The 72,089-nt window shown below is 36.1% G+C and overlaps 1 protein-coding gene and 2 long non-coding RNA genes across 6 annotated transcripts; all 3 read left to right on the plus strand.

The window, feature by feature from the left end:
• Positions 1-24,290: 24,290 nt before the first annotated feature.
• LOC100789878 (peroxisome biogenesis protein 5) lies at positions 24,291-49,686 on the plus strand. 3 transcript variants are annotated; one of them, XM_006578295.4, is made up of 16 exons: positions 24,291-24,565; positions 24,655-24,783; positions 24,909-25,038; positions 25,592-25,785; positions 26,417-26,668; positions 27,962-28,078; positions 32,405-32,572; positions 33,100-33,296; positions 39,347-39,593; positions 40,291-40,375; positions 40,734-40,843; positions 46,006-46,230; positions 46,732-46,797; positions 48,657-48,751; positions 48,886-48,969; positions 49,392-49,686. In XM_006578295.4, the coding sequence occupies exons 1-15, from the start codon at positions 24,446-24,448 to the stop codon at positions 48,965-48,967; spliced, it is 2,217 nt and encodes a 738-aa protein (XP_006578358.1). In that variant the 5' UTR covers positions 24,291-24,445; the 3' UTR covers positions 48,968-48,969; positions 49,392-49,686. The 3 variants fall into 3 exon arrangements, with proteins under 3 accessions (XP_006578358.1, XP_006578357.1, XP_003523862.1); XM_006578294.4 differs by having other exon boundaries at positions 24,305-24,565; positions 49,286-49,686; XM_003523814.5 differs by having other exon boundaries at positions 24,306-24,565; positions 49,385-49,686.
• Positions 49,687-50,533: 847 nt separating this feature from the next.
• On the plus strand, positions 50,534-53,932 carry LOC102663111 (uncharacterized). Of its 2 annotated transcripts, XR_005890984.1 has the most exons (5): positions 50,534-50,997; positions 51,077-52,254; positions 52,355-53,324; positions 53,406-53,592; positions 53,685-53,932. It is a non-coding gene; the product is annotated as an uncharacterized lncRNA (long non-coding RNA). The 2 variants fall into 2 exon arrangements; XR_005890983.1 differs by having other exon boundaries at positions 52,355-53,592.
• Positions 53,933-62,466: 8,534 nt separating this feature from the next.
• On the plus strand, positions 62,467-64,812 carry LOC102659788 (uncharacterized). Its single transcript, XR_413895.4, has 2 exons — positions 62,467-63,102; positions 63,224-64,812. It is a non-coding gene; the product is annotated as an uncharacterized lncRNA (long non-coding RNA).
• The last annotated feature ends 7,277 nt before the right edge of the window (positions 64,813-72,089 follow it).

Here is a 72,089-nt window from a genome sequence, read left to right on the forward strand (position 1 = left end):
ATTGTCTTAGCTTTAAAACAAGATAAAATGCAACTTGATAAGATTAGCGTAACTACAAATATAGTGGTTACACCTCAGAGAGTTCATAAACACACAATCGAAAATGATAAAAGTAATGCTCAAAACTTAAAGGATGTTATACCAATCATAATACAAAGTAAGAAGATGCTAAAATTGATGTGTGGCCTAGAGTTAAGATGCACATGACTTGATTGAATAATGATATTGAATACATGTGTTGATGCTATAACTTGAATGGTGATTTATGAGTGTTGTGGAATCATTGAATGTTATGCTTCATCTCTAAAGTGTGAATTGTGATGTATGATATCTGTGTGTGCATGGTGAATCAAGTGATGTCATTATACTGTTTTGAAAATATTTATATACGGCCCAAGTTAATGTGGAGCAAGGACCACCATGTTATGATGAGTTATGGTTAGATGCCATTGAGATGGGTGACTTAGCCTATGTTTAGCGAGAATGGGCCTGGGCAGTATTTTGACTGTTAGTTATCTAGCCTATGTGGGGAAAGAATGAGCTCACTATGTTTGATGTGAAGTTGAATGGAATCACTTGCAAATGAATGTTTGGGACATGCATCATAAATGTGCATATGTTTTTAAGATGGAGAATGAGGGCAAGCTTATCGAGGAGGGCATGAATGAGTTAATGTATGACTCTATACTTGGGGGGTATCCAATTTGGAATCTCCAAGTGGCTCATGTTGATCCTGTGGGTTGGAGTACCCTTGCAAAATTGGGTAACCTTGACGGGCCATTGGCAGTCTCGTCTCAGTGAAAGCGTAGTAATGGAATCATGTGGGTTTGTTACTACATGTCCTTTTGAGCTTCTTTTGTAAATGTTTTTTTGGTACAACATGCACATGGGAAAAGAGAAAGCAACATCACATTGCATATGTGCATTTTTGTGAATTGTCTAACTTGTGTGGTTTATTAAGTGGATGTCATGTGTGGCTTATGTTGTACTTATGTTATATACGAATGATTCTATCCATAGTTATCATAATGTATATATATCTAGATGTTAAACTATTGTGGTGACTTGTAATGTGATAGGACTTATCTCTTTAAGGGCATAATGAGAGATGTATCTAAAATGACACTATGTGAGTATAGGCTAGAACAAATATTGTCTTTGAGCATAGATTGATGTAAGGTTAATGTTTAGGAATAAAACTTGAGTAAGGAAGTGGATTTACTGCAAAAGAGAAAGAAAAATGTAAAACTAAGCAACTTACTGTTTAAAGAATGGATCTTAAGATATTAGTGAAGATGAACTAGTGTAATAAGCAATTACAAGGGGTAAGTTAAAGGAAAGTTTTTATGATCGATGGATGCCGACCCAACTTTAGAAATGATAAGGTTTGATAGAGACCCAGTAAGAGTAAAACCATGAAAGACAAATGATTGGGTTATTTTGATAGAGGAGTCTAACCCAACCTTAGAGTCCCTAGAGCACTTACTGAGACATTATATATTACCCCTTTGAGTTCCCTTCTTTTCAGGAAAATAGGTAACTGCATGTGTCATTGGAGCATGGAGTCTTGTCTTGGAAGATGTTTTTTTATATCTATGTAGTTCTTTTTATGTTGTATGATGTATATGCTATAGGAAATAAGTTGTATTTGTATAATACATAGAACTAAGTTGTAATTTTATAAGTTTTTTTGTTAACTTTCACATGATGACATTGCATGGATGTTTTTCATTTTTGTGTCTTTAGAAATATTAAGCTTAGTTACGCTAATACACTTAGGGTGTTACACCTTTCCTTTTCTTAGATGTAACTTTCAACTTTAAAAGCTAAAACGTGATATGCTTGAATCTAAATAAAATGAGTTTCTTTTTTTCTTGTTCTTTTGGGAACATGTATCTTGCATCTGAAACTGCAAGAAACACACTAAAATGGGGGGGGGTTGAATAGTGTGTATATCAAAGATAACTTTTTGCAATAACAGAGACAATATGGGTAATACATAGACCAACACTAGTCATCCACTAAGAATAAACAGACTAAGTAATAAAGAGCATAGTGGTCATCCAGTGACAAATAAGAGTTTCTTAAAACAGTTTTTCAAATAAGCACTTGGTGTAAAGTGATGTTAGAAAAATTAATAAGAACACTTGATAAAACAATATGGAGAGAAGTAGAAACACTTTGTTTATACTGGTTCCCTCAACCTGAGCTACGTCTAGTTCTCCTTTACTTCCACTAATCAATAACTGATTACAAACAAGTATTCTAAACCGCCACTCCTGGCTTTACAACTATTCTTAACACCACTTCTGGTATCTTCTTAGAGTCCTCCTGAATCTAAGAACCCAAGTATTTTTAACACTTAGCCACTCCTGGCTTTCACAAACAAATGTTTGATTGAATACAAGTATTCTTAACACTCAGAGAGTGAATATACAATTAAGCATGGACCGTTGAAGATAGAGTTTCGCCTCAAGAATTTTTCTTATGCTATTGTTATTTCTTTTTCTCATTTTTTTGTCAGTTTCTTTGTTGAAGGAGACATCCTTTTCTAGATTTCAGTGAGATATTTGTTGTTGGGTTTATGTCCTTATATTGAAAGGACCGTTGTCTCTCATAGAGGAATTAGTTGATGTGTCAAGCTTTGAATGGTGAGGATTTATATGAACTACAGACAACACCATGTGCTTTTTGACCTTTGTGAAAGCGACCTTCCAGAGGATATTCCTCAGAGGTTTTCTAGTCTCTTCTATGTTGTCATTTTCATGAATTCAAATGATAGCTATTCAAACATAATAGAGACAAATGCAATTTGAATATAACAGTACATGTGCACTTCCCTTTTTTTGTGATACTCTGTCCTTGAGACTAGATGCATGAATTTACCTTATGACAGTGTGTTATGTTGTTATGCACAAGAGTGGACACTTACTGAATATAGCATGTTGGGTTCAAACAGAGCATACTCTTTATAGTTATGGATGATATTCCTTTAGCATAATAATCTTGTCTACTTGTCAAAAACTCATTAGAATACCAATAGTTTATACTTATGTTATACATCAAAATCTAGGGTGGATGAGACACATGGTCGTCCAGACCTAACAATCCCCCCTTTTTTATGATGACAAACAGTATAATTTTTTTTCTAAAGAAAAAAGTTATAAAAGAGAATGTAATGTAGTTAAACTCCCTTTGAGTTCAAGCATGGCAAGACTATGACATATATATATATATGTGTGTGTGTGTGTGTGTGTGTGTGTGTGTGAATACTTCAAGACTGCTTTTATACATACATATATATATATATATATATATATATATATATATATATATATATATATATATATATATATATATATATATATATATATATATAACGTTTTTCATTATGATAAAAAATTCTTATTTCTCCCATTTTTGTCATAAGCAAAAAAATGGGTTTGAAGATAGAAAAATTGAAGAACATCATTGTCAGTCTTGAAAGGGTGATGATGGTAGAGGTCGGGAAGGTGGTGAAAAGGATGGAGGTGGTGGTGGTATCAGAGCCAAAGGTTGTGGTGGAGGTTCAAGAGACGCAGGTTGAGATACCGATGCAGGTGCAGGTGCAGCAACAATTCTAAGCATTGACAATTGAGCTTGTTGGATGCTCTGTAAAAGGATGACACCAAGGTTGGAAAACTACATTGTAATGGCAGTCTGTATAGATAGGCGAAACTACTCATTCTCTTGACGTTGATGTTCAACAAAGGACTCCATGGCTTGTCCTATCATATCTTGAACCTGATCATGAGTGACAGTGGTAGGTTGTGCATAATTGAGAGGGGTAGGACAAGAACTTGTTGAGTAAACAATTACAACTTCATGGTCACCCTTATCTTGAGAAGTGGCTTCATTTGAAGTTGTTGACTGCTTGGACTCAGGATATGGAGTTAGTGTTCCAACTCCATCATCCATAGCTACATTAGACACTTACCAATCTCGTCCATGACACCAGTGTTTGTAAGGTCAATGAGGAACCCACACACAATAGTGTCATCCATAGCTTTAGCATATGCTTTAGCTTGAACAGTGGTGGCAACTTCTTTCGCAGCAATCTCAACAACATCAACTCTCCTCTTTTATTGAGCCTTATGGATCTTAGTCACATGGGCTATCATTTGAGCTTCCATCATCTTCTTCAAGTTGTAGGCTCCTCTATATGGAATGGAGGGAAGCTGAAGAAGACGTTGGATGAAGGAGTAGTTGTCATCATCTCTTGTTAAGTAGATGCAAGCGTCATCAAAGTAATACTTCCTGGTAGGTTGTAACACTTGAACAACGTTGTGTGGCACAATAATATTACTTCCATCATTGCCAGAGGTGGAGGCTTTTTAGGAATCCATCCACACTATCTGACTCCAGAAGGTCTTTGCATCATGAGCATCAGGAGTTTGGATTAGCTGCTTCCTTTGAAATAGTGAGCTTCAATTGCGGGGATGATTCACAATCTCTACCTTTGTCTACCACGAAGGCATTTATGCCTTACAATACAACTCAAATCCCCTCTTCTTGGTAGCACCCATACTGGTAAGAGAAGGTGGACCCTATCAGCAACCATCTTGATGTCAGTTGCCTTAAATATATGCAAACCAGGAGGATATGCCATGGCTAGATCATGCAAGTACATTTGTTCATGTAACTTGCTAAGGGATGAGCGATCATCAACAAAGAGTTGGATGTCTACAGGATGCACTGGCAATAGTCTACATGTGTTGGATATCTACTTGAGAGGTACTACCTGGGGAGTTCTTCTAATTTTGGTTTTCTTTATACCGCACCAAGATTGTGAAGGAGTCACCTCAAAGGAGGGTCAAACTGGTTGTTGAGTGCTAAGTACCAGCCAATAAGGACCCATCTTGACGATAGAGGACTGAACTGGAAGAGTCCAAGTTGGAGGAGGAAAATAGACTATAGCATCTGATGGTAAGTGAAAAAGATGATGGAAATCACAAACCAAGAAGGGGGGTGAAATGGTTTTGAAATCAAATCATAATAAAAATAGAATTTTAAAACCAATATCTAATCAATCACCTATACACAATATCCTTTTGTTAAAGTGCTTCAAAAAGAAATATCTTTAAGTTTAGCAAATAGATCAAGAATGCAATGAGAGAGATAAGATTTAAGAGAAGATGAACAACAAGATTTCTACTAGTTCATTCTCTATTTCTAGATAAGTGACTCCAATTATCTTATCCAACCTGAATTAGATTTCCACTATGCATTTTAAGTTCTTACAAGCAATCACAATCAATCTCAAATCCTACCCAGAAAAAGAGACTAAGGCACCCAACCCTAAGGTCCTTTGTGAATATAAACCTAAGAGACACCTACCCTTAGCTCAAACTAGAAAACCCTATTCTAGCATGCTTTATAAACTCATGCATATGCAGCAAACATGCGTAAAAACATGTAAAAATAGAGTCAAGGAAAGACACAACCTCTACATTTAAATGCAAGAACCAAATGCTTGATTAAATGAATCTCTTTTGATCTCCCAGATGTTAACAACTCATTTTAACCTTTGAAAGTTTCAAGAAACAAAAACTAAAGTTATGAGTCATGAAAGCTCATTCTAAATCATTCATTTGAATGCTTGAAAGTGAGAACATAAGGTGGCTATTTAAAGATAAAACAGTTATAACTATCTGTAATCGATTAAATTGCCAATGTAATCAATTATCTCGAAGAAGTAATCAATTAGATTCCCATTTTAATCGATTAAAGTGTTCTTCCCAAAACCTGGAAAACTTTCAAGAACAATGTAATCAATTAGATTCTTGATTTAATCGATTAAAGTGTTCTTGATCACTCCTCGGAACACTCTCAAGAACGATGTAATCGATTATGAATACCTTGTAATCGATTAAACCAAATACTCATGAAAACCAGACATAGTCTTAACAAAGCTATGTAATCGATTAAACCAAAATGAAGATCTCTCTGCAAGCTTCTCAAAAGACTCGTGTAATCGATTACTAATAGCTGGTAATCAATTAAAACAGAATTTATGCACTAAACATGTTTCTAACCATAGAAACAATCTTCCTATCCCTACATGATGATGCATGATGTACACGTAGATAGATTAAGACTACAAAGCAACAATAAATACAAATGTCACTTAATGAGTTAGGTATGTAAAAAGACAAAACTACAAAACTCTTCATAGCTTGATCTTTATGTTGCTCCCCTTATCTCTAACAATCTCCCCATTTTTAACTTTGATGATGTCAAACTCTAATTGCCATTGAGTGCATATGGAGAGGCTTGAGAGTAGAGACTTCTCTTGAAATATCATTTGAAAATGACTGAACACTATGGCCAAAAGAAGTGTCAAATTATATCACCATCATCATAATAAAGTTGTCAAAATGAATAAATATATGTATGCAATGCAATACTTCTCCATTAATGCAATGCAGTATAGTGCAATATACTTCTCCCCTTTTTGGCACAACAAGGCCAAAAAGTCACAAACACTCAGAGAGTAAGAACAAACAAACATATGATGTGAACAAGGAAAAAAATCATAGCATTTCATTCATACCATTAATCAGTACATCCGTTATAAATAAAATAGAAACAACTTAACCAAAAAACATAACAGTTGACCAGAGAAATAGAAATAAAATTAAAATCAAATAGAAAGGACAACCAAACAGTGGAAACAAGAACTAAAACATAGCTAAGCTTCACCCTCATCATGGTTAAAAAGGTTGCTAAGGGTGAGCCTAGTCTCTATGTTTTCCAACCTAGAAGTGATATTCTCCAAAAAGCTATAAACTTCGGCTGAGTGCTCTTGATGGAGGTGAAGCATAACATCCATCTTCTGAATCATAAAAGACTCAAAAAGACTCCATTGAGGTGCAGACTCATGTTGAGCTTCAGCTTCAACATCTTCTTCCATCTTTTTAGTGTTTCTAGCAACAGGCTCTCTAGGCTCATCTTGATAATCAGGTATCAAGATGCTATAACATAAGGAAACTCATAATCCACCAGACGGTGACACTTCAACATAATGCTACAATCGAAAATACCCAATTCATCTTGATACCTGATTTCAAACCATAAACAATCTACATATCATCATCTGTAACCTGAGCGTGATTGCTTGACCTTGGTGTGAGAATGTAGGTGATAAGGTAGACCAATATTCTGTCCTCCACAGTCAATCCACCAACTCCTAGGAAATTTCTCAAATTCCTAGCAGGGTCAAGAAGTATTCCCCTATATGTCTGCATCCTTTTGTAACCATATGTAGTTTCATTAAACTTGCAGACTCCACCCGTCTCCAGACCAACTACTTCCTTCCATATAGTATCATCTATGACCATATGTACTCCATTAAAAGTAGAAAAGAGGTTACATTTAAGGTCAGCATGTGCATAAGTGTAGAAAACCTTGACCAGCTCAGGATAAAAAGTCCATTTCATTTGCACCAGCTTTGATAGCCCTTGCACTTCCAGAAGATTTGGAAAGTTGAACCCTTATTGAGAGAACCATTCCAAGTCTAGGTACTTGGGTACTCTCACATTTTTTATAGCATATACCAATTTGTAGTCACTTTTCTTGCCTTCATCTGTGAACCATGTGTCCAAGCGGTTGATAGCAAGTTGGGAGCATTCACCTTGCTTCCTTTTGAAGGACTTTGCCTTCTTCTGAGCTCTTAAAGGGCTACTTGTCATTTTGAAGAGAAGACAAAAGGTTTGAGAGAAAAAGAGGTTTGACTTCAGAGAGGGGTGGTAGTAGAAAATGAGAAATTGTGTTGGTGTGATTTATGAATAGGTTCAGGCTTGATTTTAAAGAGAGACTGAGGTGTTTTAATTGGTTGAGGTGGGTGGCAGGAGTAAATGCAGTGATAATGGTGGTTGATGAGGTGAAGACGAAAAGGTGTAACAAATTACAACACACAAAAAACACGTAAGTAATCGATTAAATTTACATGGTAATCGATTAAATTGGTCGTTGTTTCACCCAAAAACCAAAATCTGATATAAGTAATCAATTAAAACGCGGTGCAATCGATTAAATATGACAGAAAAACTCCCCTTGAGGCCTTTGTAATCAATTAAGACGTAAAGTAATTGATTAAAATAGAATGCAAAGCCAAAAGAAGCCATAAACCATAACAAGTAATTGATCAAAACAAAGTAGTAATCAATTAATATAGAAAACTTTAAACCATAAAACCATAAAAACATACTTAGTAATTGATTAAAACAAAAACTTAAAAACCAATAAACATAGAGAAACATTGTGTAATCGATTAAAACGCGCACATAATCGATTAAAATAGTGAAAATCACAAAAAGAATGGAATAAAACATGTATTTTAAAAAAACAAATATCAAGCACATCTCAACATATCAACATACAAAGACATTCAAGATAGAAATTGATAGACATAGAGAGCATATATTTAGCTACATATACTATAGCATAACATCATTCCATGTTAGGTCCATCTAGGATTACCTAGCTCATTTCTAATAAAGATAAACCTATCCCTAGCAAGAGGCTTAGTAAAGATGTCAACTAGTTGAAGTTCACTATCAACAAATTCAATGCAATAATCATCTTTTGATTCATGATCTCTTAGAAAATAATGCCTAATCTCCATATGTTTAGTTCTAGAATGCATGACTAGATTCTTAGACAAATTTATAGCACTTGTGTTATCACATTTCAGAGGAATGTGATCAAGAGTTATCCCAAAGTCTTTAAGTTGTTGTTTCATCCAGAGACTTTGAGCACAACAACTTCCAGTTGCAATATATTCTGGTTCTGCAATGGATAGTGCTACATAGGCTTGCTTCTTGCAATTTCGAGATACAAGTGAACTTCCCAAGAGGTGACATGTCCCACTTGTGTTTTTCCTATCTAGCTTGCATCTTACAAAGTCAGAATCCGAAAAGCCAATTAAACTCAAGGAGGTACCTTTGGGATACCACAAACCAACATTGGTTATGCCCTTCAAGTACTTAATAATCCTTTTAACAGTAGTTAAATGGGATTTCTTGGAATTTGCTTGATATCTTGCACACAAGCAAATAACTAACCATAACATCAGGTTGACTTGCAGTCAAATACAAGAGTGAACCAATCATACCTTTGTACTTTGACTCATCTATCCATTTACCTTTTTCATCCAAGTCAAGATAATTGGATATTGGTGTTGATGCTTCTTTTCACTTTTCCATACTAAATTTCTTGATCAATTTTGTACAATACTTTGTTTGACATAGGAAGGTTCCATGTTTCATTTGCTTAACTTGAAGTCCAAGAAAGAAGGTCAATTCTCCCATTCTAGACATCTCAAATTCTTTCCGCATAGAACTAGAAATTCCTTACACAAAGCTTCATTAGTAGCACCAAAAACTATGTCATCAACATAAATTTGCACAAGCTACAAATCATTGTTTGATCTCTTGATAAATAATGTTTTGTCAACTTGACCTCTTACTAAAGATTGCCTGATTAAGAAATTACTCAATCTTTCATACCAAGATCTTGGTGCTTGTTTTAAACCATACAATGCCTTTTCAGCTTGTAAATATGATTAGGATGTTCGAAGTCTACAAAACCTGGAGGTTGCTCCACATATATCTCTTCTTCAATGTATTCATTGAGAAAAACAATTTTCACATCCATTTGATATAACCTGAAATCGATAATACAAACAAAAGCAAGCAACAACCTAATAGCTTCCAACCTTGCAACATGGGCATAGGTCTCATCATAGTCAATGCCTTCCTCTTGGTTGTATCCTTTAGCAACCAATATGCCTTTGTTCCTAACTATGATGTGTGATTCATCAAGCTTGTTTCGAAATACCCATTTGGTTTTGATTGGCTTGTGAGAGGTAGGTTTAGGGACTAAATCCCACACTTCATTCCTTTTAAACTGATTCAATTCATCATGCATAGCCAATAACTAATGTTCATCATTCAATGCTTCATCTATGTTTCTAGGTTCAATATGAGAAACAAAATCCATGTTATTGCCTAAGATTTTAAGTCTAGAGCGAGTAGATACTCCCTTAGATATTTCACCTATGATATTGTCCAAGGAGAGGTCTTTAGGAGGTGTGACAATGATTTCCTTGCTTTGATCAAGATCCTTAACCTTGGTTTCATCTTCAAGTGCAGTTTGCTTATCTTGGAAACCTATGTAACGACCCACCTCATTGCTACGATATCACCACTCTAAACCGCGTAAATTTCAATTTTTAAATGAAAACTCCATTAATTTGCTTATGAAAAAAATGAAATTAAATTTTTCGCGATATGCATTCACCAAACAATGTATAATTACTTAAATGAGTACATATATATATTAACTCAGTACAAATCATTCATATAATGGAAATTAAATTAATTCATACATATAATTAAATCTGTGATTTACATACTCAATTCAAAAAGAATTATAGAACTAGATATAGAAGAGTTGATTAGAAAAACACAACTCTCTCCCAAAATAATCCCAACATCATCACATCAGCTTGGCGGCTCCACAAAACAATTTCACTTCACATACTCTATTGTTGTCCATCTGCTCCTACAAACAAGGTTCACGATCATTCCAAGTACCAACCACATAGTACAAAAATTGCAAGGGTGAGTTTATTATAAAAGAAATTAACACAAAAATCAAATGACCATGATTAGTAAGAAAACATTAACAAATACCATAATCATACACAAACATCCATTAGTCCAACATACACTCAACAAGTAATCATTAGGCTTCCATAATTCCCATCAATCATGATCAATATGATGCATGCACCTGACCTCAACTCTCAAATGCAATGTGATACCATTCGTTAGGAAATAATCTAAGTGTGTTCACACGACACTCTCACTTAGGAAAACTAGGCAGCAAGTGTTGAGGTCACCTTGTCGTGAGCCTAAGTCTCAAGGGAGTTCCAAACCGAGTGACATGCCCCCAAGTACAAGTATTCCCCCTCATGAGAAACTACAAGTACTTACTGACAAAGTTTATATTATTTCCATACAATATGAAGCATGAAACATGGGCACCATCAATGCATTGACCGTGGATAATTAAAGATTCTAAGTCATCCCCCTTCAGAGATGCTTAAAACTCTTTAACCACTCTATTTCCCCCACCAGGGATATCCATCATGGTCACTGCACCCCCATGTACATACATAACATATATCATCACAATGACATTTTTTACATCAACAACATCTCATCTCAATGTCATTCTCAACATCAACATTATATCATCTTAATGTCATTCTCAACATCAACATCATCTCATCTCAATGACATTATCAACAACAATAACATAATCTCATATCAACATAATCATAAATAACAACATCATCTCATATCAATATTATCATAAACACCAACATTGTCTCGTATCAATTATTATTAATATCATCTTCAATATCAACATCATTCTCTATCAACATTATCATAAACATCAATGTCACCTCATATCAATGAATATCATTAATAACAATATCATCAGTAAATCACATTCCACATATACATACATATATAGTTCATGCCTGAGATTCACACTCCCTGGGTCTTTAGACAACACAAGTCTAATAAAAAAAATAATGTCATTTATCAATAACAAAGGTATCGCATCCCATTAGTCAAAAACATTGTTTTTCTTGAAAAATAGCATCCAACAGGGACATGCATCCATCCCCATAGTTAGGTTCCCTGACCCCAACAATGGTATCAAAATTCGTAAATTATAATAAACTCCCCTCACCTATCGTGAGCTCTCCGTCAGTTCCTTTTTGCGTCAGTCATAGACCTTTTTCGTTCATGTTCGTCAGTCCAAACACAATGTTCTATATACCAAATCGAAGGAAATTTAGTATAGATTTCAAAAACAAGGTTAATAACAACATTTGGAGTCAATTACCCTTGTCAAAACATAAAGGGCTAAGGAGTGTTTCAGATTCTACTAAAAGGAGACGTCATTTCGAAATTCCGATCACGCCAATGTGATCGGAGTTCAGTGAAGGTCACAAAAATAACATCAATTGTATAAAAAAGATAACTTTTAGAACGTCTCATTTTCAAGGGTTTTTCAAAGGAAGTGTAAAATACCCTATTACAATACCCAAAACACAAGAGACACTAAGAGAAGCTCAGACTAACTAGAGAAAGACTTAGAAGTCAAGATTACCTCAGACAAGCTACGAAAGAAAGGATTGAGGCATTGTTCTCCACTGAATCCTTGAGGTGGATTCTGAGGATTCTGTTTTGATTAAAACGTTCCTCTCGATGTGGTAGTTTGGCGGGAAGCAACGACGGCTCTTGGTGGCCACCGGTGGTCGTGGATGGTGAAGGAGGACGTGTTAGGGCTTGGGTGAGCGTTTGGAGAGAAAAAGAGTGAAAAATTGTGTTTTCACGCTGAAGAACGTATTTATAATCTACAGATCTCGCTTTGCGAGCTCGTCTCGCTAAGCGGGAGTCCACTTTTGGCGCTAAGTGCGACTTTTCGCGCTTAGCACAATTTCTCTCGGGTTGGGATTTGCGTTGAGTGTGACAATTCGTGCTCAGCGCAATTCCCTCTCAGGTTGGAATTGCGCTTAACACACTTTTCACGCTAAATGAGAGGTAAAAAATTTGAAGATTATCCAATGGTTAACGAATCCCAACGGTCCAACTGTGCAAAAATGTGTTAGGATCCTACAGCCAAAATTTGAAGACAATCCAACAGTTAACGACTCTAGGATCACTATTTTAATGAAATAGGTTTAGGTAAAATTTGAAATCTCATAATTTCAACTTAGGTCAATAAAACTCCACATAACTCAACATCCATATCAAGAAAATCACACATGACTAATTCACACCATACCTTAACTCATTCAAGTCAATCATATAATCAAATAACATGATAAATACAATTAAACATTAATTTATAGTTAGCGAAATTCCAGGGCATTACAACCCGCATCTTCATCTTCCAAAGCATTTGCATGAACAAGAGAGTTAGTTGCATCACAAACAACATGTACATATTCTTCCACACACAAAGTTCTCCAATTAAACACTCTATAAGCCTTGCTTTGTAATGAATAACCAAGAAAGATTGCCTCATCAACTTTTGCATCAAATTTTCCAAGAGATTCCTTTCCATTATTTAAAACAAAGAATTTACATCCAAAAACCCTTAAATGAGATATATTTGGTTTTCTTCCTTTGTAAAGCTCATAAGCAATTTTCTTTAAAATATTTCTTATTAGAAGTCTATTAAGAGTATAACAAACAGTATTCACGGTATCAACCCAAAAATACTTTCGTAGATTTGTTTTATTTATAAGAGTTCTAGCTCCTTCTTCGAGAGATTTATTTTTCCTCTCCACAACACCATTTTGTTGAGGTTTTCTTGGGGCAGAAATTTTTTGGTGAATTCCGTTTTCTTTACAGAACTTTTCAAAATACTTATTTTGAAATTCACCTTCATGATCACTTCTAATGGAAACAATATTAAGACCTTTCTCATTTTGAATAACTTTGGCAAGTTTGGGAAAAACATCAAAAACATCAATCTTGGATCTCAAGAACAAAGTCCAAGTGTACCTAGAATAATCATCAACAATTACTAAGCCATAGTAGTTTCACCTAAACTCATAGTTCTTGAAGGTCCAAATAAATTCATATGAAGTAGTTCAAGGGGTTTTGAAAATATTTTTTTAACTTATTTCCCCTTTGACATGTTTCACACAATTTATTTTTCTTAAACTTGAGTTTTGGAATACCAATTAATAAGTCCTTTTTAACTAGATGATGAATGTTTACATGTGTAGCCCTACGATGCCATATCCAAGAATCATCAATCTTACTTACCAAACAACTAAGCTCGTGAAATGATGCATGTTAAATATTCGACATATAGATATTACCTATTCTTTTACCTATGTGAACAACATCACTAGTTTTTACTTCACAAATGAGACAACAATTCTTGTTGAATTCAATTTTGAAGCCTTTGTCACATAGTTGACTTATGCTCAAGAGATTGTGCTTAAGTCCATCAACATATAGAACATTTTTTATTTTAGTCTTATGCTAATTTCCAATATTTCCTTCTCCTATAATTCTTCCCTTATTGTTGTCTCCAAAAGTGGCATATCCACCTTCTCTTAACACAAGGTTAGCAAGTCTGGACTTGTCACCTGTCATGTGCCTAGAGCAGCCACTATCCACATACTATAGTGAGTCTCTTTCTTTTAGGCACACCTTCCAAACAAAATCAATTAGAAAGAGGTGGTACCCAATTGAGGTTGGGTCCAATGGGGTTAATTTCCACAATTAATTCTTTAGGAATACAAACACATTTAACTTTAGGAACATCAAATCTCCTAACATAGCAATTAGGATGTGTGCCCTTTTTTCATACAAGAATGACAAGTCTTTGCTTTAGGCTTAGGATGCACTATGTTTTTCTTTTTGGAGACCTTGTTTGGGTTCACCTTTTTGGAGGATGCAAACTTGATTTTTTTTAGAAAAGGTAGTTTGCTTGTTATACCCCAAAGAAGTCTTATCGGTAGTATGTTTTTCCACACTGAGTAAGTGACTAAGATCACTCTTTCCTTTATTCATTTTTTAAAAAGATCTTTAAGATAGGAAAGCTCAGTTTGCAACTTCAAAGTTCTTCATCATGATCCTTCTTAAACTTTTCTAACTCGTCTTGCAAAGATTTGAAAGAAGTAGAAGCACAAACACAACCAGTGATTTTATAACTTGAAACAAGATTTCACTTTCTTACCTAAATTTATCAAGCTCACTTTGTGTTGAAGCCAATTTAGTGATATGGCATTTTTTAGATCGCTTCTTAGCTTATTATTCAAAATAACAAGCCTTTGTGCTTCCTCATGCATTTCATTAAATGTTTCTAAAACTTCCTCAAATTCAGAATTGACCTCAGTTTCTTCAATGGTTGAGGAACCATCCTTTGAATCAACCATTAAGCACACATTTGCAACTTCTTCTTCACTAGAAGAATCAGAGGGTGTGAATGCACTATCTTCCTAAGCTATGAAGGCATTTTTCTGTTTTCATTTTTCTTCCCTTTCTTTTCAACAAGTTATTTTATAAGGTAGATAGGACAATCTGATTAGATGTGGCCTTGCTTCCTACATTCGAAGCATGTAAAGGTGTTGTTGTAGCTTTCCACCTTCTTTGCAGGTTTATAGAATTTCCTACTTTTGGATCTTTTAAGAAATTTCCCAAACTTCTTCACCATGTAACTTAAATTCTCCACATCTTTATCATCACTAGAGATTTCTTTGTGATCTTCCTTTGAGGAACTAACCTTGTGTACAATCCATTTTCTTTTCTGTTCTATATCTCCTAGATGAGATTGTTGAATCAATTCATGTTCATATGCAAACAATTTTTCGAAGAGAGCTTCCATCGACATTGATGCCAAGTCCTTGGATTCCTTGATCATTGTGATTTTTAGATCCCAAGTTCTTGTAAGATAGTTGAGAATCTTGATGTTTAGCTCATCATCTTCAAACATTTTTCCGAGACCAAGGAAGTGGTTCACTATATGGGTGAATCTTGTTTGAAGTTCTGAAATGGTTTCACTATTCTTCATTCGGAAAACTTCATATACGGATACAAGAGTTTGTTTTCTTGCTTTTGTTACATCCATAGTGCCTTCATGAGTGACTTCAAGCATTTTCCATATCTCCTTTGCATTTTTGCACCTTGAAGTACGAAAGAATTCATCAGAAGATAAACCAAAAGTTAAAATGTTTTTAGCTTTTTTATCATCTTGCACTTTTCTTTTCTCATCATCTTTCATCTCATCCCATTCTTTAGGAACCAATTCACCATTGACTTCTTTAGTCGGTATAAATGGCCTTTTAACAATAGCATTTCATGCACTGGGATCAATTGATCGAATAAAGATTTCCATTCTCTTTTGCCAAAACGAAAAATGTTCTCCCTCAAACAATGATGGTCGATTGAGAGAAGCACCCTCTTTGAAAGTGATTTGTTTGGAGCCCATTTTTGAAAAACTGTGATCTTGAGCAACTTTCAAGATGTAGCTTTGATACCAATTGAAAAAGATGATGGAACTCACAAACCAAGAGGAGGGTGAATTGGTTTTGAAATCAAATCGAAATAAAAATAGAGTTTTGAAAAATTTTCCCTTTCAAGGATCGTATCACAAACTTTTTTTTTAAAACCAATATCTAATCAATCACTTGTACACTATCCTTTTGTTAAAGCGCTTCAAAAATAAATATCATTAAACTCAACAAATAGATCAAGAATGCAATGAGAGAGATAAGATTCAAGAGAAGATGAACAACAAGATTTATATTTGTTCACTCTCTATTTCTAGAGAAGTTACTCCAATTATCTAATTGAACCTGAATTAGATCTCCACTAAGCACTTTGAGTTCTTACAAGCAATTGATTAAATTCCCATTTTAATCGATTAAAGTGTTCTTTCCAAAACCTAGAAAACTTTCAAGAACAATGTAATCGATTATGAATCCCTCATAATTGATTAAAGCTGAGACTCATGAAAACCAATCATGGTCTTAACAAAACTGTGTAATCAATTATAGTTATGTTGTAATCGATTAAACCAGAACAAATATCTCTCTGCAAGCTTCTCAAAAAGACTTGTGTAATCAATTACTAATAGTTGGTAATTGATTAAAACAAAGAGTTTATGCACTGAAGAGGTTTCTAACCATAGAAATAATCTTTCTAACTCTACATGATGTACACATAGATAGACTAAGACTAGAAAGCAACAATCAATACAAATGTCAGTCAATGAGTTGGGCATGTAAAAAGACAAAACTACAAAACTCTTTATAGCTTGATCTTCATGTTGCTCCCCCTATCTCCTATAGTAAGGCCTTAAGGGCTTTAGATGGAGTGCTTCAATAGATATGGTTTTCCTTACCACTGGTTTAGTGAAAATGACTTCAGAGTAAGGAGAGAGCGGTGAAGGATTACCTTGAATTAGTCAAGACAAGGGCTACCAATTGGCCAGAGGGAAACATTTTTCATCTGTCAATGGCTCCCTTAGAGCTTCCCTTATGAACCTTTCAAGGTGTAACAGAGAAGGAGGTTGACACGATTATGGGATTGGTGTAGACTTGCGAAGTGGCATGGGAAGAGTGTCATCAGTGGACTCATCTTCTGATGAGGAAGAGGTTGGATCTTCATTAAGCCTTTTTGGCTTTCTTAAGAGCAGGTGCATCGAGAGCAACAACTTTCCGCTTTTGAAGGGCCACTCTTACTAGTCCTTCACCATCATCATCAGTCTCACTTAGGTCTTTCAACCTTTGTGTGACTGGATTTACTGTAGATGGACAAGCAAGAGTAGACACGACAGACTCATGCCTTCTTTTGGTCTGGTGCTCCTTTGCCAACATCTCCTCATCTTCTTCTATTGTTCAACCATGATCTTCTTAATTTTCTTTGTAATGCCAAAGTTATCTAGACCAAGGTCATCATCAGCAATGGACTTTCCTAATCTATTTTGTTTTCGCTTGTTGATGGCTTCCACGCCCACTTTTGGAGCCTCCTTCAGGGTTTGTTCTAAGGCCACCTTCATAGCCTTCAGGTTAGTTTTGCTAAACTTTTTTTTGTTTAGCGACTACTGAACCCTTAACTATTAAGGTATGCTTGGAATCCTCATCCATCTTGTTGAATACATGATAGACTCCTTGATCCTATAGAAGATTGTTGATAAGGGTTGCTTAGTGGATGTCGTCTCGACCACCTAAGCCCTTAATTTTCCTCAAAATGTTGATATATATTGTGTATGGAAGGTCAAATGGTAGGTTCTCCATCAAGTGAAACAACACGAACTTGTGGAGGTCAGAAAGGGTTATCTTGGTGTTGGCCTTGTGAAGTACACTCTTGTTCAGAATGTTGGCCCAAATTTTGCCTTCTCACACATCATGCTATAGACAATGGTCTTCTAGTCACTAGCCTTCTCTGCATTGTCATGGTAGAGAGCTCTGATGATGTGAGAGTTGTAGTTCTTCTCCCAACCTTCTTGGTAGGTACTGCCCTTGCGTAGACACCTTGTTGCCTTAGCAATGGTGTCTCTTGATAGTATGATCTTCACTCCCAAAACCTTGGAGGCTATGGTCTTCTTGTTGATGAACTTAGCATGTTGCCAAAAGGTCCTTATCAGCTCTAGGTGGTTTGGGGTTCATTGAAGAAATTTCTTGCACCCCAAAACAACAAGGTTTGATTTAACTTGAGACTTACCTTTTTGAGTTCTTGAATGTCAAAAAAGTGTTCTACATGAATGGAAGGCTCATTATTTGTGTGTATGGTAATGATTTTTATGGTTGGGATGACTTTAGTGATGGGGGTATTTGTAGAGGCCATTTGAGAGGGAGGAAAGCTACGGTTTGAAAAACTTAGAGGGAAGTTGAAGTTTTTGCAAGGATAGTGTAATCCCAAGAGTTTCAAGGTAGGAGGTTTTTATAGTGGGATTTTTGGGTTTTTCAAAAACAATCATTAGGATCGTTGTCTCTTATAGAGGAATTGTTTGACGTGCCAAGCTCTAAATGTAACAACCCGCCTCGTCGATACGGTATCCAAACTCTAATATTCGATAATTTCAATTTTTTTTATAAAAAGAACTCCCTTAATTTTTGCTTATGAAAATAGAAGTGATTTTGTTACAACATAAATTCATCCAACAACACGCCATTACTTAAGTGAATATGCATAATTACATAGAAACAATAATTCGGTACATGTCATACACATAACGAAAATTAAATATGTTCATATATATAATTAAAATTCCAGTTTTACATCTTTAACTCAACAAAATAAAACTTGAAAACCAACTACGGAGGAGTTGATTACAAAACACAACTCTCTCCCAAAATAACGCCAACGTCATCACGTCGGCTCGGCGGCTCCTCACCAGAATCTTACTCCCTACACCCTGCTACTGTCATTTTGCTCCCACGAACAAGGTTCGTGATCATCACAGGTATCAACCACACGATACAAAATTGCAAGGGTGAGTTTATTATAAAAGAACCAATACCAATTCCAAATAACCAAAATTAGCAAGGAACACAGGCAAACATGATAAGCATACACAACAATCATTATTCAACACTCATATCCAACAAATATTCATCATTCACATCCAACAATTACTATCATCCATCCATGGACCCAATCAAGATTGCACAGAATGATGCATGCACCTGACTCAACACTCAGATGCAATGTGGTACGTACCAAAAACAACCAAATCTCAGGAAATAGCCTAAGCGTGTCCACACGACACTCTCACTTAGGGAATTATGCTGAGTTTGTCGAGACCACCCGGTTGTGCATGTAACAGCCCCCCTCCCATAGGTGATCAGCCTGGGAGCCCAAAGGTGTTCCCTACCAGGTGACAACCCCCTAGTACAAAGTACACTTGGCCATAGTTACTCTATTTCTTGTGTCGTATGAGCTATGATCACAGCCAAAAGTAAGTGCCAAAGACCATGGACCAATTAAAGCACCTAAGCATCCCCTTAGGAATGCTTAGATTCTCTAACCACGCTAGTTACCCACGTTTGGGCCATCCGACAAGGTCAGTGCACTCTACCCCCCATGACATACACTCCATACGATGTATGATCGTGGCCAAAAGCTAGTGCCAAAGACCCTGGAAGGTCAGTGCACAGTGCCCCCCACGATCATACACAACATCCAACGTATGAAGGTGGCCAAAAGCTAGTGCCAAAGACCATGAAAGGTCAGTGCACAGTGCCCCCCACGAACATACACAACATGCACATGCCAATGCATTTCCAACATCAATCAACAAATCGTATTTCCATGTCATTCACAACATAAATATCATCTCATCTCAATGACGTTATCAACAACAACAACAACCTCAGTTCATATTCACATATTCATCAATAATAACAATTCATGTTGACATGGTCTTTATTAACAATGTCATCTCAAATCAATATCATCATAATTATCATTATCATCACATATCAATTAAAATCCTCAATAGCAACATCAACAACAATTCAAACAAACACAACAATATCATTTCCACATGCACGGTCTTCAAACAACACATTTCAAACAACCAAAACAATATCATTCATCACAATATATATATATATATATATATATATATATATATATATATATATATATATATATATATATATATATATATATATATATATCGCATCCCATTAGTTAAAACGTAATTTTCTTTGAAGAAAAATCAGCATGCAACAGGGACAGACAGATATCCTCATAGCTAGGTTCCCTGACCCTAACTACGGTGTTAAAATGGTAAATTTTATAATAAACTCCCCTTACCTATCGTGTGCTACCCCGCGGATTCCTCGTCGCGTCACTTGAAGATTCCTTTTTGTCCTTGCTTATCGATTCCACACAAGCCTCTACCGTGCCAAAACGAAGGAGACTTATTATGGATTTCATAAAACAAAGCTAGTAACAGTGCTCTGGGTCAAACACCCACATCACTACATGAAAGAGCTGAGAGCATTTTGGGTTTTACAAAGGAACGTCATTTGAAAATTCCGACCACGCCAATGTGACCGGGGTTCAGTGTAGGTTACGAAAATAACATGCATTTCATGAAAGGATAACGTTTACAATGTATCTTTCTCTAAGGTTTTTCAAAGGAAGCATAAGACATGCAATGGCGGTTCCAAAGGCAGAAAAGATGCAAAGACAATATGAAACTAACAAGAAACAAGCATAGAACCATGGTTACCTCGAAAGAAAACGAAAGGTCAGATTAGGGTTTTCGTTCTCTACCCAAACCGCAAGCCAAGTTGGAAGATTCCGCTTTGGTTGAAGGGTTCCTCTCGGTGTGGGTTTTCAAAGATCCCAACGGTCAGATCATGGACAAGTGTCTTGTGAAGTTGCAGACCCAATTTCGAGAAGATCCAACGGTTAACGAAGACTGGGCAGCGTTTTTACCTAGGCAGCTTCATGTAGCTTTCTCTAGAAGCTTCATTAAGAGGCTTCCTCCAGAAGCTTCCTCGTGGCTTCTTTGAGAAGCTAGATCCTTATCTATCCACACCCCTCTATTAACTAACTTCCTTAAAAATAATTACGGATGAAAATAACGCAACAAATAATCAAACATCAAACATAATTACTAATAATATATAGATATATATATCAGGGTGTTACACTAAATGGCAAGGATTTATATGAAGTATAGACACCGCCATGTGTTTTTTGACCTTTGTGAAAGCGACCTTCTAAGGGATATTCCTCGGAGGTCTTTTAATCTCTTCTGTGTTGTCCTTTTCTTGAATTTAAATGTAATAGGGACAAATGGAATTTGAACAAAATAATACATGTGCACTTCCTTTTTCGTGATACTCAATCCTTGAGACTGGACGCACAAATTTACCTTATGACAATGTGTTATGTTGTTATGCACAAGAGTGAATGCTCATTGAATATAATGTGTTGGACGCTAGGTTGAAACAAAACATACTCTCTATAATTGTGGATGATATTCCTTTAATAAAATAATCATGTCCACTTGTCAAAAACTCATTAAAATATCAATAATTTATACTTATGTTATACATCAGAATCTAGGGTGGATGAGACGCATGGTTGTCCAGACCTAACAACGTCAACTTTTTATGTTGGTTATATTTGCAACTTGGTTTGGGTGATCCCTACAAATGATCAATTGAGAAACTAAACTCTATGAGAAACTTATAAGAGTGAATTTGTGATACATCTTAAAGCCACCAAGATGTTCCAAGATCTCAAGAGGATGTTTTGGTGGCTGAAGGTGAAGTTAATTAACAAGTCAAATCTAAGCACCAAAAACCATCTAACTTCCTACGGGTCCTAAGAATTCTGAAGTCGAAGTGGGGGGAGTGTTTCCATGGACTTGTTCATGGGTACTTTAGACCAAGTAAGGAGTGATGCCATTTAGGTGGTAATAGATAGACTCACTAAGTCTAATCACTTATCTAGGCCACTTTCTCTTTAGAGAGGTTGTCCAAGGTTTATCTTTAAGAGATTGTGAGGTTGCATGAAGTGTTAGTTAACATAAATTCGACTAGGGATCCTAGACTTACCTTTAGGGGGCATTTTGCGGGGAATTTTTTTTTTCATGCCTAAGAATCATGATTCTTAGGAATAAATAAAATTTGGTTGGGAATTAAGAATATTTATACAAGTTTTCTGAGAATCAAAGAATCACGTGATATTTTTATCACTTGCTTTAATTATTTATCACAATAAATAGTCTAATAAGAGTAACTTGATATTTTTACTATAGTAAAAAATTAACTCAGAAAAGTTAGATTCCCGTCTCCGCCATGTGAAACTTTTTATGAGAAATCTAACTAAAAAAATTCTAATAAAATATTTTTTCTCGGGAATACTATTTTTCTAAATTAGACACCAAACCTAGAAAACCAAGATTCACTATATAAGATTTTCAAGAAATTAAAAATTTCTCTCATACCAAATGCCTCCTTAGATTTTGGAAAGCACTTCACCAAGGGTGTCAAGCTCATTTTAGCATAACTTACCATCCTTACTTATATGGTGAGAGTGAGGGGACTATCCAAACCTTAGAAGACATTCTTAGGGCTTGTGTTTTAGAAAAAAAAGAGAGTTAGGATAGGTACTTGCCTTAGGTAGTGTACTTGCATGAGGGTAGATAAGTAACTTTTTTTTTCCTTAAGTCTTCCTCTTGAGGATCTCTTTCTCTTGCGATATAGTACTCGACAGTCCGAAAGGGAGGGTGTACTTGCAAAAGACAATCCAACGCTCAAGTAAGGTCTTGGTCGAGACCAATAAATGAGAGTATTAAATGAGAATTAACAGTATCTTACCTCGAGATTCTTATAGCTATTTATACATAGCTTAGTGGACCTTGGATCCTTGAGCACTTGTGTCTTATTAACATGTTTAGGTAATATACCCTTGATCATCATTAAGGGATTAAGTTAACCTCTAATAATTGCCATCAGGATAATGCAAGTGATCTATTTAGCTAGGAAGAGTGCCTGAGTATTCGGCTGGACCAAATACCTGAGTACTTATAGGAAGGTCACCGTGGGTGACAAGGTGTCAAGAGTGCTCGACTATTCAGTTAGGCTGAATACCTAGGTACTTATGAGAGGGTCATCTTGGGTGACAAGATGACAAAAGTACTTGGGTATTCGGCTAGATTAAATACCTGAGTACTTATGGTGTGGGTGTGTAAAAACTAGTTCGATAAAAAAATGAACCGAATTGGTTTCAAACTGTTTTAACTAGTTCGATTTTATATCCAAATAGTCAAAATGATTTAGAAACTAGTTCAAAACCTAACTAGTTCTGAACTGAACTAGTTTTTAACCAGTTTTAAACTAGTTCTAAGTGTTGAACTAGTTTTTGAATTATTTATTTTAAATAAAAACCAATTCGGTTGATCGAACTGATTTTGTAAAAACAATTTGGTTAACCAAATTGGTTTTATAAAATAATGCACTCATTTTTTCTTGAACTAGTTTAGGAAAAACCCTAATTTGATTTAGGTTTAGTTACAATCCGGTTCAATCCAAACTAGTTTTTTTGAACACTCCTACTTATGGGAAGGTCATCTTGGATGTCAAGATGACAAGAGTACAAGGCAAGTATGCTTCGATGCCGTAGGGATATTTTTGGGTATTCATACTCGTAATGTATAGGTAGAGTTTGTTTACAATATTTTTCTCACTAGCAAAGGTGTGACAACATGTGAGATTTTATATAGTAAAAAATGTTGAACCCTCTTATGATGATTGTTCTTACTTATATATCACTTAATTTTTCAAATATCTCTTTCGGTTTATCAACTTTAATCACAAATAAATTTCAATAGCCTTTTAAGAGAAGTTATCAATAACTAAATAAACTTATATCACAATTTAAATTATTTATTGTAAACCTAAAATATAATTTTTATATATTAAAAATATCTATTTATTACAAATTCTAAAATTACAACTTTTAATTATGTAAAAACAAACATTTATGCCATACAATATAAAACCCACTAAAATATTAATTATTCGAAATTGTTGATTATTGATTGCAAAGGATTAATCAAAATATTCATGATTCATAATCAAAATATCCTTAAAATTCAGACATATCTCACAAGTTTAAATCCAATCCTAATCCCTTTCCTTTATTAAAAAAATTGTAAAAAAAAAGAGGAAGAAAATGACAAGAAGCATAGCACGCACATAGAGATAATAAAACAGCCCAAGAGGGTGGTGGAGGGGAAGGACAAACCAAACCAAACAAACAAAACAGCCACCGCCATACCAAGAAGAAGAAGAAGAAGAAAGTGGTTGAAGAGTTTGGTGGCAAACATGGCGATGCGCGACCTCGTTTCGGGCGCTGCGGCATGTGGCGACTCTTCTTCTTCTTCCTCCGCAAACCCTCTCGCTTCCCTCGCCAACGCCCTTATTGGCTCTTCCTCCAAAACTCCGGTAATTTCATTTATTCACTCATCACTAATTTCATTCATTCACTCATCAGTCACTAATTTCATTTTATTTGGTCTCAAAAACTATAACAGGAGAGGTTGAAGGAGATTCCCACATCCACTCCCACTGACCCTACATCCCAATTTTACTCCACAGCTCTTCCCGCCAATCAGCTTCCCGGCACCGAACTCGATAAGCCTCTATTGAATGCAAACTCTCAGGTTCGGTTTGGTTCGGTTCGGTTCAGATTTTTGTGCCTGTGTTTGTTTTCGTGTGTGAGTGTGATTGATTGTTATGCTTATCAGTGAATGAATGATCTAAGTGATTGTTTTTTATGGAACCATAGGCTTCGGAGTTTTTGCATAGGTTCCGTGGCACCACCGGCCTTGAGGAGACGTGGGATGAGATACAGCGTGATGGGGCGGCTGCCCAAATGCGCCAACTGCCACCGGGGATTCAACAGCTGCCGTTGGATGGTAGGTGTTTGGATTGGTTTAGGGGTTGTTTGGTATTGAGAAATTGTTTTCTGTTTTCAAAAGTTTGTACTTTGTACAAGGAGTGTTAGCAACCTCTCTTATAGGTTAAAATTTAGTAAAAACCATAAAATCATGAGTGTGGTTCATTAAATAAAGAGTGTGGCCTACACAGTTTTGTGATTTTCAACAAATTTCAACCAACAGGAGAGAGTGGGTTGCCATTCCTCTTGTACGAGAATAAGTGAAAACAATTTTTTATCGTTTTCTTTTTTTACTTTTTGTCTTCCTTTTCCTGTATAAACTTTGGAAAACAAAAAATAAAAACAGAAAATATTTTATCAAACCAATCAACTCTTATTAGAAAACAATCGTGCTCTTTTGACTTGCCATGGTGGCTGTTATTTGTAGTGTTTTCTGTTTGTCCCTTTTGTGGGATTGAGTTGAATTGCTGTAATTAGTGGCATTTGTGCCGTGGGCTCAATTATGTTGTGTGGATGCTTCAAATAATGAACATAGAAGAAGAGGTGCGGAGTTGATGTTGTTATCTCTGCAGGGACACCGCAAAGAGTTCTATCGAGCTTTTTGCATTCGTTTCTTGATAGCAGCCGTGGTGGAGTGCCTTTTCATCCTGCTCCGCTACCGATGTTGGGTTTATCTGATGGTGATAAACAATGCATCCGTGACCGCAGCAGCATAATGGCTAGGCATCTCTTTGCGGATAAAGGCGAAGAATTTATTGATGCCCAAGTAAGGAATTTCATGGAAGCCTGCATATGGTTTCACTTAGTTTAGTTTATTGCATGCATATGAACATAGTGTTCTAAAATATGAATTGGTCATATTTGAGGGAAAAGAGTAACAGAAACAATTAAGTTGCTTGTATTAGAGATTTAAGTTCAATATTGTGATTACTGATTAGGTGTAAGGGTGTTCACCTAGGCTCTGGTGTGATTGCACAAGAGATTATTCCCGTGTAATCTTCCTTCATGTTTTGTTAAAATGATTTTAAAAATTCTCTTTTGGCTGCAAATTAAGCCTTGATTAGACAGCTTGGGAGTTGCTCCTGTACCATAGCTGTTTCTTCATGCAATTTTGCTGACCTTTTATTTTATTGAGTCAAAGGTCTATTAGCATCACTTCTCAAGTTATACCATCACCAAAATTTTACTCAGAAATTTGAGAAGCTCTTACTCTAGAGTATGCCAACCTTTCCTTTTATAAAGCATATGGAGAGATGATGTGTTCAATATACATGTGATCAATAATGATTTCTACCAGATATTTTGGTACATTGTCCTAAAATAAAATGTTGTCTTTGCCTATATTCTTTTTTCTTGATAGCTTGACTCTGAATTCTTCACGTGTAACTACTTTTCAGGTAAATGCGCTTCTATGCTCTCTAGATATTGACAGCAGTGTCCGTGGTAAGGGACCTATGCCTGAAAGATTCCGGGAGCTTGAGGATTACTGGAATGAGTCTCAAGGCAACCTGAGACTTGGTCCTCCTGCTCCAGACGGGTGGATTTCTGAATTTAGTCAACATAGGGAAAAATATGATAATCCTGATTCATGGGCTAACTCATTTGAGCAACAGTATGGTGCAAATGGTTGGGTGTCTGAATTTGAACATGTGAGAAGTCTTTACTTTTCTATTTCTCGCTATAATTTGAAGTTACTTACTCTTTTTTATATGCAAATTAATTTAGTATTGAGTCCATTAACGTGAAATTGAAATCCTTGAACTTTATTGAGAAGACTTGTTATTCTAAACTGACTGCTAAAGCAAACACTGTAGTATTACTCTCATATTTCTGTTTTGAAGTTGTGTAGACTCTGAATTTCGAATAATGTTAAACCTGCAATACCCATTTTTGGTCAATCCATGAAATCTCTGAAACAAGTTCATCATATAATTAGTCAGTGGAAATTGCTTCCTTAGCATCACTCCCATGTTCTAATTTTAGATTTTCCTGGACTATGATGTTGCTTCTACAGCCTTTTCTACCATTGTAGATTTTCCTGGAATAAAGTAGGTGTAGCGGAGATGAGGATGTTGCGGTGGATGTGTGGTAAGACTCGACAGGATAAAATTAGAAACGAAACTATTAGAGAGAGGGTTGGAGTAGCGCCTATTGTAGAGAAGATGGTGGAAAATAGACTTAGGTGGTTTGGGCATGTAGAGAGAAGACCGGTAGACTCTGTAGTGAGGAGAGTAGACCAGATGGAGAGAAGACAAATAATTCGAGGCAGAGGAAGACCCAAAAAGACTATAAGAGAGGTTATCAAAAAGGATCTCGAACTTAATGATTTGGATAGAAGTATGGTACTTGATAGAACATTATGGCGGAAGTTGATCCATGTAGCCGACCCCACCTAGTGGGATAAGGCGTTGTTGTTGTTGTTGTTGTTGTAGGTCTATTCCTCTACAATTCAGTTTCACAGTCCCTGCTTTTTTTCTTTGTTGATGGACTTTCCTTCCGTATAATTTTCTGAACTTTGATGCACTACCCTGTTTCTTCATTGGTCTTGATGTTGGCATCCATCACCTGTGTATAGCACACATTTAAGGAGGAAAGAGCCATTTGGGGAATGTCATCAGAATATCTGACTGTTTGATTTCTTTTCTGTTTTTAGATTATTTTAATTTCAATCTAAACATCCCAAATAAATAGAACCCAAATAAACAGGTCATGAAAGAACATATAACTCAAAATGGAGGGAGGCATCATTTCTTGTTTCATACAATGTATCTTTGATGCAATTCTTTCTATGCTGGTCTTGATGTTGGTATCAGTAGGCTTGGATTATACTGGTACTTGTAGATAATCAATGTACCTTGGTATTAACTATTATTTGTAATTCATTTTCTCTTTTTTTTTTTTTTATAAAGATTATTTTCTCTTCCTATTTTTTTTTTTTGCAGTCCCAATTGTCGTCAGTAGATCAAATGCGAGGTATGAACATGCCAAACTTTGCTGCAATGGAGCAGACTCGTATGCTTGCAAACACGTTGGCCCAAAATGGTGACCCTAAATTTCAGGTTTCTCTGCTGTACATGACTTCTAAATTTCAATTTAACTAGCATGTAAATAATTCCATTCCAGTACTTCGAAACGAAATATCAAAATAGATAGAAGTTCATTAGTTTTTGACTTTTTGCTAACTTACTCACCCTTTCTTCTCTATGTTTTTTCTGTGTGTACTGTTTTGTTTGATAAATAAAATGTGAAATTTGGGAGAAATATTTGTACATTAATCCCTTAATCGATAATTGTTTACTCTTGCAAACTTAAGAATATGAGCAGTGAATCTTGTAAGTGAATATTGTGGATAGATATTGAATTTAGCTAAATTTTCTACTTGTATGAAGAATTTGACAACTTCGAGACGCATGGTTATTATGTTCCTTAGCCTGAATTTCATGTGCTCAAGACACAAATTTTAGGTCTTGCACAAATTCTATTTATGTTACATTAAAATGTATTTGATTTATCACTTATATTCATTTTATTCAGTAGTGGACTAGTGGTAGTACTAATATTTACAGGAGGGGAAAGTTCACTTGGTGCTTGTGAAAATAATATGATTCATGACATCACTCTAAGTCACTAACAAGTAGTCAAAGGAGTACCAACAAGTAGTCAAAGATTGCTGGTCTGCTTATCAGCCCATGGGGTGGGGGGGCTTTGCTTTAAAAAACAAGCTTAAGAACCTTAAACACAGGTTGAAAATGTGGAGTAAGGAGAATTCGGCAGACATATGTATTCAAATAAAGCACCTCCAACAGCATATGAATGAGTTGGAAAACTCTATGTCATCTCAGCCTTCGGAGCAACAAATCAAGCAGTTGAAGGAAGTTCAATCTAAGCTATGGGAGAAGGCTAATCTCCATGAATCCATCTTGAGACAGAAAGCTAGAAGTAGATGGGTTAAAGAAGGGGACAGCAACAACTTATATTTCCACAAGCTAATCAATTACAGTAGGAGGAGAAATGCTATCAGGGGTTTGCTGATTGACGGATCTTGGGTTGAAGACCCTCTCTTGGTCAAGACTGAGGTCTTACAGCACTTTCAAAATAGATTCCATGAACCCCAGCTTCAAAGACCTAACTTAGATGGAGTTCAGTTCAGTGTATTGACTGCTTTTCAAAGGGACAGAATGGTAGAACCTTTTACAGAAGAGGAAATCACTCGTGCTGTGTGGAGCTGTGGTAATGATAAAAGCTCAGGGCCTGATGGGTTTAACTTCAGACTTATTAAGCATTTCTGGCAGCAGCTCAAACCTGACTTCCTTAGGTTTTTTGATGAATTCTTTGTTAATGCCTCCTTCCCCAAAGGCAGCAATTCCTCCTTTATTGCTCTCATTCCTAAACTGAAAGATCCCCAAGCTATCAATGAATTCAGACCAATATCCCTCATAGGCTGCATTTATAAAATTATAGCCAAATTGCTGGCTAACAGGCTGAGAAAAGTCATGCCATGTCTTGTAGATGAAAGGCAGACAGCATTTACAAAAGGCAGACAATTGCTTCATGGAGTCTTGGTGGCTAATGAGGTGATTGAGGAGGCTCGAAGATCCAAGAAGTCTTGTATGGTCTTTAAGGTGGACTTTGAGAAGGCTTATGATTCTGTTTCTCGGCAGTTTCTCATATATATGTTGAAGAGAATGGGGCTCCATGAGAGATGGATTAGATGGATAAGGGCTTGTCTCACCTCAGCTTCCATCTCTATTCTTGTTAATGGTAGCCCTACTTCAGAGTTTAAGCCTCAAAGAGGGTTGAGACATGGAGACCCTTTGGCTCCACTACTCTTTGACTTAGTGGCTGAAGGACTGACAGGGCTAATGAGGGAAGCAGTATCTCAAAACTGCTTCAGAAGCTTCCTGGTGGGGAAGAACAAGGTTCCTGTGGATGTTCTGCAATATGCTGATGATACTGTGTTCTTTGGAGAAGCTTCCATGGAGAATGTCAGAGCTGTGAAGGTCATTCTTAGAAGCTTTGAGATGGTCTCTGGATTGAGAATTAATTTCACAAAGAGTCAGTTTGGTGCTATAGGTCAACCTGAGGAATGGTGCAATTCTGCTGCTGTCTACCCTAACTGTGCACTGTTACAGCTTCCTTTCTGTTACTTAGGAATTCCAATTGGTGTTAATCCAAGAAGAAGGGTGGTCTGGGATCCAATTATAAGCAAGTTTGAGGCTAAGCTGAGCAAATGGAGCCAGAGAAATGTCTCTATGGCTGGTAGAACCACTCTTATTAATGCTGTCTTAACAGCATTACCTCTGTTTTATCTGTCTTTTTTCAGGGTCCCCTCAGCTGTCATTAATAGGATCTCTGCCATCCAAAGGCAATTCCTTTGGGGAGGTAAACCAGAAGGGAGGAAGATTGCTTAGATATCTTGGAGTCTTTACTGCACTCCTAAAGATAAGGGAGGTCTGGGGATTAAAGACATTAAAACCCTTAATAAGGCCCTTCTATTCAAATGGAAATGGATGCTGTTCCATCAATCTGACCAACTCTGGAACAGGATTCTGGTTTCTAAATACAATGGTTGGAGGGGCTTGGGGCAGGGACCTCAAAAGCAATACTTTTCTACTTGGTGGGCTGACTTAAGGGTCATTGCTCAACACCAGAGTATGCTTGCTGCTGCTAACCAAATCTGCTGGAAGCTGGGTAGAGGTGACCAATTCCTCTTTTGGGAAGATCCTTGGGGTGATGAAGGAATCCCCCTCAATGATCAATTCCCTGAATTATTCAGAGTTTCTTCCCAAAGAGAACTCAGGGTGGCAGAGGTGGGATCTTGGTCTGAGAATGGTTGGGTTTGGAACATGTCTTGGAGAAGACATCTCTATGATAATGAGCTGCAGTTAGCGTCTAAATTCATTGATCAAATCCATGCAACTAGTCTAAACATCAACCTGAAGGACACCTGGATTTGGAGAGTTGAAGCTAATGGAGATTTCACAACTAAATCTACTTACCAAGTACTTCAATCTGAGCTGGACGATCAAGGTCAGTATGCGGGGTTCCAGCAACTTTGTAAGATAAAAATCCCTCCTAAGGCACTTTCTTTTGCCTGGAGGTTGCTATGGGATATACTTTCTACCAAGGATAACCTGGTCAAGAGACAAATTCAGGTTGAAAATGACCTCTGCCCTTTCTGCCATAGTCAACCTGAAACTGCATCCCATCTGTTTTTCAATTGTGATAAGATTATGCCTATGTGGTGGGAATTCTTATCTTGGGTCAAGGAAGACAAGGTTATCCACTGCAGGCCAATGGATAATTTCCTCCAACATCATTCTGCAGCAGTATCAAAGGTTTCTAACAGAAGATGGAAAATGTGGTGGTTAGCAGCTACAAACTCAATTTGGAGACTCAGGAATGATATGATATTCCATAATCAATCCTTTGACATCACCAAGTTGACAGATAGTACCTTATTCCTTTTATGGACTTGGCTGAGGGGTTGGGAAAAGGATTTCAAGACTCCTTTCCATTGCTGGTCTTCAGCAATGTCTATAGTCTTTAGCTAGTGTGTCCTCTTAGTAGGGTGATGATTGTGTAGGGTGGTTTATATTCCTGATATTACAGGACCTAATCTTTGTATCTTGTAGTACCTCTGGTACTGTATCTAATTAATATAAATTATCTTTGCTTTCCAAAAAAAAAACTCTAAGTCACTTAGGACAACATGAGTGTTAGGAATTACTATGTTAGCATTTACAGTAATTCCTCATTGATTATATAATGCCGGAGAATTATTCTTGAATTTTTTAAATTTGTTTGCAGGAGTAATTTGATGGGAATAGTATTCCATTGATATGCTGATTTTTGATGTTTAGGGTTGGAATGTAATGCTTGAGTTTTGAGATGGTATCTCAGCTATCACAAATTCTGACAGAGAATGGGGTTCTTGGTCTCCTTTTGTGTTAAAGCTAATGGTTGTCTGGGGTTTTCATTGTTGTTTTTCAAAGGGACTGGGTAGTGTTAAGTTGATACCTTGCATTTTTTTTTGTTATACTTTTCTTGTGCTTTGGCTGCGTTAAGAATATGCTGTTCCTTTTTCTATAGATTATTCAATTATTTAAAAATAAAGAAAAGTGAGATGACAAGATTGAGGAGGGAAAAACTGTGAAAGATTGGTTTTACAGACCCTGTTTGTGCTATGCCATAAAGTTTATCAAAGGATATCGTTGAAAGCCATGTGTATGGAATAACAACTTTCTGTTGAATGTTGATGAGCTTGTTTTTTCTGTGCTATATTCATGTGCTTGTGTTAAGAAGAATATTTTATTCTCTTTGTTGCATTTCTTTCCTCCTTGCAATAAAAGAAAAAATCGATAACATGCTTTTGTGGTATGCAGAACTCAAAATTCCTTCAATTTGTATCAAAGATGAGCCGTGGTGAGTTGATTATTGATGACAATCAAGTTAAAGAGAATGCATTACCTGCATCTGGAGATTGGGCAACAGAATACAATCAGCAATATAATCATGGTCATGCATGGGCTGGAGAATTTTTAAATGATAAGGTATCTCCAATGAGCTTGGAATCATATTGTTTTGCTGGTGTTTTATATTATTGATTGGCTTATATTCAGTTATAAAACTAAGATTTATCAAGAAGTAGTTTTGGTTATGGTTAACCATATATTCAGTTATAAAACTAAGTGAAAACAGGGGAGCTTTCTGAAAAGGCACTGAATAATTGTGATATGAAACACTGATCTTAAACTCCAAAGTATTTATACTTATGTAATAACTGCTAAATGACACAGCTGCACTTTATTTTAGGTGCATTATAGAGTAAAAATGATTATTAGAAAAAAGAGAGGGAATGTTCAGGTCAAGGGGATATTAAAATACTCCTGAACAGAAGGAAGAAAATAATGGGAGCTTCTTGCACTAGGCCACTCTTTTACTCATGCAAGTCAGTTGATTAATTTTGTCTTGATTTTATTTTAAATTTAAATACAAAGTAATGAAATCATGAAGGTGCACAGCAAATTATTTGACGCCCTTTTTCTCAAATTTTTGAATTCTGATTTGTGGATTCAAGGTTTATCATGGACCTGATCAGTGGGTGAATGAATTTACAAGTGAAGGACAGCAGCATGATGCAGTTGATGATCAGTGGGTTAATGAATTCTCAAAGTTGAATGTTAATGATTGGGCAGATGAATTTGGTCAGCAGTTTGGTGAAGGAGCCTTAGGGGATAATAGCACTTCTGATAGTTGGGCACAAGCGTATGATGAGTAAGTCAAACTTTCCTACAGACTGAATTGTGATTGTTTTTTTCCTACACATAGAACTATTTATCAGATAGATTGACAAAGAACACCATTTCCTTTTTAAGATAATGTCTTAACCACTCTTGATTCCCTTTTCCTAATGTTTTTATATTGAAGCAAGAGAATGCCACACCCGTCCTTGGAAATTCATATATGAAGCATATATTTTTCTTTGCCCTTAATCTTATTTTAAATTGACATGGCATTTAGATTTCAGACAATGTGAAAAGTTAAAGCTTGGAATCTAGGACAGCTGTTTCTATTCTATGCCTATACATACCGCATAGCAGGAGTGAAATAATGAGGATGAGATGAGAGTGATAAGACAGTTATTTGTTGTGTTGTATGGCAGTTATGTATGTGTTTAGTAACCATAGGACAGTTATATTTTTTTTTTGATCAGCAAAATATGATATGTATATAAATATAAGAGTACCAGGGGTACTATAATTACAAAGTTTTAAAGAAATCCTAGTGGATCCTCATGTCAAGTTACTTTCAGATTGATATGAACCACCCTATATAAAAGAATACATCATCAAAGCCCCATGGCTTGTGAGCCCTCCTAAAATACTGCCCCCACAGCTAATGAACCCTCCTAATCTGCTGAAAAACATATTGGTAAGTTGGTAGACCAATAGTTAAAGTGCATAGTGAAGTCTTTCTCTGATGCTCGAAGCCAAGACCAAAGTAAAAACAAAGCATCATCCATCAGCTTAGTAGCATTGAATGGTTCGTTCGAGAATAGGATCCTATTTCTGTGCTGCCACATTGACCACGTTAAGGCTACCCACCAGCACTTCCACCTATTGTTTCTTTTCCCTCCATTCATACCATTTTGGTGCTGCAGAAAATGGTACCTAGGGATTATGGGGAATGCCCCAACTATTCCAGTCCACGCTAAGGATTCCCACCATAAGGCTAGAGATTTGGTGCAATTGAAAAAGAGATGGGCTGCATCCTCCTGCTGAATTCTGCAAAACGGGCATGTGCTGTCATTTATCTCTATTTGCCTCCTTCTCAAATTAGATTTAGTCGGCAATCGATCTTTGATGAGTCTCCAAGCAAAAATTGCAGCTTTGGATGGGATTTTTAATTTCCAAAGGTTGCTCCCACTGAACTTTCTTGTAACATGTTATATGCACTCCTTGTAGAATAGCAACCATTAGGCTCTGCTTCCCACTTCCAACAATCTGCTATATGTCGCTGGATTGTAATCTGAGAAATTTCTTCCAAAAAACCTGCAGCAGATGCGATTTCATTATCGAACAAAGACCTTCTCCAAGAGAGGTTCCATTCCCATGAGGAGTCATTGAAACTTCCCACCTGCTGAATGAGTTTATGCTGCTGAAGGGATATCCTATACAGCCTTGGGTATTTCATCTTTAGAGCCTCTCCGTGTCCAGCCCATGAGTCCTCCCAGAATTTGATTTTGTCCCCGCATCCCACCCTCCAAGTAGTGCCCTCTTGGAGGATAGAATTCATCTGTTGGTCATGTGTAACCTCCATTAAGTCTTTCCACCAACCTGACTCATTATTCCTTCTACTGCCTTCCACCAATGATCTCCATCCACCATACTTGGAATCCAGTATCTTGGACCATAACCTGTTACTTTGCTGAAGCATCTCCCACCTCCATTTTCCAAGTAGTGCCTTGTTGAAAGCCCTTATATCTTTTATACCGAGGCCCCCTCTATCCTTTGGAAGGCAAACTGTTTTCCAGTTCACCCATGGTATTTTTCGCTGCTCCGAGCCACCTCCCCATAAGAAATTACGCTGGATTCGGATTAGTTTCTCTGCTACTTTTGCGGGCAACCTGAAAAAAGAGAGAAAATAGATGGGGATGGAGGATAATGTGGAATGAATGAGGGTCACTCTCCCCCCAAAAGATAAGTGCCTTTGTTTCCATCTTGCTAATTTGCTCTCACACTTCCTAATAACCGGATCCCACAGCTGACCACGCCTTGGGTTTGCCCCAACGGGAATGCCCAAATATGTGAACGGTAGCGACAAAATCCTGCAGTTCAAGAATTCAGCAGCTTCTCTAACCCACTGATCGGATTTGCCCACTGCACCAAAGTAGCTCTTTGCAAAATTTATCTTAAGACCAGAAACTAATTCAAATCCTCTTAATATTGTCTTTATAACCTTGACATTTTGCATGGTAGGCTCCCCAAAAAATACAGTATCGTCGGCATATTGAAGTATGCTAACTGGTATGCTGTCTTTGCCAACCAAGAATTCAGAGAAGAGCTTTTCATTTACTGCTTTTCTCATAATACCAGTTAGACCTTCCGCGACTATGTTGAAAAGCAAAGGTGCTAACGGGTCTCCCTGCCTCAGACCTCTGTAAGGAATAAATTCTGCAGTGGGGCTCCCATTTACAAGTACCGATACCGAGGCAGATTTGAGGCACGCTTGGATCCAGCAAATCCATTTCTTGCAGAACCCCATTCTGGACATCATATAGCTTAGAAAATCCCAGGATACCGCGTCATAAGCTCTCTCAAAATCCACTTTGAACATCAAACATGGCTTTTGCCCCTTTTTTGCTTCCTCCAACACTTCATTTGCAATAATAACACTATGTAGCAGCTGTCTGCCATCTATGAAGGCAGATTGTCTCTCATCAATGATGGTTGGCAAGACTTTCTTCAACCTACTTGATAAGAGCTTGGCCACAATCTTGTATGTGCATCCGATAAGCGAAATAGGTCTGAACTCATTGAGTGTTTGGGGATCAGGAACCTTAGGAAGTAAGGTGATGAAGGATGCATTGCTTCCCTTAGGGAAAATCCCACTTGCATGGAATTCATGAAGGAAGCGAATAATGTCAGTCTTTAACAGCGGCCAAAATTGCTTAATAAACTTAAAATTTAGGCCATCGGGGCCTGGACTTTTCTCACTTCCGCAATCCCAAACTGCCCTCCTTATTTCCTCCTCATAAAAATTACCCACCAACATCTGATTTTGCTGCTGGCCAATGTTACAGAAGGATATCCCATTCAGCTGTGGCCTGCACTGCATAGGTTCTGAAAATCTCTGCTGGAAAAACCTGTGCACCTCTTCTTTCACTTTTAATGGTTCATCAACCCATGAGCCGTCAATGAGCACCCCATTCACAGCGTTGTATCTGCGGTTAGAATTGAGCATCAAGTGGAAATAACTGGAGTTGCAATCTCCTTCTTTGATCCACTTAGACCTTGCTTTTTGCCTCATTAATGACTCGTGTGATTTGGCTGCTTCCCATAGCTGCTGCTGAATCATTTTCCTTTTCAGGTTTTCTTGAGTGGATAATACCCTGTCAGCAGTTTCGGATTCCAGTTTGCACAACTCCTCTTGTAGAATTTGAACCTTCTTGTAAGTGTCTCCGAACTGCTCCTTGTTCCATGTCTTCAGCCTCTCTTTAAGACTTTTAAACTTCTCTTTTAAGACGAAACCACCCCACCCCCTTATTTGTGTCTGTGACCAGCATTCATTTACTGTCTGCACGAAGGACTTATCCTTGAGCCAACAGTCCAGGATTCGGAATGGTTTGGGACCCCAATCCACATTTTTGGAACTGAATAGAACAGGGCAGTGATCAGAAAAGTCCCTGTCCAGAGTAAATTGTGTGCTAGTTGGCCATTTTGTGAACCATTCAGTAGAAATAAAAGCTCTGTCCAACTTGCTTTTTGCGGTTCCGTTCGGCCTATACCACGAATATTTTCTTCCCGCACATGGTGGCTCCTCAACTTCCATATCCCCCAACCAGTCATTGAATTCTGTAATAAGTCTATCATCCGTCCCTTGCTGCGATACTCCCACTCTCTCAGATGGACTTCTAATGCTGTTGAAATCACCCACTAGGCACCATAATCCATTTGGGTTCAGACTTTTATGCAGTTTAAGAGATTCCCAGAGTTCCCTCTTATTCTGAATTTCGCATGGGGCATACAGATTAATTATGTGGACTTTTTGGGCTTCATTGATCCATACTCCATCCAACAAGATGAACCCCCTTCCTGATATCTTACTTTCCAATTTGAATCTTTTGTCATTCCATACACATAATAAACCACCTGCTGTATTTTCTACAGGAAGCGCTTCCCAACACACGTCGTCATCTCCCCAAAGGCTTTGACACGTTTTTTTGTCAACTTGCTCCCTTTTCGTCTCTTGGAGACAGAGAAGGTCTACTTTATGCTTCCTCACCAGCCTCCGGATAGCGCTCCATTTGACTCCCCTCCCCAGCCCTCGTACATTGTAAGAGAGAATATTCATGAGGCCCCTAACCTATTACCCAACTTCTCTGCCTCTTTCAAATCTCTATTCTCCATATCGCCAAAACTTTTGATAAAACTGTGGTGATCCATGTCGCAGGTAATCCCCAGCTGCTTCGCCATGTTCCAGTGGTCCTCTGCCTCCATAAGAAACACTGTGGAGTCCATGTTGTCAGTTGGTAGAGCGTCTTTGACCATATGATCTGGAGGGGCGTCGAGATTTTCGCACAGGGGTTGAGGAGGGTGTATGTTAGTCTCATGATAATTGTCTAAAGCTACTTTGGGCTGTTGTTGAATATTGGTGTCATTGTCTCCAGCCTTTAGCTTCACAGTTTCGCTATTGTGGGCCTTTTTCTTTCTGCACCATCTACCTCTGTAGTACACCTTCCAACCCAGGGGGGATTCAGCCTTCAATTCAGTGGTGAATGTGTAGTGGTGGGGTGTATTTTCTGCATTAGTGCTAACCGGCAGGCCCACTTCTGTGAGCCCATTGTTGGCGTCACAAGATGCAGGGGGGGGAGTAGTGTTGGTAATTTCTATCAGCTGAAGGGGCTCAGGATTTTTAATTAAATCTTCTCTTGGGCTAGAAACGAAGGTTACGGCTTTTGATGGTGGGGTGTTATTATTAGGGCCCGAAATAACAGGCCCATATCCAACCACTCTATTAAAATACATTCGAGAGAACAGTGGAGCACTTTTAATGACTCAGTCTAAATACATTCGAGATCTGTTGCAGAAGACCAATATGCTAGAAGCAAAGCCCATTCTTCCCCCTTGCACTCCAACTTCAGGCTCTCCAAACATGGGTCTGATTTACGGCAAGATCCTTCTCTTTAGAGATCTGTTTTTGGAGCTCTGCAGTATGTTACAATCACTCATCCTGAACTCAGTTTTGCTTTTAACAAAGTATGTCAATTTATGGCCTCTCCTCTTGAATCCCATAGGACAGTTATATGATATGTTGTAGCAGTTATATGTGTATTTCTTAAATAGTATGTGACAGATTTCTGATTCATTTTGTGTTATATTGTTGAAGTTTGTTTGAAGTAGGAGACTCCATTGTTAGGGCTTAGGCCAGTGTTAGTGTAAACATAGTGTACCATTGGATTTTCATACTGAATCAGTGAGAACTGAATGTTGGTTGGACATTTTTCAAATATTTATATAGATGCTGCCATGCAATATTTGTCAAACTAACTGCTGGTTCCTATTGGTCCAATGTACATGTTCAAAATCAGGATAAAATAATATATATTTATTATTAGTAGGAAACTAGGATTTGTAGGAAAGTAGAATCGATTTTGAGGAAATAAAATACCCTCTCATTATTAGTATTTATTGTAATGATCATTATATAATGGAGCATCCGCTGTGTACTCTAACACACGGTTTTCAGTCCATTATACCTCTGTTTTCTCCTATTTTAACAGTACAAACTAAGTGATACATATGAAATATGAACAAAAGAATCTTTGGATCTTATTCAAAGATAAAGTGTTTTGATTGATCTAATTTGGTTGCTCAGAAGGATAATATACCTCCTAAATGTACTTCACTTTTTTTTAATCAATTAATTATTCTTTTACTAACATTAAAAAGTGGTTGTTCTTGTTCCTTTACTATTGTTTTTATTTTTTGTCCTTGTGCTTGGGTTATGCCCATATTTTTTCTCTTTAGACTTGAATATATTACATGCCATTGAGGAGATTATTCCCTTATTAATCAAAAATCTCTTTTGGGGGTTATATGAAGGTTCCTAAATGAGCAAGTGGCTGCCAAGCAGCAGTTAGACAGTTCAAGGGGTGTGTATGTCTTCTCAGATTTAAATCCTTATGTTGGCCATCCAAATCCGTTAAAAGAAGGTCAAGATCTATTCAGAAAAGGACTTTTAAGTGAAGCAGTTCTAGCATTGGAAGCTGAAGTCCTAAAAAACCCTGAGAATGCTGAAGGGTGGAGACTGCTTGGAATAGCACATGCAGAGAATGATGATGATCAACAGGTTAGGTTATGCCTTATTGATGATAAGCCCCCCTATTTGTGTAGTTTGCAATGACATTATTGTGTAGCTGCAATTTGCTGGAACCATACAAAATATTCTACTGAACAAACAATTCTATTTATCTATCTGTTTGTATTTGTATGTCAACGGTCTATGGCAGATATGGTATTTCTGTTCAATGAATTATGCTATTCGAATTTGTTATTTTGCAGAAACCATCAAATGATGGTTCTGGATATATAGTATACAGTTTATGCTTCGAATTTCATTTGGAAAAAATTGGTTCACTGAATGGTATATTTGTATATACCATTTCATATATACGAATAATAATATAAAATGGGTATTTTTATAACATAAGTGGTAAAGTGCATTTAGGTGTAAATTAAATAGAAATCTTATTATTCTATGACCTATTTTTAACTGCTTTTCTGCCTCTAAGGCCTTGTTTTAATATAAATAAACTCGCTATCCAAATCCTCCATGTACATTTTATGCTGCCACTTCATGTAATTTTATATTGACTATTTGGTAAAAAACTGACACTTTCTTCTTCCTTGTCCCTTATTACTATATAGTCTAAGTGTCAGTACTTATCTCAATTTAACCATGTTTTGCATTGATCCATCCATTGCTATGTATTTTTGAATGTTTACTTTAGAATTTAACTGATCTAAAACTTCTTAAACTTACACAGGCTATTGCAGCAATGATGCGTGCACAAGAGGCTGACCCGACAAACCTGGAAGTGCTTCTTGCTCTTGGTGTTAGTCATACAAATGGTTAGTGATTGCTTTGATTCATTGCCTGGATGAAAGACATAAATGATAATAGCAAATTAGCTTAAAGATCATTTCTTACTTAAAGCCTTGATGCTAGCTTGAATTAATTTCATTTTATGTTCCTACCCATATTTTTGGAGTTTTTCTTTGATGAAAATTGTAGAGTTTGGAGAGCTCTTTAAAGAAACTAATATACTTTTACTTGCTTTACTTTGTGTTTACCTGATTTGGAAAGATTCTTATACTCCAGTTTGTATATGTCTTCTGTTTTGCTGAATTTGTAAAGCATTGATGCAAATGACTTGTAAACATTGTATTCCTAGATATAAAATATTGAGTTATCTACTAATATTTGCAGAACTGGAGCAAACAGCTGCTCTGAAGTATCTATATGGATGGTTGCGCCATCACCCAAAATATGGAACACTTGCCCCGCCTGAGATGGCTGATTCTTTGTACTATGCCGATGTAAGTGGATTGATTACTCATAGTGGGAATCGTGTAAAGAATTATTAAATATAGTGGGGACAGTAAAAACCTCATGCACAACACGTTATAATTTTTAATCGACATACAAATGTATTTGAAAAGCCTTGTGGAGAGGTGTGCTGTCTTAGCAGTTGTTTTGGGTCTTTTGTGTAGACAATAATCCTAGTTCTGTCTCCTAAACTTTGCTCAATTTTGGGATTGACAATCTCGTGCTAGTAGGAAGAAGCAAAAAAATTGGGTTGGCGTTTTGCGGGCTTTGTGGGTTATTTGCACCATTACCAGGAAGAAACAACTAACTAACTACTCAAGTAGTAAACTAACCCCTAACTGACTCACTTAACTGAGAGTGCAGTTGAATACTGCAACTCTCTGTACATTACTCGAATACCCCCCCCCCCCCCCCCCTCAAACTCAAGGTGGTTGAGACTTCGAAGAAGCCTCAATAACATTGAGTTTGGCCCTTAGAAAAGTGAATCTAGTTGGAGAAAGGGGCTTGGTAAGGGCATCTGCCCATTGATCAGGAGCAGGAACATGTTGAACTATGAGCTGCTTAGTCAGCACTTTCTCCTGAACAAAGAAAACATCAATTTTCATGTGCTTTGTTCTGGCATGAAGAATTGGATTGTGGGCAATGGCAACAGAACTTTGGTTATCATAGAAGACAATAGGAGTGATGAAGGGGACTTGTAGTTCTGTCAATAATGTTTGAATCCAAGAGATTTCTGCAGTAGTTTGAGCTAGGCTGCGATATTCCGCCTCTATACTGGATCTAGCAACAACTTGCTGCTTGTGGGACCACCATGATATTGGATTGGGACCCAAGTAGATTGCTGTACCAGAAGTTGACCTTCTGTCATCAACATCAGATGCCCAATCTGCATCACATAGAGCTCTAATAGGATAGGACTGTCCCAAGGTAGCAGGCCTGAGATGAAGACCATGTAAAACCCTTTCAAATACCTTAAGATTCTCTTGACAGAAACCCAGTGAGATTCTAAGGGACTGGCCATAAATTGGCAAACCTTGTTAACAGAATAGCTGATCTCAGGTCTGGTGATGGTTAGATATTGAAGAGCACCAACCACTTACCTGTACAGAGTAGGGTCAGAAAAAATATCTGAGCCAATTTTTTTGAGTTTACAACTGGATGCCATAGGAGATGATATGGATTGAGCCTCAGCCATATTAGTTTTCTGCAACTGATCTCTGATATATTTGCTCTGAGTAAGTAAGAGAGATTTGTCCGATAGAGTTTTCCCCTCTATTCCAAGAAAATAATCCAGCAAACCAAGCTGTTTGAGGGAGAACTTAAATTAAGCTGAGAAGTGAGGTGCTGAATTAGAGAAACAAAACTTCCAGTAATTATTATATCATCCACATAGACAAGTAAACTGTGTGAGAATTAGTCTTGTAGATGAAGAGGGAAGGATCACATTTGCTTGCAACAAACCCAAACTGAACTAATGTTCACTGAAGTTTCTCAAACCACTGTCTAGGAGCCTGTTTAAGGCCATACCGAGCTCTGTTCAGTTTGCACACAAAGTAGAATTAGATTTCTGAAAATGGTTGAGACATATACAGTTTCATTGAGGAAACCATTCAGGAAAGCATTGTTGACATCTAACTGAGCAAGTGGTCACTGATTTGTGAGGGCTGAAGTTAGAATTAGCCTGATGGTGACAGGTTTCACCACAAGGGAGAAAGTCTCAGAAAAGTCAAAAGCAGCTACTTGATTGAAATTCTTTGCCACAAGCCTGGCTCTGTACTTGTTAATGGAGGCATCGGCATTTTCCTTTACTTGAAATACCCATTTACAGCCAATTGGTTGTCTGTCTGGAGGTAGAGGAACTAGGTCCCAAGTATGATTTCTCATTGAAGCTTCATACTCCTGCCGCATGACTAAAAGCCAATTAGGATCTGTCAAAGCTTGTTTGACAGATTTTGGTTCACAATGAGCCTGCAGAAGTGTAGGATTGATTCTGGGTAAATGAATACCAGACTTAGATCTAGTTTGCATAGGATGGGTGTTTGGTGGTCTTTGAGGAGATGTGGGATTAATAGTTGAGGATGTGGCTTCTGAACTGATTGCTGGAACAGAAGCAACAGTAACAGGGAGAGACTGATCTGTGGGTTCAGTATTAGAGGACTGAACTGGACTAGATGCTGGAATAGGTGTGTCAGTGTCAGACTGAGCTGGCTGATGAGTAGAAGAAGACTGAGCAGAAACAGATTCAGACTGTACAACATCAGGATTTAAATGACCAGAAACAGAGGTATGAGTTTGAGTGGGTTGAGGGGAATTAGAAGTAGGATGTGAGGGATTTGGAGACTGAATAATAGGAATGGAGGAAGAAGTGGACCGACTGAGAGAAGGGGAAGTCTCAAATAAGTCAGCATAGGGAAACTTGGATTCATTGAAAATGACATCCTTAGAGATATAAATTCTGCCTGAAGGGACATACATTTATACCTTTTGTGAGAGGTAGAATAACCCAAGAAAAGACACGCATTAGATCGAACGTCTAACTTGTGATTGTTGTAGGGTCTAAGCAAGGGAAAACAAGCACATCCAAAGGTTTTGAGAAAGGTATATTCTGGAAGCTTTTGGAACAGCATATGATAGCGTACTGAAAAATCTAGTGAAGCTGTAGGTAGCCTATTTATAAGATAAATGGCTGTGCAAAAGGCAAAATCCCAAAATTTAAGTGGTAAGGAAACATGATGCAGTAATGTAAGACCAAGTTCTACAACATGTCTGTGTTCTCTTTCAACAACTCCATTTTGGTGATGGGTGTAAGTACAAATTAGCCTGTGTTGAATTCCACAGCTGGATAAAAAGGGTGCCAATGGCCTAAACTCCCCTCCCCAATCAGTTTGAAGGCTTTTAATATTATAGTTAAACTGTAATTCTGCCATAGCCTTAAACTTTTGAAAAAACTTGAAGGTTTCAGCTTTACTTTTGAGGAGATAAATCCAAGTGAAACGAGAAAAAGCATAAAAAAGTTATATAATTGAGAAATCAATTAGTTGAAGGGACATGAGAGGGTCCCCGTAGATCACTATAGACTAATTCAAGAGGTGAAGTATAGACAGATTCAGAAGAAGAAGGAAGTCTGTGAGACTTTCCTACTGCACAAGCTGAACAGAAATCAATCAAAACTCTTATTAGAAGTAGGTATTTTACAATTTTGCAAGACTAATTGCAGTGCATGATGATTGGGATGACCAAGTCTATCATGCCAAAGAGAGGTGATCCTATTACATGGATTTACAATGGGCTTGTCAGGCTTATTACATGGATTAACAGAGGGTTTTTCAGAACTAGAAATACAAGGAAAACTAGAAGAAGCAGAAACTGGATGTTGGAGAAGCTGTAGAGACCATCAGGACCAACATTACCTTTAAGTTAGACTTCATTGGTAACCTGCGATTTTACAGCACAATAATTAGAGTGAAATTCAAAGAAAACACCTTTGTCCCTTGCAAATTGATTAACATTAATAAGATTTTTAGTAATGTTAGGAACATGTAAGAGATGTTTAAGAGACAAAGAGATTTTGGTATTGAAAGGAGAAATAAAGGAGGAAGAGCTAGAGGCAGTGATTGGGAAACCTTGACCATTTCCAATGAAGATTTGGTCAGGTCCTTCAAAAGGTTCAAGCTGTTGAATATTTTGAGATTCTCCAGTCACATGAAATGAAGCTCCTGAATCAGGAATCCAATTAATAGTGGTAGAGGTTGAGGCTGACTGAGAAGGAACATTAGTCAACATAGCACTAGGATTTGATTGAGTGTTGGGGCTAGCAGATTTGTAATTGCTGTTGATCCAAACATTGGATGGGCGATTATCACTATTTTGCTACCCAGAATTAGGGTTACTTTGAGACTGAAATCCATAGCTTTGAGATATAGGATCATGAAGCACAAGAGATGAGTTCGGTTGATAATTCGCATCAAACCGATAATGACTAAGCGCTACAATGTGGCCGTACTTAAAACATATCTAGCACTGAAAATTAGTGAAGCAACCACCGCCACCACCACTGGCGCCACCGTGCCAGCCACCACTGCAGTTGAAACAGCCACCAAAACCACTGCCATGGCTAGATCCGCCACGGAAATTATAGAAACTCCTAGGTTCCTGTTGCACAAAGGACTTGTTTGGCACTGTTTGAGCTTGCGTGTAGTTTATTGAGGGAGATTCAGAGAGAGATTGTTTGAACTTTGTTCAAACGAGCTTCATGAGCGAAGATAAGCACTTCAACCTGGGCGATAGGTAGAGGTTCAAATTTGCTCTCAATAATCGCAATGATTGAGTGAAGAGACCTTCTAGAATGGAATCAATATGCTCCTGAAGCATAATCGGACTTCCAATGGAAGCAAGAGAATCAGAAATCGCTATGATCTGTGGCAAATACTCATGCATCGACTTGCCTCCAAGAGTTGTAGCTTGAAGCTGTGTTCGAAGCTGATGTGCAGTGGCTTGCATTTGCTTATGGAAATAATCGTGAATCCGCTCCCAAACTTTGTATGAGTGAGCACATCTTAGCACTTGAGAGACAATTTACGTTGAAAGTGTTGATTGAAGCCATGTGAGGAAGACCTGATCCTGTTGTTCCCCAGCTTCATACGCAGGATTTTCAATGCCTGGTTCACGATCTTCTTTGGAGAGAAAGCGTAACGGAATTTGAGGATTTGCTACAAATTGCTGAAGGCGATGAGATTTGATAACTGGCTCAACTTGTTGACGCCAGAGAACGAAAGTTGAATCATCAAGTTTGTGTGAAATCAAGTTAGGAAAAGAGGAAGAGGTAAGAAACACGTTCTGTTGTGATGCCATAGAAGATCTCACCAAGCTCTGGATACCATATCAGATTTCTAACAGAATCATAAAAGGAGATAAGAGAGATATTTTAAGAGAAAGAGAAAATCGATAAAGAGAAGTGTAAAATGATATTAAGCCACTGAACTCTGTAATTCAGTTTGGTATATAGGCTAGAATAACAACTAACTAACTAATCAAATAATAAACTAACCCCTAACTGACTCACTTAACGGAGAGTGCAGTTAAATACTGCAACTCTCTGTACATTACTCTAATACTATCTAACAATTCAAAAGGGTTATTTTTCTTTCTGCAGGTAGCTAGGTTATTCAATGATGCAGCTGAACTCTCACCTGATGATGCAGATGTCCACATAGTTCTAGGGGTCATGTACAACTTATCCAGAGAATATGACAAAGCCATTGCATCTTTTGAAAGAGCACTGAAACTTAAGCCACAGGATTACTCTCTATGGAACAAGCTGGGTGCAACACAAGCAAACAGTGTTCAAAGTGCTGATGCAATAATGGCTTATCAACAGGTAATTATGTCATTCAAATGTAACTTAATGTATCAAGATTTTGGGAAATCAAATGTGTGATCATGAGGGGGACATTTATGGAACTATTAAGTTAGGGAGTTTGTCATGTCTCTTTTCAAAATCTGGTTCATGAGTTTCAGAATTCTGGTTATTTTTTCTAACACTTGTCATAAGTAACTATTTATGATATTAAGCTTATTTTAGGGCATAATGTATATCACTAGTTCTTATTTATTTTCATGTACAGATGTTTCCAACTGTAATTGTATGAGCAAGTATTATATATTTCCTATGCTAAGTAACAAAAAAATGAAAAAAATTGTAGCAACCTATGAAGAAGACAGTCAAATGCTCTAGTTCATTCTGCCTAAATTAACTGCCTTTTCCATCATTGTATTGTAAAGTCATGTTTTTGGAGGAAACAAACAAATCTATTTTTTAATTAAATCTATTCTCTCTCAGATGGAATTCACCTTTTGTTTAAAACAATAATCATTTCAGGCGCTGGATTTAAAGCCTAATTATGTCCGTGCTTGGGCAAATATGGGCATCAGTTATGCAAACCAGGTCAGTTCCCTGCTGGGCTTTTATCTTATTTGTATCGTACATATCAAGTTGGATGTAGAATCATCAATCATTCCTGTCACATTTCGGTTTTACTATGTTTGTGGTATCTGCTACTGCAAGTGTTAAACTGTAATATGCGTTTGGCAGCTACATCAGTAGAAATATTCAACTTTCATCTGATTTTTGGTTCTTGATTTCAATGTTTGCTCCAAAGCAAGAGGCAGTACATTATAGCATGGGTGGGAGTACATTAGGATATCCATCTATGCAATGCATTGAAGCTTATTAGGTGTGATTCTTTTTGGTGTGGTATAATAACACTTTGCAAGTATTTTGGACAAGTTTAGCTTAGGCTGCAGTTGTGTGCCTTGAGAATGACACGTACCTTTTATGTGTTTGGGTGTAAAGAGGAAGGAAATGGAAAAGGAGGAAGATAGGATGAAAATACCAAATTATCACTGTTTGACAAGAGAAATAATAAATAAGTTTTTTGATAGGGTCCATACACAACAAAATTTCCCAAAGAAGAGGTGCTTTCTATTCTCTAACAGATGTGGAAGATGGAGGAATGAAAATGATAGAGTTATCTAAAGATACCAATTTTATCCCCTTGATTTTTCACCTTCCTATTTTTATTGACTTTCCTAAATTTGCTACTTTTTCACAACTTTTATGTCGCTGCTATTCTTCTAATGCCAACTAGTAATCTCAAAATTGAGAGCGCTAAAAAGTTGTAGAGAAAAATTAAATTTTAATACATATGTAAGTTTGAATTCTAAAACCCAACGAATAATTTATTGATAAGGTGAAATTTTGTTAAATTAGTGATCTGTGTAGTGAGGGCGAGCCCTGGTGTAGCGGTAAAGTTGTGCCTTGGTGACTTATTGGTCATGGGTTCGAATCCGGAAACAGCCTCTTTGCATATGCAAGGGTAAGGCTGCGTACAACATCCCTCCCCCATACCTTCGCATAGCGAAAAGCCTCTGAGCAATGGGGTACGAAGTTTTTTTTTTTTTAGTGATCTGTGTAGTGAAGTTGTCAGAGTCATAATTTTTGAAATTAGAATAAGCAGAATTCGTTTCTACTTGATCTGACTTCTTGTTGTTTAACTTCACCAATCCTTTTTGAAATTTCTTGTTGTTTAACAATTAAAAAGACTTCTTTTAAAAAAATTAAAAAATCAATCTTGCTTCTTAAATTATGCATGTTTATAGTTTGAATAGGCAATTAATAATTTGTGAATTTTAGTACAGGTAGGGTATCCTAATTATTAGATGAATGATGCTGTTTTTTTGTTTCTGAAATGACTATTGTTGACCTCTGAAACATGGGGAGTACCATCACACTCTCATACACGCCCCATGAAACACACTCTTTTCAATTGATCAAAATTTATTGAAAACTACAAAATTAGGAGAGAGAAATATTAAATAGAATGTGAGATCCACAAAATTGTGTTATTTTCAATAAATATCAACCAATAGGATAGAGTGTGTTCAAAAGAGTGTTTTAGAGAGTGTGTTCCTAGCATTTCTCCTGAAAACATTGATATCTTCATTTGAATTTAGTATTGGTGCTTTTACACTAATCTGGTATTGATTTTAGAGTAAGAACTCAATTTGGTTCTCTAAAATTACAAGTGTCGTTGATTTGATTCTCCAATAATAAATATTTTAAAATAGTGCTTCAATACCAAATGTTGACCTCCAATTAGGCCTTAGTGCTATTTTTTGACATGAAACACTGAAGGATCGTTTTGATATACTTGTCAAAACAGGTGTTTACTCGTAATTTTATACGTTGTATCTTAACTGTGTTATGTTAATACTAATTTACTATGCCATTGACATTTCCTACAGGGTATGTATGACGAGTCCGTTCGTTATTATGTTCGAGCACTTGCCATGAATCCAAAAGCAGAGAATGCATGGCAATATTTGAGAATTTCGTTGAGGTATGATATTAGAATATATTTTAACAGAGAAAAGCAGATCAGGATTTGACTGAGGCAAATGGGAGAGTGAAAATTCAAATTATTGTTATTTTATATTTGCGAGACCTAACCTTCTATCTCGTCCTGTTCTCCAGCTGTGCTTCTAGGAATGACATGTTGGAAGCTTGTGATAGTCGTAATTTGGACCTTCTCCAGAAGGAGTTTCCACTACAGTAAGGGTGCGTTTTAGTGAACAGCTTAAAAGTGCTTAGTGAATAAGTACTTATCATATAAGCACTAATGTATAAGTTATTTTTATAACTGAAGGGGATATAGGGTTAACTTCTTTTCATATAAACTGTGAGCAATTTTTATAAGTTATCCCAGTAAGTTAATTGAAATAAGATGAAAATAGCTTATGGACACATCATAGGCTAATTTTATAGGTTCTGTCACACACTTGTAAAAGTGCTTGTCATAAGTTCAAATAAGCTATTGATAAGCATTTTCAAACGCATATGAAATTTTGACTTTTTCTGAGTTGACGAATTACAGGAGGGTCACTTCCACTGAGGAGGTGGTTACTTGAACATGAATCCTAATTTTCCTTAAAAACTTTTGGATGAGTAAATGACACATTTTCTGCCATTAAAGCTTGCAGTAGATGCCTGCTTCTATAGAAATTTCTTGGAGAACTAAAAGGCCGATCAAGTGATTAAGCCTGCTGGTGAATACGAGGCATTATTCTATCAATCTTGGAACATATGGTGTATATCATGAAGTACATCAACCTACACTGGTTTTAGGCACTGTTACAGACTCCATTTCTTGATGTTACAAAAGCTATTTATCATAGAACAGCTGCAGTAGTAAAGTTAAGGGATTGTGGCTTTCCATTATAAAGTTGAGTTTATTGTGTATGTACATATATATACAAGTATACAAGATTAGTCGCATATCATGTATCTAATTTGCTATATTATTACTTGATAATATATTATCCTATAACTTAATCACTATCCTACTTTTCAGCCTTAGTTCATTTTGTTTTTTGTGGGAACCTTGGTTCATTGTATCTTAGGAAATTAAGATAATTTAATTAACCATTTTTGTGAATTGTACTCTATTAATTATCTCTTATGTATTGCGTCATTTAATTGAGTGTGCATTTAGCACTCTAGAATAATTAAGCATTTGGATAAACTTTTCCATCATTACTTCTGCAACAACTAAAAGTCTTATATACACATCAGCAAACCATGTAATGTGGTGAAAGATATGACAGCTGATATGTAACCATATTATTTCACAAATGAGGATTTATATATTACTAGATTAATCAAAATTAGATATACTTTTTTTTTGTTAAAATTTAAAAAAAAATTGAGATGAGATTATATTAAACTAACAAATGGAAAAATGTTGTTGTATGATTGAGAAAGGACATTTCTTTAAATGGACTTGTGTATATTGAGAGCCGTGTTGCTAGGGGTACCTAGCAACATTGATGGTGTATCCAATAATTTTTCAAAAATCTGAAAATATCCTTGAATGTGTTTTTTTTTTATAAAAACCTGGTTTATTTGTTTTTTGGTTACATTGTTGCTTTCTTTGTTTCTCCGTGGTTGTGTTGTGCGGTATTTGGAGCTTTGAGAGAGTTTGGGGTGTGGTGAAGTTAGAAAGCTCTGTTTTGTTGTGTTATTTGTCGACTAAGGTACATTTTTTATAGCTTTTGTGTGTATGGTTGTTTATTTTGTGAGTTAATTTGTTTTATGGTTTTTTATTTTTATAGATTATTTTGTATGTTATATTGGTTAATTGTATTTGTAATGTATGTCAAACATATAAAATACATAAGATATTATTATATTAGTTGGTTAAAGTGTTGATTTTTTTGTTTAGGTTGAAGTATTTTTTGGTGATACGAACTATGTAGTTATAATTTTGAAATTAGGTAATTAAAAGTTGAATTTGGTTGTTGTTAAATTATTGATGTAGATGTAGATAAAATATTTGTATTAGGTTGTTCAATGTTGAATTAGTCGATGTTCATAGTTTGTCAATTTATTTAGGTTGTTGTATTGTTTAAATTATTTAGTTGAATGTTGAATTAGGTGATAGTTATAGTTTGAATTAAGATGAATGAAGATCAATGGGCATATTACAATACGATGTCTGAAGAAGTTGATATGAATTTTGAAGATGAACAACATTTTGGTGTGAATGAAGGACATGTCGATTGTTCAGACACTTTTAATACTTCTCAGGTAATCATGTTGATCAGTTTCAATCGTTGGTTTAACGTATGATTTGTGTAAAAAGTAATATCTCGGGGTTGTGTTGTAGGTCTTTGCAACCTGAGACGACGTTTTGCAGTGGGCTCGAACGGTTGTCCATGAAAATGGTTTTGTTGCAGTAATTATGAGGTCTGATACATATATTGGTAGTAGAGGAAGAACTTAATTTGTGTTAATTGGGTGTGAAAGGAGCGGTTAGTACAAGTGTAGGAAGAAATAATTTGTTTGAAGAGACACTGGCACTAGGAAATGTGGTTGTCCCTTCAAGATTCATGGGAAACCAGTGCATAGAGGAGAAGGTTAGATGATGAAGTTGATCTGTGGGATTCACAACCACGAATTGACGAAGACCTTAGTTGGACATTCATATGCTGGGAGATTGACAAATGATGAGAAGAATATCATTGCTGACATGACAAAGTCGAATGTGAAACCAAGAAACATCCTGCTAACGTTGAAGGAGCACAACGCTAATAGTTGCACCATAATCAAACAAATCTAGAATGCAAGAAGTGCATATCGTTCTTCAATCAGAGGAGATAACACTGAAATGCAACACCTAATGAGGCTTCTTGAACGTGATCAATACATTCATTGGCATAGATTGAAGGATGAAGTTGTGGTGCATGATTTGTTTTGGTGTCACCCAGATGCAGTTAAGTTATGTAATGCGTGTCATCTTGTTTTTTTGATAGACAATACCTACAAAATAAATAGGTATAGACTCCCATTGCTTGACTTTGTGGGGGTGACACCAACAGAGATGACTTTCTTTGCTGGGTTTGCATACCTGGAGGGTGAGTGTGTGAACAATCTTGTATGGGCATTGGAACGGTTTCGAGGCCTGTTTTTAAGAAACGATCGCCTCCCTATTGTTATTGTCACAGATAGAGACCTAGCCCTCATGAATGCACTGGAAATTGTGTTTCCGGAGAGTACACACTTGTTGTGCAGGTTTCACATAGACAAGAATGTGAAGGCAAAGTGCAAATCGCTAATTGGTCAAAAAAATGCCTGGGACTATGTAATGGATAGCTGGGGTACTCTGGTAGATTGTCCTTCGGAACAGCAGTTCCCTGAGCACCTTCAAAGGTTTCAAGTAGCGTGTTCCTCGTGGCCAATGTTTGTTGACTATGTATGTGAGACATGGATTGTCCCACACAAGGAGAAATTTATCACGGCCTGGACGAATAAGGTGATGCACCTAGGCAACACAACAACAAATAGGTATTTACATGTTTTATTATTTTTGTCAATTTTCTTTAAATGATTGTTAGGAACATGATTGTTATTAATTTGTCTTGTCTGTTGTGTGTTTTAAATGTAGGGTTGAATTTGCTCATTGGACTCTGAAAAGGGTATTACATAATAGCGTTGGAGACCTCTGTAGTGTTTAGGATGTAATGAACAACATGATCACGCTGCAACACATTGAAATTAGAGCATCATTCGAAACAAGTACGCATGTCGTTGGACATGTTTTTTAAAAAATCTTATACAAGAGGCTTTTGGAAATGATTTTAAGGTACACTTTAAATGAAATTTCGTATGAGTTTGAGCGTGTACGTCATTTCAGAGACAATCCATCTTCTTGTGGTTGTGTCTTGAGAACCACACTAGGTCTTCCTTGTGCATGTGAGCTACAAAGGTATGATGGTGGCAGCATTCCACTCGATGCAGTCCATATGTACTGGAGGAGACTTAGTTTTTTAGACTAGGGACTTTGTGAGGCTGAAGTAAGCATCAAGGAAGAGATGGATAGAATATATAAAAGGTTTGAGGAACTTGATGTCTGGGGCAAAGTTACTTTCAAGAGTAAACTTTGAGAATTTGCATTTCCCGATGAGAACTCCATGTGTCCTCCTCCGTCGAAGGTTAACACCAAAGGTGCACCGAAGAAATTGATCAAGAGAAGCCAAAGATCGACAAAGCATGATCCGTCATATTGGGAGTATGTTGATGCTTATCATTCAGTTCAAAACAGCAACACTTCAGTCAGACGCAGTGCATCATATTCTGAACCACCAAAGCTAGCAAGGATGATCCTGATGTTGGATCAATTTGCGCCATTTATGCAGGGTTTCATTGAGGACGTTGTTGATGTGAAAGCGGATGGTAACTGTGGATATCGGTCAGTTGCAACTTTGTTAGATATGGGAGAAGAATCTTGGGCCGTGATTCGCAACGAATTGATTAAAGAACTTGGCAAATGGTCGCAAGACTACATAAATCTCCTTGGTGGCACGAAGAGATTTGAACAGCTGAGGTTGTCCCTACATGTGGATGGGTTATCCAAGGTATGTTGTTTATGCTTCTTTTTTTTTTATAAATAATGTTTACATGAGTGACACATGTATGTTTTTTGGGATTTGGATTAGTGTGGACAAGTGGATGGATATAACGGAGATGAGATATGTCATCGCGTCAAGATATAATGTAATCCTTGTATCGTTGTCACGATAATAAAGCTTCACATTTTTTCCTCTCAAAAGTCAACCACCACCCGATACTTCTACGCACCGCATGATATGCGTTGGTCATGTGTTTGGAAGTCATTTTGTTCAGGTCCATTGAAAATTCGTTTACTCAAATATTTTCAATTAGTCAATAAGTTGGGTTGTTCGTTTAACTTATTATTGTTATTTCACTTACAACAGGTTTATCTCATTTGTCCCTTACCGCCTATGGTGTTGTTGTGGTCAAGCAATTCATATCCTCAGGCAAAACAGTGGCCAACTGCATACGTAGGTAGAATGCAACACTACTTAAGCCTAATGACAATTAAAACAATGCACGTAGACCTAAGCAAACACTGAAGTTGTAACATTTATGTATCTGTATTTACAATTGGATTTGTGTTGATGTAACATGTTAGTATTGAAATACTAATGAATTGTTGCGTGAACAAATCGATCAGCTGGTCTATTTAAAAGCAGTTACGTGGTTGTCATTGATTGATGTGACACGACACTGAAGGACGTGACACGACATTGCTTTACTTGTAAACTTAAAAACAAAAAATGGTCACGAGTCTGTTAAAAGTGAAGCCACGCACCTGCATGCCATGTATATAAATAAGACATGGCCAGGTCCATCTTACTCAACATCAAGCGGTATTCACATTCAGTAAAAAAAAAACATTCGACAAACAATGGCATTCTTAGGAGAAACTTCCTCCCAGACGATCGTCAATTCAAGGTTGGCCTTCATTTTTCCAAATGGAACCGTCATTCACAACGAGTGTGGGGTTTATTTTCAAAGTTCTACTCCAGTGCCCATGCGAGTACCAAACATGTGTGATTTTTCAACTCTTAAAAGCATAATACACAACACCCTTCAGCTAAACGACAATTAAGTTGTGGATGAAATTCATTACCGGTGACCACTGGAAGATACAGGTAACAAAATTCACTTCCAATGTATGCAATTGAAAGATGACATGGATGTGAACACAATGTTAATTTGTAATGATCGATTTTCATGTGTTGGACCGACTGAGTTGTTATGCACCATTGATAGAACACCAGATGAAATTTTAAACTTGAACGCACTATGACCCCTACTCATGATGCGGTTTTGTATTACAACGGAAGGTGGAACATGCCACGCCAAAACAACTTTCTAGGTTACACGTTCATAGGAAAAAATCCCCAAAAATTTGATATTCCAAAAGGATGTACCATAGATGAACTGAAGGATTTGATCAAGCAAGTAGTATCTAAAGGGAATCCTCCTCATGGGATTCATGAATCCCAACTGTTAAGGCGTTTGTTTTTTCGAGAACCTGCTCATTTGGAGTATTCTGACAAAGTTTTAAAATTTAAAGTTATTGAGATGAAATCTGATGACGACATGCTGAAGGTGTTGGTAGAGTCCAATTACTGGAAACAATTTGTGCCAATAGAAATTTTGGCTCTCTTTAGTAAACCGGTTATGGAAAATGAGGACGAGGTGGTTACGTCGTTGCAGGATTGAATGCTAGTTATATTTTGTGGTGTTTCATGCAAATTATATTTGTGTCCATCACGTTCAACTGAATGTAATGTGTTAGTGTGTAAACAAGTCTTTGTCGATTTGTTATGTGTATTATATATGAAAAACGGATGCTTAATGTCATTGGTACTAATTTATTGTTTTTTTAACTTTTATGAATAAATTTGTATAATTACTTCATTTTTTAAAAAAATAACTAATAATTTTGACGCTTTTATTTTTTTTGAGTTCCTTGACGTGCACACATGAGAAATAGCGCCCATTAAAACTTTAAATACAATAAAAATATAAATCCTAATCTATGCGGCGTCTTTGTCGCGGCCTAAGATTTCCATATGCGGCGTCACCTCTAACTCTCCTCATGTAACGAGCCATGATGGCATATAAGTCAGTGCCTTCAATGACCATCCTGAGGTTGATGACCCGCTCCAAATCCTCAGCAATCGCTCCTAAATCCTCAGCCATCCCTTGACATCCTTGGTAGTCAACCTGTCACAGTCAAAATAACAAAGTCAGTATCACATTTTTAAAAAATTTAAATTATGAAAAAGTACACAATTTTTGCTTACCACTGAATACGTAGGGAGATCGGATGCAATTGAAACCTCCGGGATAGGTGGCTTGACGAACTCCTCATCATGTGGGGTAGGCGGATGTCTCAGCTCAGCATTGTCCTCGGTCGGCGTGACGAACGGGTGCAAAATCCAAAAAAACCAATCCATGTAATCTGGTGCCACCTGGACAGGAACTGCACAGATCTCCCCCGCAGGTACTAGATGGTCTGAAAAGTGCAGCCACTGACCGTCTATATCAGCATCTGTCAATGAATCACGAATTGGCGGCGGAGGGACGGTCTGAATGTACCTGAATTGTCGAACAACCCGCTCTGGTCGAACGTAGACGACAATCTGACCCCATCTGAGCTGGCCCGTGTACGCCGAGATCAAGTCAAAGCCCCTAACTCCTCGGTGCTCAGCATAGGGCATCCAGAACACGTTAGTCACGGTCAGGGCTTCTATACGTGCCTGGTATTGGGCTCTCTTGATCCTCGTCATATGAGCCTTACTCGTAAGCCACCTGGAGGCACGTGGGCTTGCCTCAGCATAAGCATCATCAATGATGCACTGATGCACCGTCAGAAAGTGCTCGTATATCCAGCACTACAAACACAAAGTCAACATCAATAAAAAAACATGGATTGAATGCTAGTTCAATTTAAATTATAAGTAACAATGCTTACCTGAAGTAGTGTAATGTAACCGGCCATCTGCTGTGTAGGGGTCTGCGACGCCTTATTCAGATGCTCTTACAAGTGGACCAATGCAGCCGTTCCCCAAAAGAATCCCCCTGCTTGGGCCAGGTCCCTGAAAGCTTACAGGTGCATGACATGAACGTTGCACTCTTGTTAGCGAAAAAAGTGTAATCGACCAAGTGGAGGAGATACATGCGGGCTGCTACAACTCACTGTCTGGCCCGGCACCTGCTCTGATACACGTCCCGAAGCCAAGACAACCAAACATGAGGCCCACCAGCCTGATGGGTCTCAGCTGTAGCCTCCTCAGGGGTGACCTCAAGCAGCTCTGTCAAAAGCCCCACCGCATCAAAAGTAACCAGTGGCTCGAAGGCATGCAGTGCGCCAGTGATGGGAAGGTGTAGGAGTGACAAAACATCATCCAGAGTGATTGTCAACTCTCATGCTGGCAGGTGGAAGGTGTTGGTCTCCCTATGCCACCTCTCGACGAAGGCGGATATAAGTCCAGGATCAGTGGACTCAATCCGGTGGCTGCAATCATGCCTTCCATCTCAGGCGCTAGTCTCCCAAATTTATCTACTTTTCTACCATGGGAGACAAACTTCAGATTAGGTCGTTCCTAAATTGAATAACAGTTTATAATAATGTCTATATCAAAAACAATCCAACTATAAATAATTATCATGTAATTACTCAACGTCGAAATATACGTACCTCTCCACTCCAGATGCTGTGTGCGACGTGCTCAGCAAAACCAGTCAAAACTGATGGGTCGCGTGGCCCACAAGGGAATCCCTCATCAGTAGGAGGTGAACCCAAGCTACCATCACTAGCCACTCCCTCTGCATCCGCAGCATCAACGGCTCCTGTCATCTCCGGAGTAGCGTCAGACACATGGGGAACATCCTCATTCAACTGAGGCACATCCTCAGGTGTCTGAGTAACATCCTCAGTCACATGAACCCATTGCCTATGTACTGAAGCAGTAGGCCTACGATGCCGAGAAACTTCAGGCTGATGCGCATCCTGACTCATGTCTCTACCTCTACTAGTTCCTAAGGCACGACCTAAACCTCGTGTTCTAACCATGATCTGAAATCATGAAGAACATTTAGTGTATGCTTGTGTGAGAATTGGCAAAATCAATTTTGAATGAAACTGATTTTAGTTAAAATTGAGCTTGAAGTGAAGTGATTTATGTTGGGATGTTTTCCTTATAAAAGCAAGTTAATAGCAAAATTCAGTTTTTTTTTTTCTAATACAAAAGTTACTTGTTCTTTCAATTCAAATATGTGAACATCTAACTAAAATGATGTTAGCTGGTATTTAAATGTGATTTTGAATTATTCAACGGGAATCTTAATCTTAATTCTTGATTCTTAATCTCAAATATGTGAACATCTAACTAAAATCATTCTCAACCAAGTAGAGTCACACAAGTGGGGAGATTGTCAACTACATGGCAGTTGATGTTCAGGACAAATTGATATAATTGGTAACAAAGCTTTGTCTTTACTAATTTCTGCGTGTGTCTATTCTTTTTCTTGTTTGGTTAAGTATTTTGAAGATAGGAGAAAGAATTTAGGAGAAAGAATTCTCCTTCTCCTTCTCCCCCAAGGATTTGTCCTTTCATAGCTCATTTATCTTTTCTATATCAACCAACTACTATCCTCATTTATCTTTCAAAGATTTAATTCAATTAGTTAAATAAGGTAGTTAATTGTGAAATGGAAGTGGCCTCTGCTTAAAAAGGGATAGGCATTGTGGGCTAAAATACTAATACCTAAATATGGTCCCGTAAGGGATATGGGAACAATCTTAGGCTCAACATTTATTTCCAAATGATGGTGGCGTGATGTGAAGATAATGTAAACATATAGTTTTTGTCCTAATAAAATTTATATATTCAAAATCATTTGTGTCTCAGTTACATTCTTTGGAGACAAGTCTTGCAGGTGATTTGAGAAGGGAACAAATGTCAGACATTTCGATTAAGCAACTACAAGCTGAAATTGAATAATTAAATCGTTTGGTATTTCTTTCATCAAGCTTCTAGACCAACTTAGAAGGTGATATATTGTTTCTTACCAACACAGTGACTATGAGGGAACATGTACTTATATTTTCGTAATTTTCAAAATGGTGACAGACAAAGGCCATTGTAGTTTATATTTAGTTCAGAAAGTCATTCATAGCTTTAAGTTCTTATTTATTTACTACTTGTTAATATGGTTGGAACTAATGATTTTGGAGAATGGAGGGTTTAGATTCATGAAACTACTATTCTTTCACCTTTGCAATTAAACTCAGTGTTGTTGTTGTTTAAATAGGTTTGGTCAAGATGCTGTGGCATAATTAACAAAAGTCATTTAGAGACAAGGTCTTGACATATTATTTAGTCTTGTCTTATTTCCCTTGGGTTGAGTCTTTACTCTTAACAAAGGTTACATATTATTTGACATGAATGATAGATTAAATGTTGAAGCTTCTTTGATATATGATATGACTCTAGGTGGGGCTCTTGTTAAGGATGAGTCTGCCTCTTGCTTTCACTATAGGTCACAAAAAGTATTTGTGTCTAGGCCTAAAACTTGATGCTACACAAATGTTCATAACAGGTTGTCATAGCCATCATAGTGGAAAATTAAGGGGGAGTTTTGTTCATTGCTCCTCAACCACTCGCATGTGGAGTAGGATTCTTAGTTGTTGATGAATAAGGGGGAGCTTTGTTCATCTGCTTAGCCACCTCACCTTAGGTTCATTAGTGAAAAAATAGCCTTATAGACACTCTTTTTGTTAACTTTGGAATGAAAATTGAGATTAGGTCTTGGTTAGGATTTCACAGCTTAGGTTCATTAGTCAACAAATAGCCTTACACAATATCTAGACATAAAGCATGTAAATCATATATCAAAGGCATCAATTTGTCATTTCTCATATACATATACAAATTGAAATAGCAAATAAATAAATAAAAAACTAATAATATCAATAAAATGATGGTTCAGTCATAATTTAAAAAAAAAAAACCAATATACAATAAAAAAGAGGGCTGCGGAAGAAGGTTCTTCCGCGGGTACACGGAAGACAGTTCTTCCGTGGATGACAAATCGGGCCTGCGGAAGAACGTTCTTCTGCGGGATATATTGCCTGCCTGCGGAAGAAGGTTCTTCTGCGAGTGAAAGACGTTTCGTTTTTAACGTGCGGAAGAAGGTTCTTCCACTGGATCACGCGGAAGAAACTTCTTCCGCGGATATCCGCGGAAGAAACATCTTCTGCTAGACACAAATGAAGCGTCTTTCATGCGCGAAAGAAGCTTACGGCCACACGGAAGAACTTTGTCTTCAACCTCGTGCAAAAAATTCCTCACAAATGTCGTCTAACCTAAGGCCAGCCTACGCTATTCAAAGAGAAATGAGGTTAGAACACTAACCTAGATAGCGGAAGGCAACGAAAAAGCTTTGTGGAGGGTGCTAATGGAGGAATGGAGGAACCGCCGGAGGAGAAGAAAGGAATTGCGCGGAGGCGGAAAATTTTGAAATGCTGGGTGCACTAAAGAATGTTTTTTTTTATTAATAGCTTTTTCTATTTTTTTTTAATGAAGGGCATCTTTGGTACTTCAGGTAATTGCTGGGTGCACCTAGCAACACCCTTGAGAGATTGGTCTATTGACTGTATATTGAGATATTGGTCTACAATTCTTGACTGTCCTAGGCCCCAAAAAATATATGAAATAAATCTTATCTTTATTTTAATCTTATCATTATCCATGCCTAATGCAGATACATCTTAATTACAAAAGATCTAATAACGAATTATCACTCAAAGGGCAAAATTAGTTATATTATTATTTTATGAATAAATTTATAAAATTAAAAGTAGATAGTTAATATCTATTAATTATTGGTTTCAAGTAGAAATGACAAACAAACCCATATTCATGGGTATCGTCCCGTATCTGTCTTGACTTTGATGGAAAATTTTCACTTTGAAAGGTGCAAGTACTGGTATAGGTAATACAAGTTTTTTTTGAAGAGGACGGTATGGATATGTACTCACCCGTTCCCATACCAATAATATAATTACTAAATTACTCTTAATTTATATTAGACATATTACATAATTACTTTTATTAAACTTCCATACTTACTAATCATTGTTTATTTTTTTAAGATTGAAACTAAAACTCTAAGGTAAACATAAGTCTAAGGGATTATGATCTCTTTCTCAAGTCTCATGTTTTTGGATAGTTTTATGGTGATAGAAATATGATTTTCATAGGAAAATTTTTAGAGATAGGATTTTATATTGGGTTATGACTAGTTGACCATCTAAACTTGACTCGTTGAATAAATAACATATTTACTTGTTTTCCATTTTTTTAAGAATTATTTTTTTAGCAAAAAATTATTTATTTAAAATTATTGGGCAAGGACAGGTATGGGGTGGGTATACTCAATCGCCAATGAGGACGAGGATAAAAAAAAATTCATACCCGCTGGGAACGGGGACGAGGATAGGTTTGGTGAAGGAGAGATAGGGTTAGAGAATCACATACTTATCTCCGTACCGTCGTGTTTCCATGTCTGATTTCAAATTTGAGTCTTGATATACAACTATGCTAAAAACTTGATCATTTAGACATTTTTTAATCTTATAGTGGGCCTACTTTGCTCGAGCTTAATCAGTTATGGAGGATACATGTGGTTTATATCAAAACAAAGAAGAATTCATATGACTTTATAAGAAAATTAATTTTAAAAATACTTTCATTTGATTGTGAAGATTGGAATGTATACAATGACAGTAAAGTGAAATTAAATGTGGTTTAATGTTTGTACTCAAAATTGGAAAAATTTCATTTCAATCTTGTCATGTTGTCTTACATGAATACATGCAAATGTCAATATAGAATTAAACACAAATTAATCAAAGTTGTATAGTTTGTTTAACACCATGATATCTCTCAACCAATAGTAAGAGCCTAATTCCTTTCAAGACAGAATTCACTAAAGTGAGTTTTACATCTCCCAACAACTTAGAAGTGTAATGTTATAAATGTAGTATTATATTGAAAATTTTTATTAGGAAGTAAACATAAAATTAGAGTATTTATTAGGAATTATAAATATATTTTATTCATAAACATTATTTTTATATCATGTTAGTTACTTTTTTGATTGAATATCATGAGAATTACTGTCATTTTTTAAATACAGAATATAATTAATTACAGTAATATGATAAAATATTATAGTTATTGACTACAATTTTTTTTTACCAAAATTAATAAATATGACTTTTGACATTCACACACTATAATTGAAAGTATAAGCACCTTGATAATATTTGACCAAAAATATCGGCATCAAAACACATTTTTCTAAATTAAAACTTTATTATTTTTACTATTGTTTACCAAATTGGTTTATAAAACATTTTACAATAAAAAATTATATATTATTAATTATTACATTCGTTTAATATAACATATTATTACATTAATTATTATTTATTAAACATAGTGTCACTTTTTGGTACATAAAAAAAATTAAATTTATCAAATTAAATAACTTTGAACTATTTTTTAAAATTCTGATTGGCATCCACTTTTTAAGAATTTGAATTTTATTCTATGGATATATTGGATTGAAAATATGTAAGTATTTATTGGATGTGAGTCCAACAAGAGTTATTCAATTTAAATATGATTTAAATAACTTTTAGGTTCATGATAATTTTTGTCTTTGTTTTGGATTTTTGATATATTAAAAAGTTTGTTTGTTTCAGTTCTTCATCGTTAGTTAAATAATGACATGTCCATTAAAAATTTGTGGTGACCCAAAAACTAACATTATTTATTTAGAAATTTAAATTTCAAGTTTTATTTTCATTATTGCATTCTTTTTTGTTTTAATCTTATAAATTATGTTTGTTTTGTGTTTTTTTTGTGGTTTACATAGCGCTTTGAACAATAAAAAAATCATTATCTAAGTTGCTTAAAGGACATAAAACAAAATAAATATAATTTGAAAATACTAAAATCAATTTTTTTTGCAAGGATAAAAGAAAAAAATACTAAATTACAAGAACTAAAAATATATCTAAAATTTTCTTTTTCTTTGTTTTCCTAATCTGACCTCCAAACTTAAATACCGTAATATGACATGCTCAACTTTTCACTCTTTCCCTCAACCTCTTTCACTGAGTGCCTCACCATCAACTTCACTACAACACCACCCTAGCCAACTATAGCCCAGATCCGCCACCCAACACCAACCACAAACCCTTGCAACCCCACAAACCCATCAAGCACCATAGTCTCACTTCAACATGACCAAGTCTTGACTCTACCTTATGTCATCCATAGTTATAAGCAACCCATATGCGATGAATTTGACTTCTCTGTTGTCCCTTTCCATGTTGTTCTTGTGTCGTCCCATAAAAATAACACTCCATGACTGCTATATTAATATTTAATGATAACATTTAATTTTAAAAATCATCAAAACTGTATAGTTTTAAAGGGGCAACATAAGAGAAGACAGATAAATCTTGATATCGTGCATTTTAGATCCGGTTTCAGATCTCGAGCTTGATCTCATTCTCAATCTGATTTGACGCTTGAGAGGATGACAAATGGTCTTCTCCTTGATCATGAGGCCGCTCTATGGCATTGCTCACCGTGTGTGTGTGGTGAATGCCTTGATCTGGTTTTAAGATTCAAAACCCATTGCGACGCTCATCATGCCCAAATTTGGTTTTAAAATTCGTAGCCCTGGGTGGTGCTCACCATGCTAGATCTGTTTTTAATTAGAAACGCCAGAACTGTATGTTGTTTTGGTTTCTTTGTTTTTTTTTTTTTTTGCTTTTACTCTTTGGTTGAATCTTTTTATGTTTGTGTTTTGTTGATATGAATTGATGCTTGTCGGGTCACAAATCTGGTTTCAGATCTCGATCTCGATCTCAATCTGATTCGATGCTTGAGAGGATGACAAATGGTGTTCTCCTTGATCATGAGGCCGCTCTATGGCATTGCTCACCGTGTGCGTGTGGCGAATGCCTTGATATGGTTTTAAGATTCAAAACCCATAGCGGCGCTCATCATGCCCAAATTTGATTTTAAGATTCATAGCCCTCGGTGGTGCTCACCATGCTAGATCAATTTTTAATTCGAAACGCCAGAACTGTATGTTGTTTTGGTTTCTTTGTTTGCTTTTACTCTTTGGTTGAATTTTTTTATGTTTGTGTTTTGTTGATATGAATTAATGATTGTCGGGTCACAAATCTGGGTGAATGAAGGCTTAAATGTTTGTATTGAATGTTGGCTTTTATAATAAATATGTTAAAAAAATATCTATCCTAATTTTTTATAAGTTGACACTGTAAATTTTTTTAAAAAAAAAACTGAAATGAAACTCACATTTAATTTGTATACATTAAATAAAAAGGATGTGAATATTAATGGTTGTTTTTCTTTGGAGGACAATTCAAACGGTAGATGCTAGAAATAGAATAAATTTAAGTTTTTTTTTTATTGATAATTGTTTAATTGAGAAAAGTTCTTTCAAATAAAATATTTAATGATAGAAATAATAAATACCTTCTATATTTTAATTATTAAATTTATTGATTTTATTTACTAAAATAATAAATACCCTTGGTGGTGCTCACCATGTCTAATCTGGTTTTAATTCGAAACGCCAGAATTGTACATTGTTTTGGTTTTTTTTTTTTCCCTTTTACTCTTTGGTCGAATCTTTTTTTATATTTGTGTTTTGTTGATATGAACGGGCTTAATTGATGTTGTATTGAATGTTTGGCTCTAAAATTGAAACTACGAGAACTTAATTTGTTGATTTTTAGAATAAATATGTTAAAAACTATACTTATCTTGATTTTTTTATAAGTTGATAGTGTAATTTTTTTTTTAAAAAAAACTGAAATTAAACTCACATTTTATTTGTATACATTGAATAAAGGACGTGTTGAGTATCGTTAAAGGTCTGTTAAGTCAACCATTTCACAAATTCAGGTAATCTACCTTAACTTAACGTTAAGATTATATACTTATATTTTTCTAATTCTAATTAATTATTGTAAAAATAAGTTGTGCCAAGGATATTTTGAGTAGCCATTTTTCTGTTGGGGAGATTTCCGCCCATCAAAATATATATGTAGGAGAGGTATGAAAAACTCAAGGAAAAAGAATATGGGGAGATATAGACGCACATTGTGAAGATATTGATTGCAGAGGATGTGAATCTTATATTGGAATATGATTGTGCGCTCTTTTAGGCTCTTTCGATAACCTTTTCTATCGTCAGTGCCTGGTACACACTAAAACATTATCCTTTTAACATTCTGTCAATTGTCATGGTTTCCAATATGATATCAAATATTTTGTGTCTATCTATGCTTTTATAATTTTCCTGAGCAGATCTTTGACTGTCCATTGCAAGGAATTTCTCAACCTTTAATATATCCTGTAAGGAACAGTTATTTGTAATTCTTTTCAACATAATCCATGTTCCCAACTACACCATTACGTCAATTTGACGATTTACTTCATAGAGTGAAAAACAAGTTTAATTGGAACCTTATGGCGACAAGAAACAATTGAGTAATCAGTGTTAACTTTTCATGTTTGGGCCAGGGAAGAATTTGGAACTTCTACTTGTATTTAGTAATATATCTTTTTTTTTTTTTTTACTTCTAGTACTTTATTCAAAATATTTTTACTGTCCGCATGATTAGTATGAAATAACAAATTACGACACCTCTATGATAAGTGATTTGTTATTTGAATAATTTCTTCGAACATATAAGAAATGCTTTCCAATTTATTTTAGGTGATTATGCTTATGAATATACTTAAAAAGGCTACATACGAATCATTCACGTTTATGATATATTTGATGGAAACAATGGGCAAGGTTGTGATTTTGTGCCCATTTCATTTCTTGCACTCAAGGGTTGTCATGATTTTGTCAAAAAAAGTCAGCTCAAGGGTATTTTAAGAGTAAAAGAATTAAACTAGTAGAAGAGGGGTCAACATTGCCTCCTGTTGGTTAATTTTGAAAATCGAGATAATCCTGGATAAATCTGAAGTCGTGTATAAACACTTTCAGATTGAATCAAATTTCGGGGTTCAACCAAAATTGTTCAATCGGATAAAATCAGAAGATTATAATTCAAGAGTTTTGTTTTGGTCTTGTGAGTTTTTCACATGTTATGCTTTCTGAACCAGGATGATTATTTATAATCAAAGAACAGGTGGTTCTTGGCGGTTGATGGAAGTTATTTATTTTTAAAAATTGCCGTTGATGGAAGTTTTAGTAACTTCCATGTAACTTCCAACCGTTGATGGAAGTTTTAGTAACTTCCATGTAACTTCCAACCTTTGCCTAAACCAAACATCTCGTTATTACATTAAAACAAGCGTGCACTCTTATTTTAACACAATAAAGAGATCAATTACACTAAAATGTCCAACACCTCCTGATGTGACTCAAAATTCCTGTAATAAGATGAAGAGAGTCTCAATTAATATAGGGTCTGAAATTGGCAATTATAGTGCGAAACTATTTAAATTGAGAATATTTTATTGGAAACCTCCCGGCAGAGTTTTATATTTAAAGGGAGTAAACTCTTTGAAAAAACATAGGTATATAGGTTCTTACACTTAAAAAGACTTGGACAATTTTAACTAATTAGGTTGTTACTATTTTCTTAACTCTTACATTTCGCAGCACGATACAAAAATTATAGAACAAAACGGTTGCAACCTAATTATTGTTGTTGGGTAATCAACACTCTCACAAATAAAAATATTCATTCCCATAAAGGATCATGAGAACACAACAAAGATTATATCATAGGAAAAATAATAAATAATAACAAACACAATAATTTAATGTGGTTCGATACTTTTTGTCTACATTTACGAAACCGATTCAAAGTATTTTACTATCACAAAAATGATTACAAGATTATAACTCATCTTAAATAGTGTATCATTTTACAAATTCGAGTATTCCACTCAATGGTTACAAGAAATGATAACACTCACACAAAAATACTTTTCTCTCAACAAAGTGACTTTGTTTCACAATCTCTTTTCTCACACACTCTCTCCTCATGTGTTGTGTTTTTCCACTAATTCTCTTCTCTATTTATAGTGAAGATTGCCACAAACTATAATAAATAAGTTCTCTTGAAAGTTGAAACAAAAACAAATTCCAATGCATCTATTCAACTAAGGTTCATATAGTAAAATGCAATCTTTCACTTTGCATTTAAGCCACCTAAACCTTAGTGATAAAAAATTCAATTCCCAATATGCATGCACCTTATCTTTTGGCTTGAAACTCTACAATTCTCCCCCTCAAGCCAAAAGGGAAATATCATTCAATCAATTTGAAAGTGAAAAAAATTCCCTCTCCAATGGAAGTATCTCCCAACACTTCCACAATATTAGAAAACTTCACTTTCTTCTTTACTTTGCTATCATGGTTCCTCTTCAAGGCTTGACCATCCAAATAGCAAAGGTTACCTTTATTTTTCTATTCTCGCAACACCAAGTGTTTTCCCTTGTACACTTTGCATCCCTACTTTGAACCAACATATTTATACCATTGTGATGTCATCTCCCCCATAGAAATCATATTGACAACAATAGAAGGTACAAACCTCATATTTGAGAAAGTTCAAATAACACCATCATGAAGCTTCATCCTCACGCTCCCTATGCCTTCAACCTTCATTTTTTCACCATTCCTTAACTTGATACGACCGAATTCTCCATCGGTTTTCAAAGTGTCAAACATCTCTCGATTTCTGCAATTGTGCTTTGAGGCAGCATAATCCATCACCCATTTTGTTTTAGCAACCTCATTATTTGTTGCCAAAAAAACATCATCTTCATCTTCAACATTTTTTACTACATTAGCTTGGGAGTTGGTCCCATCTTTGTTCATATCTCTTAATTTTTTCAAGTCCTCCTTCATTTGTTTGCACCTCACTTGCACATGATTATTCTCACCGCAATAGTAACATTGTATGTTACTCATATCTCGTTGCGGATGTGATTGCGATTTTGATCTTCCTCTTGGCCCATCATGTCTTCTTAAATGATTCCTCCCTCGCTCATACTCCATCATAACTATTGCATTGTGTTCATCATCAACATTTTCAGTTCTCATCATTCTCTCATTTTCTCTAAGATAGGCGATCACCTCATCCAAATTCAAAGTTGATCTTCCCACAAGTAACGTTTGAACTAAAGCTTTGAAGGACCTTGGTAGTAAGGCCAACAACAACAACGCCTACTCCTCATCAGAGAGTTTATCATTTGCATTCAACAATTGACTTACTAACTGATTGAACTTGTTGATGTGGTCATGGAGATCTCCTCCCATCTCTATTTTGAGTTGATACAACTCCATCTTCAAACAGAGGTGATTGGTTAGCGACTTTGATGCATAAATATTCTCGAGCTTCTCCCACAAGGCCTTCGGTGTTGTCTCCTTCAACACATTGTGTTTTATCTCAGGAGCAAGGGCTAACCGAATCGTGCTCATAACCCTCCTTTGGATCTTAGTCCATTCGGTTTCATTAATAGAAGCCAACCTTTCATCTTCTAATGCATGATCAAGACCTTACTGCACGAATAGGTCTTGAATAGTACTCTGTCAAATCATAAAATTTATTTTTCCATCAAACAATGGTATCTCGAACCTTTGTGTGCTCCCGACCATAGCTTTGATACCACTGTTGCGAAATCAACGCTCTGATACCACTGTTGGGTAATCAACTCTCTCACAAATAAAATTACCTACCCCTACAAAGGATCATGAGAACACAACAAAGATTACACCGTAGGAAAAATAATAATAAACACAAGAATTTAACGTGGTTTGACACCTCTTGCCTACGTTCACGAAATCGACTCAAAGTATTTTACTATCACAAAAATGATTACAAGATTGTAACCCACCCCAAATAGTGTATCACTCTACAAACCCGAGTACCCCACTCAATGGTTACAAGAAATGATAACACTCTCACACAAAAATACTTTTCTCTCAACAAAGTGACTTTGTTTCACAACCTCTCTTCTCACACACTCTCTCCTCATGTGTTGTGTTTCTCCACTAATTTTCTTCTCTATTTATAGTGAGGATTGCCACCAACTATAATAAATAAGCTCTCTTGAAAAATGAAACAAACAACTTCCAATGCATCCATTCAACTAAGGTTCATATAGTAAAATGCAATCTTCCATTTTACATTAAACCCACCTAAACCTTAGTTATAAAAAATCTAATTCCCAATATGCATGCACCTTATCTTTTTGCTTGAAACTCTACAATTACATCACATGGCCCAAGTGTTATAATTAAGCGTGAAAAGATCCGTACCTATATTTTCCAACACTTTTACTCCCTTCAAATATAATTCTCTCTCGAGAGGATTCCAATACAAGATATCCAATTTAGTTGCCCTTATGGTTGCCCATTTTGGTAACTACATCATTTGAGATTTTCTTTAGCTTATTACAAGAATTCTCCTGAGACTCATCAAGAGGCAATGTTGAGTCTGTTTCTACCTAGATTAATTCTTTTATCTTGAAAAGACCCTTAAGCTGAATTTTCTGACAAAACCCTGACAACCCTTAATTGCGAGAAAATGAAATAGAGACCAACTCAACCTAGCTCATTGTTTCCATCAAACATATAATAAATTAAATGTGGATGAGTTGTATAGCTCTTGTAAGTATAATGAACTCACAAGTATTTTCTTCTGAAATTAGCTTCAACTTATGTTACTTTGAGGCATTTGTCCATATTCCATCAAACCCTTCCTCTCTTTGCTAATTGTGGTTAATCTTTTCTAGGAATTGAGAGTAGTTACGAAAATGGAGCTAGGGACTAAATTGGAAGGAGCTTGTGTAATTATTTCTTACTTTCTTTGTACATGATTTCCAAGTATATTCAATGTTTTTCTTTTCTTAAAAGCAGTTAAGTATCTTGCAATGGTATTCTTTTTTTGTCATGGTTATGCTGATCTTTTGTGAGGTATTCTTCTTTCTTGTGCACGAATTAAGCTCCACCAATGTATTTTTCCTCATAATAAGCTATCAAAGGTTTTTGTTAAAGTTTGAATGCACTCATAGCTTATTATGTCCCAACCATACCATAAATAATAGAGCAACTTTTAAAATGCTTGTATTTGAAATCGAATTGTAACTAACTTTTTCAATGGTGGTATTTTTTAATTTTTTTCTTACCTGGTGCTACCCATACTCCATAGTTTCGTTATGGCTTGTAATTTATTTACTTTTTGGCTTGAAGATCTACAAGAAAGTAACTAGGTGCATGTTCATTTGTGTGGAGCGTGAATAACCTATGTATCTGTATCAAGTTCAATCAAAGACATAAATGAAAAGATTATGCATAGTGCATAGTGAGAATTTCAGGTGTCCATTTCTTTTATAAATCATGTGTAGTTCCTTTGTTTCAATGTATGTGGATTGAACTTATTAGTGTTTTTTTTTCTGCAGCCAATCATGATTTTGCCAAGGCTGATTTTATTTTATTTTGCATATAAATATGTACAAAGTTTTGTTTTCTTAATTTTATTTTAGGAAAAATATGTGTGTAAGCTTTTACTGTATGATACTACTCACAAACAACATGGAGAGGCAACAACATATGTTGCTTAAAGAACCTTGATGATCAGGATAAAACAATTGACAGATCAAATTGGCAAGGAGCGAGGGGAACAATTGAAGTAAGGCCTTGCTTATTTAATGTATTCAAAAATATTTTTCCATTTGCTGTAAATTAAAATCACATGTTGTACTTGGATGCAAAAGTTCTATTTCTCAATGAAGAAAAATGAAATTACAAGAGCTAGAGATTCTGATTGCAATTTTTGTTGTTAGTCATATATATAAATCCTTAATTCACATGCTTAATTGTTTGTTGATGAGTAAGATATACATAACTCTTGCTGGACCTCCTTTTGTTTTCCTTGCTTAGTTAGGAAACAAAATCTTTATCACCATCATACAAGATGTTTAAATTAAATTTAAACTCATTGGGCATCATTTTTCTACTTTGCTCAAATGTTTGAAGTTTCTCTATTCTAAAGTTATTGCCACTTTTGAATATATTAGGATTACACTTGAGGAACCTGGATCTATTGAGGAGGTGTTCAGTATTGTTAAAGAGTCTATTAAGTCTACAAATTCACAAATTCAAAAAATCTACAATTAACTTCTGGTTATGATTATATGCTTGATGTTTTTTTTTTTTAAAATTCAAATTAACAATTGTAAAAACAAGTTGTGCCAAGGGTATATTAAGCCACCATTTTTCTTATTGTGAGATTTTTTTCCAATCAAAATATATATGCAGGAGAGGTGTGAAAAAATCAAGGAAAACAATATGGGGAGACGTAGACTAGCATTTTGAAGATATCAGTTGTAGAGGATGTGAATCTTATACTTGAATGTGTTTGGAGAAAAGATTGTGTGCTATTTTAGGATCTTGCAATAACCTTTGCTGTCGTCATGATCAGTGCCTGGTACATACTAAAACATTATTCTTTTAACATTCTTGTAAATGTCATGGTTTCCAATATGATATCAAATATATTGTGTCTATCTATGCTTTTATAATTTGCTTGAGCAATGTTCGACTATCCAGTGCATGGAATTTCTCAACCTTTAATATATCCCGTAAGGAACAATTATCTATAATTCTTTTCAACATAATCCATGTTCCCAACAACATCATTAAGCCAATTTGATGATTTACTTCACAACATGAAAAACAACATGTTTAATCCGAGCATGAAGGTGACAAGAAACGACAGAGTAATCAGTGTTAATTTTTGATATTCTTCTTCTTCGTTGTTCGAGATTTTAAGTAATATTAATATTTTCATGTTTGGACCAGGGAAGAATTTGGAACTTCTACTTGTATTGAATAATATATCTTTTTTTTCCTTCCAATACTTTATTCAAGATATTTTTATTGTTCGCATGATTAGTATGAAATAACAAATTATGTGATTTGTTATCTTGTATTGGAATAATTTCCTCAATATATAAGACATGCTTTTCAATTTATTTTAGATGATTATGCTTATGAATATACTTATAAAGGCTACATACGAATCATCCACGTTTATGATATATTGTTAAGTCTGGTTGTGTACAAGTCACATTGGACTGTACCAAACTATTAAATTCCTAAGGTTTTGATGTTAACAAAGTATAAATTTTATGTATTAACCTTTCATGCTTAAGCTATAGGTTCATATATATCTCTATGAGATACAAGTAGAAAAGCATGAACTGAAAGGCTCTGGACAAAAAAAAAAAGTATCGGTTATTGGATGATACTGCTTCAACGTCCAACCTTGAGAAGACAAGTGCTTTAGCACTTGGCTCACAGTACAAAAGCAATGGAACAATTACTTGATCCTCACATACTGAAAACATTCACAAAAAAGTAACGTTCATAGACTCAGTAAGAAACAAGTGCCATAGCACACAAAAGAAAAGATTAAAATTCTCTTGTCTTATGTTGTTAACGTTTCCTTCGATTCATACGATGAAAGTTAGCTCTGAGTGATAGGCGACACTGGCAAACTGTACTTCTCTGAAGATATGCTACAGAAAGAATTTGTGGTCCCCACTCTCTCTGTGCATAATAGCGACTTCGTGTCAAGTGTCAAAACTATTAGCCAACAACTAGCTAGGATCTCTCAATGGATCAAAGCTTTGAAGTCTATATAAAGCTTG

This window comes from Glycine max, chromosome 4, assembly GCF_000004515.6.
Source record: "Glycine max cultivar Williams 82 chromosome 4, Glycine_max_v4.0, whole genome shotgun sequence".
NCBI classification, from domain to species: domain Eukaryota; kingdom Viridiplantae; phylum Streptophyta; class Magnoliopsida; order Fabales; family Fabaceae; genus Glycine; species Glycine max.

Coding starts and splice junctions, on each gene's coding strand:
- LOC100789878 (XM_006578295.4), top strand. CDS start 24,446: ATGGCGATGCGCGACCTCGTTTCGGGCGCTGCGGCATGTGGCGACTCT. Junction 24,784..24,908: donor TATTGAATGCAAACTCTCAG/GTTCGGTTTGGT, acceptor ATGGAACCATAG/GCTTCGGAGTTTTTGCATAG. Junction 46,231..46,731: donor CAATAATGGCTTATCAACAG/GTAATTATGTCA, acceptor TAATCATTTCAG/GCGCTGGATTTAAAGCCTAA.